This window comes from Oryctolagus cuniculus, chromosome 8 (assembly GCF_051225735.1).
Source record: "Oryctolagus cuniculus isolate XC-2025 breed Fujian yellow rabbit chromosome 8, ASM5122573v1, whole genome shotgun sequence".
Classification (NCBI taxonomy): Eukaryota; Metazoa; Chordata; class Mammalia; order Lagomorpha; family Leporidae; genus Oryctolagus; species Oryctolagus cuniculus.
Window position 1 is genome coordinate 65633060 of NC_142874.1, and position 72089 is coordinate 65705148.

At 45.0% G+C, this 72089-nt stretch overlaps 1 protein-coding gene and 1 long non-coding RNA gene across 4 annotated transcripts; one reads left to right on the forward strand and one right to left on the reverse strand.

Annotated features, from left to right (window-relative positions):
- Positions 1–8444: 8444 nt before the first annotated feature.
- On the reverse strand, positions 8445–47541 carry LOC138843486 (uncharacterized). 3 transcript variants are annotated; one of them, XR_016211967.1, is made up of 5 exons: positions 47187–47295; positions 45961–46119; positions 44857–44976; positions 44644–44742; positions 8445–8553 (listed from the first exon to the last, which is right to left on the reverse strand). It is a non-coding gene; the product is annotated as an uncharacterized LOC138843486 (long non-coding RNA). The 3 variants fall into 3 exon arrangements; XR_016211968.1 differs by lacking the exons at positions 45961–46119; positions 47187–47295 and adding an exon at positions 47349–47541; XR_016211969.1 differs by lacking the exon at positions 45961–46119 and having other exon boundaries at positions 47187–47281.
- LOC138843279 (large ribosomal subunit protein eL39-like) lies at positions 31197–31797 on the forward strand. Its single transcript, XM_089303237.1, has one exon. It carries the CDS (start codon positions 31457–31459, stop codon positions 31610–31612), a length of 156 nt encoding a protein of 51 aa, XP_089159363.1. The 5' UTR covers positions 31197–31456; the 3' UTR covers positions 31613–31797.
- Positions 47542–72089: the final 24548 nt, after the last annotated feature.

Genomic DNA, 72089 nt, shown 5'->3' on the forward strand with positions numbered 1-72089 from the left:
AGCACCTGCCAATAGGGCCCAGGGCGGGTGTCCTGTGAGAGGTCTCTGCCCTGGCTGTGATTGTGGTGGTGAAGAAGAGGGTGGGGGGAGGAGATCCAAGGGGTCTATGTCCCTGGAGACAGCAGTTTTTACAATTAATGAAGCATGAACTGGCCTCCTTGTGGCTCTAGAATTGGAGCTTGCTACCTGGCTAAGACAGAAGAGAAAAGGACATTTGGAAAGGGTGGGAGAGGGTATACAAAGGAAGAGCAGGGCGTCTTTTACAGCCACATCCTGCTGCGCTTGCCATGCAGTTGCTTCCTCCCCACACTTGGACAGGCTGAGCCCGGTCCACCAGGTGTGCAAAAAGTCTCCAGGTTAGAAATGCTGGAGACTCACAGCCATCGACATTTCCCTACAGGTTTCTTATCCTTCTGGCCCAAAACGAGCAGCTGATTTGCTACTGAATTAATGACCTTTGTCCTGCTGCGTTTGCACTACTATAGCAAAATATTGGAGACTGGGTAATTTGTAAAGAACAGAAACTGCTTTCTCACAGCCTTGGAGGCTGCGAAATCCAAGATCAAGGCACCAGCACGTTTGGTGTCCACCAAGGACTGCACCCTCCGGAGACGCGGAACGTGATGTCCTCACAGGCCAGAAGGCAGAGGAGCAAAGAGCAAACAGGCAACCTGGAGGAGGCCTCCTTACAAGTCCCTCTATCCTATTCACTTGGGCAGAGTGCTCGTGGCCTGTTCGCTCTTAAAGGGCCCACTTCTTAATGCCACTACTTTGGTTTCAGTTAAATTACACACATCTCTATCTAAAGTAGGAAATCAAGCAGGTGTTCGGTACAGAGGTTAAGATGCTGTTTAAAACCTGCATCCCATATTACACGTCTGCATCAGAGGATACACTGATGCCATGGCAGCTCTCAGTGTATCCTGAAGCTCCAGGGAGGACGTGGGCGTGGGCTGGTGAGAAGGACCTGACTGACTCCACTTCTCCCCAACCCTCAAATGCTTCCTGTCCTTCCCTGTTGCCGTGGACATCAGCTTGGGGAAAAAAGAGAGACTGGGGGAAGGGAACGGAGGCCCAGGAGAAGTGTGGAGATGGGAGGAGAGAAGCAGAGGGCAGAATGGGAAGGGAAGGCTGGGGAAGGACCCTACGGCCATGTCCAGCAGCTGAAAGAAAGAAAATTAGAAGCTCTTTACTCTCTTCCATACGGATTTAGGAAAAAAGCAGCTAGGCGATGCAGAACGTTTGCAAAGCTGAGATTCCAAAAGGATCCGGAATTGAGTTTCATGACAAATGACAAGTAGCTGAAGAAAATATTAATGCCTTTCAAGGGTCACAATAGCCTTTAGTGCATTAAGTTGCCACTTGGGATGCCCACATCTTGTATCGAGTGCCTGGATTTTTGTTCCAGCTCCACTTCCAATTCTAGCTTCCTGTGGATGTGCAACTTGGGAGGCAGCAGGTAATAGCTCAAGTGCTTGAGTTCCTGTCACCCATTTGGGAGACCCGGATTGCATTCTAGGCTCCAGGCTTCTTGCTTGCCCTAGCCTGGGCTGTTGTGGGCATTTGCGGAGCAAAACAGCAGATGGAAGATCTCTCTGCCTTTCAGATAAGGTGAAAATAAAACTTTGGTAACAGAATCATAGAATAAGAACTACTCATTTTAGACAGGTTCATAGGTGGTTGTTGGACGGGAAATTAGAAAGGAACAGCTTTGGGGGAAGTCAGACCCGGCACAGCCCCCATTCCTCTGTACGCTGGAGGAAGGTGAGCCCTCCCAGGGCCGGGGGAGGCAAGACTGAAGTCCAGCATTCCATTTTTAATTCTGAGTGTGGAGATAAGAGTTAACTATAAAGAAGATTAAGACTTCCCTCAAATCTCCTCTACAAAGGAAAAACTGGAATTAATCCACAGGAGCACTCTATGGATAGCTCAATACCATCATTTTCTAAGAATAAAATTAGAAGCAGAAAACTGTGTCCTTATCCTTTTGACATCCAAGAATTATTGCCATCAATGTACTATGGCCCATGAAATTACTTTCCAGGTTACACTCATTAGATTGAGCATTTTCATTCTGTAGACCTGTGGTTTTAAAGGAAAAGAAAAAAAAATGCTCTCACTTCCTAGGACAACTCCGAATACTGGTGCATTAACAGGATGCTCATGCACGTGGAAGTCATTGTAAACTCACAAATGCACGAGGGAGCAGCAGATTTCAGACGGTGATAGGCTGCAGCTTGTTGTGGGGGTTTGGACCGTGAGAGTGTAACTGACATTCAAGGAAAGCCCGGAAACCTGTATTCCCCACACACTGCCGCTAAAGGAGCAGCCAGTTGCAGACTGTGATTGTTTTAAAAAAATACTTGAATTGTTAATCACAGTACATGATATTACCTTTATAGATTAGACATTAAGCAGGACGCTGACCCAGCTGCAGAAGACTCTGTCACTGGCTGTCACCCAGGTCACTCAGCAGCAGCAGAGCAAGGAGATTCACAGTGCAGGCTGCTGAGCAGTGACCAGGGTTCGAACCCAAATCCCACCTGTTACAAACTGTGTGACCTTGGGCAAGTTGCTTAATCTCTCTGTGCCAGCATTTCCACTTGTGTAAGAAGAAGATAATACGAGTCCATGCCTTGAGGAAGGATTAATGAGAAAATGTATGCAAAGCACTAAATCAGTTCCTGGCGTGACGGCGAGTGCTCAGCTGCAGCTGGGAGTTGGTAGTACCACGTTTCTGGAGATGCAATGGAGCAGAGTCTGGAACGCCTGTGCACGCGGTGCTTCAGGTTGCACCTGTCCTCGTACCCCCAGGCTTCATGCTGCAGAGCGGGGGAAACAGTCGATTGTCCCTGATGCTCTTCTGTGTACCGGAAGCCAGGTACATGGGGCTCTGCATGGTGGGGAACACCTCCGTGTGTGCACTTAGAGCGGTCCAGCAGGCCAGGAGGATTTACTCAACAGCTCTCTGTATGCATGGGGCTTTGAGGAATATAGAAGAATTGCAAGGCAGGTCTCTCCACAGCCTATGTGACACATCCATGCGTCCCAGAAACTCAGCAGACTGTTGATAAAGAGGAAATTGTATGTATTGAAGAGCTGCTCGGATGCAAAGAGGAGTCAGAACCGACCTCTGGGTGCAGGTTTAGCCTAGCAGTAAAGATGCTCGTATCCCACGTCAGAGTGCCAGGGTTTGATTCCCAGCTCCAACTCCCAACTCTGGCTTGCAGGAGGCAGCAGGTGATGGTTGTAGTAATTGGGTTCCTGCCATCCTTGTGGGAGATCCAAATTGTGTGCCTGCTCCTCGCTGTGGTCCTGGCCCAATGCAGCTGTTATGGGCATCTGGGGGAGTGAATCAGTGAATGGAAGCTCTGTCTGTTTCTTTCTCTCTGTCTCTCTCTGTCTTTTGCCTCTCAAATAAAATCTCTTTAAAAAGATTTAAAAAAAAACAGTCTTTGCTTTTAAGGTTATAATCAGCTGAGGGAAAGTTAAAATAAACTGGAAGGTAGAGTTTTATGGTATTGAAGCAGCACAAACTGATTGCTCTGGAGTCTTCAAAGAGGAAACACTGAACAAGACACACTTTAATGGAATTCTTAGACATCTTCCACTAGTATCCAGAGAGCAGCGCAGCACTAATTCATTTCACAAACACTTGTTGGGCACCAAGCATTTGTCAGGTACTATTATAGGTCCTGGGATATAGCAATGAACAAAACAAAATCCCTGCCCATGGTGCTGGCATTATGGCACAGTGATAATGACACCAGCATCCCATATCAGAGCACAGGTTCAAGTCCTGGCTGCTCCACTTCCAATCCAGCTCCCTGCTAATGCATCTAGAAAGGCAGTGGAGGACGGCCCAAGTACTTGGGCCCCAGCCACCCCTGTGGTTGACCCTGATGGAGTTCCCAGCTCCTGGCTTTGGCCTGGTCAAGCCCTGGCTGCTGCAACTATTTGGGGAGTGAACCAGCAGATGGAAGATCTCTGTCTCTCTGCCTTCCAAATAAATAATTAAATCTTTAAAAAGAAAAACTCTATCCTTGTGCAACTGGCATTCTAGCAGGCAAAATAGGCAAAATACAATAACAGAAAAGCTCAAGGGTCTGTATTCATATATACATACACACAGAAAGAGTATGTCAAGGCTGTTAAGTGGGGCCGGCACTGTGGCGCAGCGGGTTGATGCCCTGGCCTGAAGCACCAACAGGTAACCCATATGGGCGCTGGTTCAAGACCCGGCTGTTCTACTTCTGATCCAGCTCTCTGCTATGGCCTTGGAAAGCAGTAGAAGATGGCCCAAGTCTTTAGGCCCCTGCACCCACGTGAGATACCTGGAAGAAGCTCCTGGCTCCTGGCTCCTGGCTTCTGATTGGCGCAGCTCCGGCCATTGTTGCCAATTGTGGAGTGAACCATCAAATGGAAGACTTCTCTCTCTCTCTCTCTCTCTGCCTCTCCTCTCTCAGTGTAACTCTGACTTTCAAATAAATAAATAAATCTTTAAAAAAAGAGGGCTATGGGCTGGCGCCATGGCTTACTTGATTAATCCTCCACCTGCGGCACCAGCATCCCATATGGGCGCCAGTTCTAGTACTGGCTGCTCCTCTTCCAGTCCAGCTCTCTGCTGTGGCCCGGGGGCCCCTGCACCCACGTGGGAGACCGGGAAGAAGTACCTGGCTCCTGGCTTTGGATCGGTGCAGCTCCAGCCCTTGCAGCCATTTGTGGGGTGAACCATTGGATGGAAGACCTTTCTCTCTGTCTCTCTCTCTCTCACTGTCTATAACTCTACCTCTCAAAAAAAAAAAAAAAAAAGGCTGTTAAGTGTCACACAGCAAAACAAGTCAGGGTAACAGGTTAGGGAGTAACAGGAAAAGGAGCTGCTATATTACAAAGCATTAATTAGAAGGTGAAGGCAAAATGTGCAGAAGTTGGAGAAGGAAAGAAATGAACATAAACTGAAGGCATCATGGGAAGCTCAGTGGCCCAGGGGCACAGGAAGCTCAGATAGAAGGAAGTGGTGTGACTAGATAGTGGCAGGAGGCAGGACAGAGGAATGGCAGAAGCTCTTGGGGGGTGGTGGGCACAGGAGTGGGAGGCAAGTTACCCAGGTACTGGAAGCCAGAATCACACAGGCTGTTAGATACAAACGTAAAGAACGGCTGAAGGAGTGGGCACAGTGGATTAAGCTGCCCACATCCCAAACTGGAGTGGGAGTTCGAGTCCCAGCGACTCTGCTTCTGATTCAGCTTCCTGCTAATGCACCTGGGAAGCAATAGGGGATGGGTCAAGTACTTGGGTCCTTGCCACTCATGTGGGAGACCCAGATGGAATGGCAGGCTTCTAGGTTTCGCCTGACCCAGCCCCAGCTGTCTCTCTTTCTCTCTCTCTCTCTCCCCTCCTTCTTCTGTGTGTGTGCATGTGCGTCTCCTTCTTCTCTCTCACTCTGCCTTTCAAGTAGATGAAAATAAATAAGTTTTTCCCCCTAAAAGGAGCCAATGAAAACTGCCTGGGGAAAAACAAAGGAAGTCCCGGTTTTCATTTCAGCTGGTGAACAGGAAGCAGTGCCGGAGGACTGCACCGGGGCTGGGAACACCAGATCGCTCTCCAACTCTTGTCGTCCTGGTCATAATGCGCCTCTGATACTGCCCAAGCTCACTTCTCTGTGGGATCGGAACCAGTCAGATTTCCAGAAGCAGATTGTGGAATGATGGTTTAGTTGCCAGTGGCTGCGAGACATAGGATGTTAGTCAGGGATACAAAGTTTCATCTTGGCGGAGGAAAAAGCCCTGGAGGTCCTAGGTAACAGTGGTGACAGTAGTTAGTAATAATGCATTATGTATTTAAAAGCTGTTAAGAAAGTAGATCTTAAAAGTTTGTATTTATTTTCATTTCCTTTTTTTTTTCAAAGTCAGAGAAAGGAAGATAGAGACAGAAATCTCCCATTTGATTCACTGGTTCACTCCCCAAATGCCTACAACACCTGGGGCTGGGCCAAGCTGAAGACAGACATCCAGAATTCAGTCTGGGTCTCCCACAGAGGTGGCAGGGACTCAATTACTTGAGCCAACACCTGTTGTGTCCCAGGGTGTGCATTAGCAGAAAGCTGGGACTTGAACCTAGGCACTCTGATACAGGATGCAGACCTCCTAAGGGGCATCTTAACCAGTGCACCTGCCCCAGAAAGTGGATTTTTTTTTAAGATTTATTTATTTATTTATTTGAAAGGCAGAGTTACAAAGAGACGGGGGCGGGGTGGGTCTTTCATTCCCTGGTTTATTCCCCAAATGGCTGCAACAGCCAGAGCTGGGCTGATCCAAAGCTAGGACCCAGGAACTTCTTCCAGGTCTCCCATGAGGGTGCAGGAGCCCAAGGACTTGGGCTATCTTCCACTGCTTTCCCAGGCCATAGCAGAGAACTAGATTGGAAGTGAAGCAGCTGGGACTCGAACTGGAGCCCATATGGGATGCTGGTGCTGCAGGAGGCAGCTTAACCCGCTATACCACAGTGCCTGTCCCCAGAAAGTAGATCTTAAGTGTTCTCATCACACACCCAGAAAAACTTGTAACTTTGAGACATGGTGGGCCATTTAATTAATTTGACTGTGGTAATGCATGTGTTATGTCAAAATTTCACATTGTGCACCTTAAATAAATAAAATTTTTACTAAAAAAAAAAAAGTCATCACATATATCCATCACATTCTCCCTGTGGTGGTGGGGAGGGAATCCACAACCCCGACCCTTCCAGACCCTGGGATGTTCATGGATATCTCCACCCAGAGCCAGCCAGCTCGTGCCTGTCCCTGTTTCGAGGGAGCTGAGCCTCACTGCTGCACTCACCCTGCAGAGCCCAGGGCTTCGGGAAGTTGTGCTTGGAGTGATGGCTCCAGAACCACAAACAGAAGAGGATGGGTGGCCTCCCAGAGGCATGGGAGTCAGTGGGGAAGACGTCCCCCAGGGGCAGCGCTGCAGCTCCACAGGAGCCTGAGTTTCCATGGCCTCTTCCTTCAGCAACATCTAGCAGCCCAACATCTGCCCATGTGCTCGTCTCAGCAGCCCTCTCCAGCTCTCTGAAGTTTGCTGCCTCCAGTCTCCATGGGTCAAAAAACCCGACACACGGGCCTGCGAAATAAAGACGTGGCCTAGAAACACGACTATGGCTTTGAAATACAGCTTCGGATGGACTGTTCATAACTTGAGTTTTTGGAAGGCCTTCAGAGAGCTTTTCCAAAAATTCTATCTGCTTCTGGGGTTTGGGTTGGTTGATATTCTACAGCACTATAGAACATGCTCTGAGGTAAACCTAATTTCCTAACATAAAATCCAGGCTGAGCATCATGGGAGTTTGCCTGGTTTGCACACCTGCAGGTGGCAGTCTGATCCACAGCATGTACAAGACTTGTGATTTCCTTTGTTATTATTATTATTATCATCATTTTTATTATGGTAATTAGGTTATCCTAAAGTCAGTATCTCTGATGTACAGACTGCGATGAGCAACTCCCTTCAAAGCTAACTGCCCAAACTGAACTTCTTGACTTCAACAACAAGCACATTCTATGCCCCATTGATAAAATTGCTCTTTGGAGGCTTGTTAATTCACTCATCTGTTTTTCAACAAATACATTAAGCACCTACTATGTGCTAAGTAATTGCAAATGGTACAAGCTGAAGTTTCAGCATAGGATAAGACAGGTAGGTCCTTGCTTTCCCTGTAGGTAAAGCTTCTTAAATGGGTTTCCCTAAACCCCAGTAGAGAAATTATGCCTCTGGTAATGCTGTGAGAATTTTCTTTTCATTAGTTCTCTTTTAGACGCTACAACTCTATCTTAGCAATCAAGTTATTGAGCAGAGAGCAAAAAGAAAACCACAGATCAGGAAAAAATTGTGTGGGGTCACTTATTCAAAAGGCCTACGTTACAGAAGCAGAATACAAGATGAAGATCATGAATAAGCAAAAGCAGCTTTGACATTCCCTGGGGAGGGACCACAAAGGAAACCAACACATACCACATCTGGGTACATGTACCCAGGTTACGTGTCTTCTAGCTGTGGTCAGGCCCTAGACTGAGTGGTTGACTTGCATTTGGGGACAAGGTTATTGATAAAAAAAAAAATACACCTTTAAAAGACTCGAATTGCATTCAGCAACTAATAAACTGGATCAGATTGAGAGAACAGCAGATTCATGTGTAGAATATTTTGAAATAGTCACTGTTGAGTTACTCTTCTCTCCTGGTAACCCCAATGGTCCTACAACCCTAACCACTGACTTAAGGCAGTCACTGCACCCAAACAAGTGTCTATGGGGATGGGCAAAAGCAGCCTCACTGCCATCTGCCCTCCCACCCCGTGGTGTAGTGGACACAGGGACCTGGGAGCTCCTGAGCCCCACCAGGAAGGGTCAGACATTCTGAGAGTCCAGGAAGGAAAAGTCACCCCTCACCTGAGGTCAGCGAAGGCCTGAGAACAGCACTTCAATGCCACATCATGGGTCTCCCCTGAGAGGAAGGGCAGAAGGTGGTGGGGGGAAGAATCTTGGCGTTGCTCCAATCTACACAGAGAGAGACTTAGTATTAGGCTAGAGTCTGATTGCGTTATTGTCAATAACATTATTTTTACATCACTTCTCAGAAATGTAGGTTTGAGACTTGAGTTGTGTTTGGTCATAGAAAAACAAAGTTATGTTTGTAGTCACAGGAATAGTGCTGTAGGCTGTAAATCAGCAGTGTATCTCAAGTCGCACTTTCTCACACTCAGGAAGTGAGACGGCAGGAAGAATAAACAGCACAATTAGAACAGTTGCCTCTGTATCCAGAGAAATACACCTTGAATTTTCATTACTTAAGTGCATGTAGAGCACCATCTCCTAATATCTTTGTCCCTCTCTCCAATCCTATGGCTCCTATGAGAGTAGGCTCAAAGAAAACAGTTTTCTGGGGTATGCAATATACACCACATGTATCTACTAGTACACACATCAAAACTTAGGGAAAGCACCAGGGGAATGAGAGGCCTCATCTCATAACTTGATGGTCAATACTCTTCTTCTTCTTCTTCTTCTTCTTTTTTTTTTTTTTTTTTTGACAGGCAGAGTGGACAGTGAGAGAGAGAGAGACAGAGAGAAAGGTCTTCCTTTTGCCGTTGGTTCACCCTCCAATGGCCACCATGGCCAGCGCGCGGTAGCTGGCGCATCACCCTGATCCGAAGCCAGGAGCCAGGAGCCATGTGCTTCTCCTGGTCTCCCATGTGGGTGCAGGGCCCAAGGACTTGGACCATCCTCCACTGCACTCCAGGGCCACAGCAGAGAGCTGGCCTGGAAGAGGGGCAACCGGGACAGAATCCGGCGCCCCGACCGGGACTAGAACCCTGTGTGCCGGCGCTGCAAGGTGGAGGATTAGCCTATTGAGCCGTGGCGCCGGCAATACTCTTCTGTTTCTTTTTTTTTTTAATTTTTTTAAAAATGTATTTGAGAGGTAGAGTTACAGACAGTGAGAGGGAGAGACAGAGAGAAAGGTCTTCCTTCCGTTGGTTCACTCCCCAGTTGGCCGCAACAGCCAGAGCTGCGCCCATCCAAAGCCAGGAGCCAGAAGATTCTTCCAGGTCTCCCACACCCTTAGGCCATCTTCTACTGCTTTCCCAGGCCACAGCAGAGAGCTGGACTGGAAGAGGTGCAGCTGGGACTAGAACCCACCACCCATATGGGATACTGGCGCCACAGGCGGAGGATTAACCTACTATGCCACTGTACCAGCCCCTCTTTTTTTTTAAACAAATTTTATTTTTAAAGAATGTTTTAAAGATTTATTTATTTATTTGAAAGGCAGAGTGACAAGGGGGGGGGGAGAAAGAGACAAAAAAGAGACAGAGAGAAAGGGAAAGTGAGAGAATCTTCCATTCACTGATTCACTTATCACATGCCCACAGCAGTTCAGGCTGTGCCAGGCTGAAATCAAGAGCCAGGAATTCCATCCAGGTTTTCCATGTGGATGGCAGGGGCTCAAATGCTTGAGCCATCATCTGCAGCCTCTCGGGCACATTAGTAGGAAGCTGACTGGGAGAGGAGTGGGGACTTGGTTCCAGAACTCCAAAGTAGGATGTGAGGGTCCCAAGCAGTGACTTAGCCCACTGTGCCACAACACCTGCCTTTTAATGATTTTAAATGTTTTACTTATATATTATCTTTGCATTATGTATCATTTATGATTCAAGAGAGAGAGAGCAGGACAGACAGGTAGAAAGAGTTTTCATCCAGATTCACCCCCTCAAATGCCCATAATGGCCAGGGCTCAACCAGCCTGAAGTTGGGAGCTGAGAACTCAACCCAGGTTTCCCACATAGATGGCTAGGACCGAACGACTTGGAACTAACTTGCCGCCTGCCAGGGTGCACATTAGCAGGAAACTGGAGTCTGGAGTAGAGTCGGGACTTGAACTCAGCTTCTCTGATATGGGATGCAGGCAACCTAACTGGTGTCTTAATCGTTAGGCCAAACACCACCTTTCCTTCTGGGTTTTCATGCAAGTGAATGCTTTGTCGTTCAGGTTTCAGGCATTTCCAGCTCTAAAAGCTATTCTAGAATCATATTACATCCTATGTTGTCATCCAATATTAAGTAGGGCACACATGTCCATTGAATTTATTAATTGCTAATTAATCAATTAAAAGACCATGTTTATAAGCTGGGACAGGGTACATATTTATGTCTTAATATGAATCAATAAAGTATGTGGAAATTTAGCTAAATAATATGATATTGAGGCCCTCCCAGGCCCTGAAAACCCAAGATTTTTTTTTTAAAGATTTACTCATTTATTTGAAAGGCAGAGCTAGAGAGGCAGAGAGAGAGAGAAAGATCTCTGCTGGTTCACTCCCTAGATGGCCACATGGCCAGAGCTGCACTGATCCAAAGCCAGGAGCTAAGAGCTTCTTCTGGGTCTCCCACATGAGGGCAGGGGCCCAAGGACTTGGGCCATCATTTACTGCTCTCCCAGGCCATAGCAGAGAGCTGGATCAGAAGTAGAGCATCGAGGACTCGAACCTGCGTCCATATGGGATGTTGTCACTGCAGGCAGCCGCTTCATTTGCCATGCCACAGCGCCAGCCCCCCATGATTTCTATTTCAATACTACCCAACACAGTTACAGTTTCATCTTTCATGACAAACAACTATTGACTTTCATGTAGAGAAATAGTTTTATGTTTCTCCATCCAAAATCTTCTTTCCCCCAAAACACCATTCTCAGGAGCCCTCTGCTAAAAAGACAAACAGCCAGGCGGATTGGGTTTGGTGTTGGGAAGGTGGAAGTAGATCTTTGTTGTACCTTGTGGCTTGTTGAGAACTACTCAATTAGGTAGGGCAGGAGACAAACAGCATTTGTGCTGCCCAGGGCAGAGCTCCGTGAAGACTGTTAAAAGGTAGAAACCGAGAACAAATCTATTACAGAAACTCAATTAGCTTTAGGGAGCAGTGTCTCAGAGCCATCTCCGCAGAGAAGAGGCAGCGTTTCACAGTGACCAGGATACAATTGCACAGCTGCTTGGGCCTCCAGGGCCTAAGGAGATAAAGTGAGCGGAGGCCAGATAGCAGTTTGTGGAGATGCCAGTGCCCAGTGAACATGGCCTTGTCCTCATACCCTGGCAGGCTGCCCGGAAGGAGCCGGCCCAGCTGTTGGGTCTGGTGACAGTCTGTTTAATCTGCCAGCACTGGGAGCCAACTCCCAGATCCCCAGGCAGGGAGGCAGTTTCCAGGCTAAAGCGCTTGTAAGCATTCAGTTCAGCGGTTGTTGCAAATCAGGAAGGGCTGACAGAACAGCAAGGCAGACACAGCCACCCTTTCAAGGAAGCAAGCTAGTTTGGAGGCTTCCTGGCTAGAGACACGATGTTACTTGCCGCTAGAGGCATGGCTATCAACTAAGAATCTCAATGTCATATTTATTATAACATTTTAGAGCTCAAAGAGACTTGGGGAATTGTTTAACTTTGGGAAAGAATCAAGGGTAGGATCCCAGAGGTTAAAACACTTATCAAAGTTGCACAACTACTTTGTGGCAAAGCCAAGACGAAAACCCAATTGGCTTAACTGCTAATCCTAGGATCTTTTCATCATTCCTAACAGCATTTTGAGGACGTGTAAGACATGGCTGCCCTGTTCACTATTCTGTCATCATGGCTCCCTTCCCCTGGTGTTGGTTAGTAAATACCTGGAACACATTTGCAAGTTTTGTTTAGAAGGGTTTTGTTTGCTGCCCCATACTTTCTGTCAATTTGTGACATTTTCCCAAATACATTTATTTTTGTAACTGCAAAGACAATTTAAAAAAAAAAAAAAACTCAAGGGGCCAGGGTTGTGGCTCAGCAGGCAAAGCTGCTGCCTGTGACACCAGCATCCCATATGGGCACCAGTTTGTGTCTTGGCTGCTCCACTTCTGATCCAGCTCCCTGATAATGGCAGGGAAAGGCAGTGGAAAATGACCCAAGTGCTTGGGTCTCTGTCACTCACATGGGAGACCTGGATGAAGCGCCTGTCTCCTGGCTTCAGCCTGGCCCAGCCTTGGCCGTTGTAGCCATCTGGGCAATGAACCAGTGGACGGAAGATCTCTCTCTCCCTCTCTGTCTTTCTCTCTCTGTAAATCTTTCAAATAAATATATACACTTTTAAAAATAAAAACCCAAAAGGTAATTTTTTAAAGTTTTCATAATTCTGGAGATAGTCTCATTAAAGACTTGGGGTATGTTCTTCCAGCTCTCTCTCTCTCTCTCTCTCTCTCTCTCTGTGGGTCTACCTATCTACCTATCTATCTATCTATCCATCATCTTCTGACGCATGAGTTGCTGACAATGTATGAAGCTTTGCTATCATGGAAGAAGCTGTTCATTCTTGGAGGATGGGAAATGAGAGACAGCATATGTAAAGAATGATATTTCTAGCCGGCGCCGCGGCTCAATAGGCTAATCCTCCACCTTGCGGCACCGGCATACCGAGTTCTAGTCCCGATCGGGGCGCTGGATTCTGTCCCGGTTGCCCCCCTTCCAGGCCAGCTCTCTGCTGTGGCCAGGGAGTGCAGTGGAGGATGGCCCAAGTCCTTGGGCCCTGCACCCGCATGGGAGACAAGGAGAAGCACCTGGCTCCTGGCTTTGGATCAGTGCGATGCACCGGCCACAGTGCGCTGGCCGCGGCGGCCATTGGAGGGTGAACCAATGGCAAAAGGAAGACCTTTCTCTCTGTCTCTCTCTCTCACTGTCCACTCTGCCTGTCAAAAAAAAAAAAAAAGATATTTCTTACCTAGATAATGGTTGACAAGGTCTTTGTTTATGACGTCAACACTCTTTATCACCACCTGTTGCACCCTCACCCCTCACTATCCCACCATTAAATCAGTTTAGTTTCTCAGCCCCAAAGGTGAGAATTTAAGCCAGATCTCCCAGAGGGGTTGGGATGAAGACTATGAGTTTGGAGAAGAAAACTGGGGGACTCAAACTTTGGAAGAGGGAGAAGGAGAACTGCTTTCTGGAAGACAGTGAGATATGAATGTTGCACACCCCTGGAGCCCGGAGGCTGGTAGCAGCCCCAAGAGCAATGGTTTTGCATGTACCTAGGTCAGCCAGGAGCTCAGCACCCCAGGCAAAAGTCTTACTAAGGATAGCACTGCCACGGAGATGTCACCTGGGCATGGAGAACATAAACATGGCCACCACAAGTGGATTTCATGCTTAGGAAGGCAAAGTTCTTAAAGATAAAACCCAACTGACTGATAACCAAGGACTTTGTTCCCATTATCTTTGACCACTAAGCTCTAGTGTTTGTATACAATTCCAAGGGGGTGAAAGGAGATCCCTGAAAAAAAAATGACATATCAGGTTTCCCAGCAACCCTGATGGAGGGAACTGAGCCTCACTGAAATGGATATAGAAAAATAAAAAACTATACGATGACCTATGAGCTTCGGAGCAAATCAAACACGCAGCATATGTGCAGCATAATGTGATGTGATAGGATTTTATTGACATACCAGAGTATCCAGTGATGCAAAGTTCTTTCTTTCTATTTTGCACCCACACCTCATGCTAGATATGAGTATAAAGATTATTTAAGAGAGATTAAGTGCTCAGAAGTAAACAAATAATTAAGCATACAAGAGACCTTTATAAACTTTATATCAAAATAAGAGACTCAGAAGTGAGACAAATACAAATGTGAGATTAAGAGGAAATTGCCATGCATATGTCAGATAAGAGGCTAATTGTAGTAAAATGCAAATAAGTCTCACAAATTAATAAGAAATAGATAAACAATGCAACAAGCCTAAGAGTAAATAACATGAATAGAAAATTCACAGATGAGCAAATCCAAATGGTGATTAAACCCATAAAAAGTTGCTCTATTTCCCTGGTTGTCAGGGAAATATAAATTAAAGTAACAATGATGTTTTCCCTTTCATTCATCAGATACACAGTTCTTTTGAAAGAAATATTCTCTCAAATTGGTGTTGGAAATTTAACCAAAATTTAAGTACATACACATATTTTTTAAGCCATAAATCCTGCTTTTGGGAAATCTATACCACAGAAAAATGAGAGTCATCTCTTCATAGCATATGGGCAGGGAAAGAGGTCTTAAACAAGACCCAAAACATGAACTGTAAAAGAAAATATTAATAAATCATCCAATAATTATTTCTACAAGTCAAAAGATATCAGCACATTTAAAAGAAAAGTCATAAGCTAAAAAAGATAACTGACAGTTTAAAATGATCCAGAATTAATATCCAGAATTAATATCCAGAAACACTTGTTTTACCTAAATGAAATTGCCAATGTTTAACAACTTCTCACCTACAAAAGGAGGCAGTTTCATAGTACTCAATCCACTACAAAGAATTCTTCCAAATTAATAAGTAAAAGCCAACTACCCAGGAGAAAGAAATGGACAAAGGATATGAATTCATGAATAAGGAAAATCAAATGGCCAAGAAATGCTTGAAAATATTCTTAACTCACGAGAAATCTGGGAAGTAAAAATTATGATGAGATCACAGTTCGTATCACAAGGTTGGCAAAGATTTAAAAGTATTGGTAAAAATGTGAGGGGCATAGCAGGTTAGACTACCATTTGGGATGCTCACATCCCATGAGAGAATGCCTGGGATCCAGTACTTCCAAGGTATCTTCCTGCTAATGCATACCCTGGGAGGCAGCAGATGATGGCTCAAGTGCTTGGATCACTGCCACCAATGTGGGGACCTGGGTGATGTAGTTCCTGGTTCCTGGCTTCGGCCTGGCCCATCCTGGGATGTTGTAGGCATTTGAGAAGTAAATCACTGGATGGAAGATAGCGCTCTCGCTCTTTCTCTCTCTCTCAGTGTGTGTGTCTCCTTTTCAAATAAAATACATAAACTCTAAAAAAAAAAAGTGGGAAATGGGAATTCTTAGATATTGCGTGAATACAAAGTGTTACAAACTTGGAAATACTATATGAAGTTCACATGCACACCATTTGACCCACAAACTTTACTGCAGTGAATACACACCAAAGACAACCACAAAGAATTCTATATAAGGATTTATGAAGCATCATTTCCAACAGTGAATAACTGTAAGCAATACGAATGACATCACATATTATAAGTAGATGTTACATTTATAGGTAAATAGCAGCTAAGTAAACTAAATGATATCAGATATTTAGTAGATAAGTATCTACTAAAGTTGATTCATATATCTGTCAACAGTAAAGAACTACATATGTCAATGTGGATATGTCTTTAAAAATATAATGTTGAGGCTGGCATTGAGCATAGTGGACTAAGCTGCCACTACCTACACGAGCATCCATATCAGCACGCCAGCTTGAGTCCTGGCTACTCCACTTCCAATCCAGCTTTTTGCTAATGCACCAAGGCAGGCAGCAGAAGATGACCCAAGTTCATGGCCCCCCCCCCCCCCACCTACGTTGGAGACTAGGAGAGAGTTCCTGGCTCCTGGTCTGTCTTGGCCAGACCCTGGCCATGGATCTCTCTGTCTCTCTTTCTATGTCACTCTGCCTTTCAAGTTAAATAAATAAATCCTTTTAAAAATTTAAATAAATAAAAATATAAGGTTGAATAGAAAAAAGTACACAAGGATACTGAGAACATCAACTCAGTTATTTACATTTTTAAGTTACACAAAACTTGATATATGTAGTAAAATGTAGATGAAGACATGGGTGCTGGCTCATGTCCTGGCTGCTCCACTTCTGATCCAGCTCCATGCTAAAGGCCTGGGAAAAGCAGTGGAAGATGACTCAAGTGTTTGGGCCCCTGCCACCCATGTGGGAGCCTTGGATGAAACTCCTGGCTCCTGGCTTCAGCCTGGCCTAGCCCTGGCCATTACAACCATCTGGGATGTGAAACAGCAAATAGAAAATCTCTCTCTCTCTCGCTGTGTGTGTGTGTGTGTGTGTGTCTTCTCTCTCATTCTGTAACTCTGACTTTCAAATAAATCTTTTTTAAAAATATTATGAAGATAATATATAGCTGGCTTAAGATAATGGCTGGTGGGGGGGGAGTGGAATGGAAGGGATATAAAGAGGTCTTTAACTGTAGTTCAAACTTTATTTAAAAATAAGCAAGTAAGTATGATAAAATGTTAACAACTGCTTTTTTTTTTAAAAAAAGATTTTATTTAATTTATTTGAGAGGCAGAGTTACAGACAGAGAAAGAGGCATCTGCTGGGTAATCTCCCAAATGACTGCAATGGCTGGAGCTAGGCCAATTCAAAGCCAGGAGCCAGGAGCTTCTCCAGGATCTCCCATGCAGGTGCAGGGTCCCAAGCACTTGGACCATCTTTTACTGCTTTCCCAGACCAAAGCAGAGAGCTGGATCGAAAGAGGAGCTGCTGGGACACGAACTGGAGCCCATATGGAATATGCCAGCGCCGTGGGTGGAGACTTAACCTACTACACCACAGCGCTGGCCCTAACAACTGCTTTTTTAAAAATTGCATACTTCAGGGCTTTTGAGTTATCATCTGTTCTTTTCTACATGTTTCAAATATTTACAACATAAAACATTAGAAGCCTCAACAAGGATGTTGGTTGCGGTGTTGTTTCTAGAAGTGGGACCAATGCCAGGATACAGGAAACCATGGTCCATCCACACCACATACTTCACTCATCAATGGCTTCCAGTAGCTATAACTGAGCTTTTGCTTAATCATTCAAAAGAATGTGACAGTTAGTATCTCACACAGCTGAGGAAGTGAAAAGTGGGCACTGAGTTACGCAGAGTTCTGAAACTGGCTGTGTGATACTTCAGCAGCTAGAAGCAGGTGATGTCATAGGTGAATGCGTGCTCACGTGCCTCATCCTGTTGACTAATGACACGTTGTCTTTCTTCTGTCTCTCTTGTGTCTGGAGAGCTCATGTACCTACCTCTGTGGCTGAGGCTGGGACCTCTGGGTCACCTAATTTGTCAGGAGAATAAACAATGACCCCGAAGTCTTTTGGGCTGATTTCTAATTAAACAGAAGGGCCCTCCATAACTAGCTGTCATCAGCTGATGGGGGTGGCGAATGTGAGAAAGCACCGTGGGGTGGCTGCTTTCCTCCTCCCCATCGTCAGGGGATGTGTCCTTCTCTGACTCGTCCATGGCACCAGAGCTCAGTGCACCTCCTGTCACTGTTCTGAACTCCTGGGTGATGCCAGGTGGGAAATGAAGTCACAGGCATTCTTACAGCTTCTCTGCTGAATATCAGGGAACTGGGGAAAAAGCAGCTGGCCTGCACGGGGCAATCCTAACAATGACAATAATAGAGGAATGGCCAGCAAGGAGCCCTCCATCTCCAGTCCCCTGTGGCGTCTCCTTGAACTCTTCTCCCGGGAAGATTGTTGCTCTATCACAGAGGTGACACCATTGTTCAAGAGGTTCGATCACATTCACACGGTTCCTTAAAGACATCCCGCGCTCTCTAAACTCCTCTTTGGGCCGATATTTTAAGAGCTGCCTCTATGCTCTGAATGTGTAGTCTACTGATGTTCAACAGCCATGAAAAGGATCACTCACATAGCACACCACGGCCTGCCAAAGCCCTTGTCATCCAGAAATAAAATCTCATTTCTTAGGAGGAAAATGAAAGTTTTGGGTCCCCACCCCCACCCCCACCCTCAGCCTGTAATATTGAGAGCGTCTTCTCTCCCCAGCAGATCGGATCAAAATCTCCCGAAGGGCTGTGCAGACAAAGGGGAGTGATCTGAAGCTTCCTGGTGAAAGCAGGTCACATCTTTCTGTCCCCTCTCCTGTCGACAGCTCCACAGGAGGCGCACCTTCAGAAAGGCGCTGGTGAGGGATTGCACACTCGGGCTTCTCCAACCTGGGAAATGGGATTTCAGCCACTGACTGCCATCGGCTCGCTGGCACTTGCCAACTGCTCCCGCCTGAGTGTTTAAAAGCATATTTTCGGTCAGTTGAGGACAAGGGAAATGCCCTTTTCTGTGTTGGAAGGAAACTAGTTAGCGTCTTCAATTGCTTCCCCTGCAGTGGTTAGCTGCTTTCTGAGATCTTCCTTCCCCTTAATGGTTCAGATGCTGAGGCATCTTCCTACGGTGCTGGCATCTCTAGACAGCAGAGAGCTAGTGTCACCCAGAGGGTAGCCAGGGCACAGAGTTTGCACAGACTTCACCATCCAGCTCCCGGAGACGGAATAACATTGGCTGTCAAATGTGGCACATAAAGAAGAGAGTGTTTTTAAGTTCTGTCGAAAACAAGGTACAAATGCCCACTCGAGCATTAAAATGACCCCCAAGGTGGCGCGCTTGGCTGTGCTTTAAGATGTACCATTTGACCTCCACCCTGCAGTCATCCTGGCCTTTTATAAGGGCCTGGCACCCAGAGCCATACCTCCCCCTTATCAGCATTCACTTGAGAAGGCCTGTGACCTTTCTGATGAGGAAATGCTGCCTCTGCCTCTTATTTGTGTCATGTTTTTAGATAAGTCTCTGAAAAGGTTAACAGGGAAGCGTCCGGGCTGGCCTTGGACGGGGGAATGTCGCCCCCAAAGAATGGGGAAAGGGAAATGCAGTAGGCTGAATTATGTCCCCACCCCAACCCCAAATAGTCCTATGTTGAAGCCCTGACCCTCAGTGTGATCCTACGGGTTTTTAGAGGTAAGGAATAAAGGTTAAGTGAGGTCATTGGTGAAGGGCTCTAATATGATAGGATCAGTGTCGCTCTGAGATGAGACACCGGAGAGCTGGCTCTCTCCCCACACAGAGGTCATGTTAGCACACTGCGAGCCCGTGGCCACCCATGAGCCAAGAGAAGAGGCCTGAGAATGGAGCCGACTCTGCTGGCACCTGGATCTGTAGCTCTCTGGCCTCCAGAACTGTGGGGAGTGGATTTCTGTTGTTTGAGCCACGCAGTCCTTGCCAGTTTGTGGTAGCAGCCCAGGCTGACCAATAGAGGGACAGAGCTTTGGGTATTTCCACGTTCCAATTAAAAATGCCCCCGCGACAGCAACTGAGACTTCTCTCAGCATTAGATAGAAGGAGCTTCGGAGGTGGCACTCTCAAAATATGTTGCTTTGGCAAATTGGCTATTTCTTTTTCCACACTCCCCTAAAGACAGGTCCCCCCCACCCCTCGGGCATCGTGTTAGATGAAGAAGTCAGGCCCCTGGCGCTGGTACTGTGGCGTAGCCGATAAATCTGCCACAGTACCACAGTACCAACATCCCACATAGGCACCAGTTTGAGTCCCAGCTGCTCCACTTCCAATCGAGCTCTCCGCTGTGGCCCAGGAGGGCAGTGGAGGATGGCCCAAGTACTTGGGCCCCTGCACCTGCATGGGAGACCTGGAAGAAGCTCCTGGCCCCTGGCTTAGGACAGGCCCAGCTCAGGCCATTGTGGACATTTTGGGAGTGAACCAGCAGATGGAAGATCTCTCTTTCCCTCTGTAATGCTGCCTTTCAAATAAGTAAATGAGTCCTTTAAAAAAAAAGAAGTTGACCCAGAAAAATAAATACCGCATGATCTCATTCATTTGTGGCATCTGAAAAAGCTGACATCGCAGAAGCACAGAACAGAAGCGTGGTCTCCAGAGGTGGGGGAGGGGCTGGGGAGAGAGGGGTCAATGAGTGCGAAGCTACAGTTAGATAGAGGAACATGTTCTAGACATCTACTGCACACAGAGGGACTATGGGGGACAGTGTAGTGCTGGGCGTTTCTAAAATAACTGCAGGAGGATTTTGAATGTTTTCACCAGACAAAAACCATGCTTCAGGGGACGGGTATGCAAATTACCCATATCTGACCATTACACAAGGCATACATGTAGCAAAACATCACACTTTATCCTGTAAGTATGTTCAGTTATGCACATATAGATCTGAGAAAGAGACAGAGCAAGAGCGAGAGAGAGAGATCCCACTAAAGAAGCTCAATTGTTATAAATTCTCTCCCTGGGACTTTCGTCGTTCAGGGAAGATTGACCATAATCGTAGGTGAGCTGACCAAAAGTCAACACCCACCTGGAAAGAACTTTGGCACAAACTCTTATCTCTCTCATCTATTCGTCTAGGGATCCATTCATCTTTTCTTTTTTTGACAGGCAGAGTGGACAGTGAGAGAGACAGAGAGAAAGGTCTTCCTTTGCAGTTGGTTCACCCCCACAATGGCCGCCGCGGCAGGCATGCTGCAGCCAGCGCACCGCGCTGATCTGAAGCCAGGAGCCAGGTGCTTCTCCTGGTCTCCCATGCGGGTGCAGGGCCTAAGCACTTGGGCCATCCTCCACTGCACTCCCCGGCCACAGCAGAGACCTGGACTGGAAGAGGGGCAACCAGGACAGAATCCGGCGCCCCGACAGGGACTAGAACCCGGTGTGCCGGCGCTGCAGGCAGAGGATTAGCCTAGTGAGCCGCGGTGCCGACCCCATTCATCTTTTCAAAAAATCATTTACCCTCCCCTCAGTTACTTTCATCCTTCTATCCTCCCTCCCCTACTCCTATTAAGACAGTCTATAATCTCTCAAATCTCAGCACTTTTTTGCTTTTTTAAATTTATTTTCATTTTATTTGAAGGGGGTGAGGGGAGGAGAGAGATTGTCCATCTGTTGCTTTACTCTCCAAATGCCTGCAAGAGCTGGGACCAGGCCAGGCTGAAACCAGGAGTCAGAAATTCAGTCTGGATCTCCCATGTGAGGTGGCAGGGATTCAGCACCTTAAACCATCACCTGCTGCCTCCCAGGTTGCACATTAGCAGGAAGCTGGGATCCAGAGAGGAGCTGGGACTTGAACCCAAACACGGAGATACGGGAAGAGGATGGCCCAAGCAGCATCTTAACCACTGTCTGCTCCCTCGCCACGTTAGCATTTCTCTCTTCCTCTGATGCTCTCATGCATGTAATATTAAAAATTCATACGTGTGCATGCCTTTTCCCTATTCATCTCTCTGTTGTCAATTTATTCTGTAGGCCAGCTATCAAACCTTAGAATGGCAAACAAGGAAACCTTGGGAAAGTTACAAGCTTTTGGCTTCAGGATCAGCCTACATAGCCTGGGAATGAAAAAGACTGAGGTATTTGTTTCTCCTTGAAATCCTCTTGCAAGCTTAAAGCACACCCATGCTTTCTGATGGATTTGGTTTTCCAATCTATCAGATTATATTTGGGGAAGTCTGGAAAACGAAAGGTTGGATACTAAAGATGGGGAGGAACGGTCAAGACTCCCTGAAGGCCATTCTCACGGGTGCTGTGCAAATGGCTTCTCTTTGGGGGTGTTCTCTGTTTCTTACATTGCTCATGCTGTCTCACTGTTCACAACAATCATACAAACCCAGACATTTTACTGTTTTTGCCAGCCTTGACATAACTGGCTTGTAATTCAACTGCCAAAGCTGACATAAATTTGTCCTTTGCTTTATTCAGCACTTTTTGTGTGGGAGAGGGAAAGGATTCTCTCTAGAGAGTGAGCAGACTGTTATCATTAATGTCAATGGCAGGCACTGGCATCCCTTGCTCACTAAAGTGCAAACTAAACTTTCAACAATTACAATAACAATAACACAGATATTTAAGTTGCTTGAGTAGTAGCATACTCCTAACTTTTTTTTTTGCATACTCTTGAAATTTTAATCCCAAATTCTGAAACTTATCTGAAAGAGAAAAACCTAAGATTAATAAATTTGATATCATGATGTAATCTACTACAGAGAGTGTTCTAGATTTTCAGCAATACTTTTAAAAGTCAACTACATCAGCATGCCCTATACAGTTAGACTCCTCTACTAGTGAAGTGATGGTGGGGAGCCAGGTGTGAGACCAGAAGACCCAATGGGTAAGAAACCAATGGGGAAAATGCCTACTGCCCCCTGCTGGTAACAATGAGTCAATATTTCTGATGATTCCCACAACACTGAAAGTTCTCTTACATGTTGAGTTGAAAACACCACACCAATTTCAAAATGACTTTAAACAACTTTAAATATTTAGATTAAAAAACACTAAGAAGTAAAGATTTTACTTGATTTTTCCCTCTAATTATACCCCTCTTTTCTATCTTCTTAGTTTCCTTTCCAAACGTAGATCATTACATCATTAAATTCTAAGACATTCTGCACCAAACAACTGTTGACCTGTTCTAGGTACGAAAGTTCCTTTTATGTATGATGATAGATACAAGAAAAAAATGTTCTTAAAATATTCCTTTGAGACTGTGTCTTGAAGCTAATTACACGCGAGACAACTGTGACTACTATAACAAGTGCTGAACATTGGAGTCTTATATTACAGCTCAGATCTCATCTGTGGCACTTATTTAGTTATAAGATTTCAGCAATTTACCTAATCTCTTAGACCTCATCTGTTAAAATGAAATAATAAAAACACATAACACACAAACTTTTCATGAAGATTAAAATCGAGTATTTAAATGAAAGTATTTCTTGAAGAGCTACACTGTAGGAAGATTCTGCAACTGAAAGAGTAGATGAGAATGAGTGCCCATTTAACCATTACTAGACAGGTATTTGGAGTCAAACACCCTAGAGCATAGTAAGAATTAAACATTAAACTTTATAGCTATTTGTCATTGATACTGCATCATTACCATTGTTTAATATTTAATTTCTACTGCTCTCTAGAGGATTAGATCTGTGGAGAATGTAGATGTAGACATCCTCTGATTCCCTGAGTCTCAAACTAAAGTAAGTACGTGATAAAAACGTCTCAGAGACAGAATAGAAGAGTCTCTCCACGAATTCTTATGATGCAACTTCTTCAGTGGTTACCACATTTAAATTGGTCAAGCAAGGAGCTCTTGCAAGCTTGCTCCTCTGGGACTGGTGAAAACACAGTACACTGAAGGTTTTGTTTGTAGGTTGTGCTTTTTGACCGAAGTTTTCCTGCTATAAAGGGTGTATTATTGAGAAACGCAACCAAAAAGTTGGAATCCATGGAAATCATCAAAATTGTCTGGCTGCTGTGATCCAGTAACTCTTTAGTTCCTTTCAATCAATGGCTTATAATCTTTATTTTAGATAGAACTCTTGGTCTTTAACCTAATTTTAAGCATTGCGCTGACCCTGTTAAACACATAAGGAATATTTTGGAATTTTAAATGAGTCACAAAGTGTCAAACCCAAAGATGTTAGTTTTTATTTTTACTTGTCTTTAGAGGCGGGAGGATTGTACACCTTATTTTGTGTTTGTTCTGTTCCCAGCAGGCTTTTCTTTGCTTACATCTCACACAGAGCATATTTAATTTAGTGAATTGACTTGGTTATATGGTAAACACTGCAAGGAACCTAAGAAAGTCACAGTCAGGGAGGGCAGAAAAAGCCTTTCAAGTCCCACTGAAACTATTTCAAGCTCCCTGAGCTTACAGAGTGGGGCCACTACTTGAGTGCATAGCTATGAGGAATGCAACAGCTTCTTTTGACCACTTTTAAGAGGAAACATAAAATAAAAAGTTATTGAACTCATGCCAGTAAGAAGAATGTCCTTTATTTACAAGGGTTAATTCTGCAGAATTGGGCCTTGTGAACCTTACCTCAGACTGTGGTCACTTGGTTCCAGCTGTTTCTGACTCCTCTGGGAGGACACATCCCTTTTTAGCAGGAATAGAGCAGAGAAAAATCAGTGGGCATGCGGGTTTCACAGTGATTCCCAATGGGAGTACCCACGAAAGGCCTGAGAAGAGGGAGTTCTGCTATTTCTCTTGGCAGTGAGTGGTACTTATGGGTGGACTATTGAGACAGGTGGATCCACAGCCACCCTGTTGGCTTATGTTGGCCATGATGGTGCCAGTGGGAGAAACCAGAGATGGAGATCTGCCCAAGAAAGTCCTGGGCTCACAGGCTCACTGGGTCCTCTATGATTGCCCAGCCCAATCACTTCTGTATGACTTCTGTCCCAGTTGAACCTCATTTCTTCACTTCCTCTTATCTTTGTAACAATGAAAATCTTGACTACCTCTTCCTCTTCATCATGACTTCTCTAGGTGTATCATTGACCAAGTTGTAGTTGTCTGATTCTACTGACTTAATAAAGTCTCTTCCCACCAACAAAATATACCTATGTATGACTATGTTATACCTTTTTTCATATGTAACTTCTTAAAAATACATTTTCCATTCAAAAAGAAGTTTATTAGGCAGAAGTTCTCAGTATTTTAATAAAAGAAGTTATCCTAATCTGAATACTCTCCAACAGATTTTAGCCATATAATATTATATTTTTAATATATATGCAAAATAATAAATCTCATTAGAATTGCTTACCTCCTTTTCAAATGCTATTGAATTTCTATATGAGTTCATTAGGAGTGGGTATTTGATGTAGTGGTTAGGACACCATCTGTGATGTGGTCATTCCATATTGGAAAGTCTGAGTTCTAATACTGGCTCAACTTCCAGTTCCACATTCCTGCTAATGCACACATTGGGAGTCAGCAAGTGGTGGTTCAAGTAGTTAGGTCTCCGCTATCCATGTAGGAGATCTGAATTAAGTTCTTGGCCCTTGTGGGCATTTGGGGGAGCGAACCAGCATATGGGAGCTCTACCTGTCTATTGTTCTGCCTTTCAAGTAAGTAAAATTTTAAAAATATGTAAATTAATTAATTATTATTAATAAATAAATTATTGAATTTACCAAAGATGTTGTTTTTTTTTTTATCTTTTATTTAATGAATATAAATTTCCAAAGTACGTCTCATGGGTTACAATGGCTTTCCCCCCCATACCGTCCCTCCCACCCACCACCCTCCCCTTTCCCACTCCCTCTCCCCTTCCATTCACATCAAGATTCATTTTCGATTATCTTAGTATACAGAAGATCAGCTTAGTATACCTTAAGTAAGGATTTCAACAGTTTGTTCCCACACAGAAACATAAAGTGAAAAATAATAGATGATTTTTTTTTAAATGATGATGAAATCAGATCAGACCTATTGTCATGTTTAATCCCAGTGAGAGTCAAGTTGGGAATTGATAGTTTCTTTTCTTTTTTTTTTTTTTTTTTTTTTAACAGAAGATCAGTTTAGTGTACATTAAGTAAAGATTTCAACAGTTTGCACCCCCATAGAAACACAAAGTGAAATATACTGTTTGAGTACTCGTTATAGCATTAAGCCTCAGTGTACAGCACATTAAGGACAGAGATCCTACATGAGGAGTAAGTGCACAGTGACTCCTGTTGTTGACTTTACAAATTGACACTCCTGTTTATGGCATCAGTAATCTCCCTATGCACCAGTCATGAGTTTCCAAGGCTATGGAAGCCCCTTGAGTTCTCCGACTCTTATCTTGTTTAGACAAGGTCATAGTCAAAGTGGAGGTTCTCTCCTCCCTTCAGAGAAAAGCACCTCCCTCTTTGAAGACCTGTTCTTTCCACTGGGATCTCACTCACAGAGATCTTTTTGCCAGAGTGTCTTGGCTTTCCATGCCTGAAATACTCTCATGGGCTTTTCAGCCAGATCCGAGTGCCTTTAGGGCTGATTCTGAGGCCAGAGTGCTATTTAGGACATCCGCCATTCTATGAGTCTGCTGAGTATCTCACTTCCCATGTTGGATCACTCTCCCCTTTATTTATTCTATCGGTTAGTGTTAGCAGATACTAGACTTGTTTATGTGCTCCCTTTGACTCTTAGTCCTTTCATTATGATCAATTGTGAACTGAAATTGATCACTTGGAATAGTGAGATGGCATTGGCACATGCCACCTTGATGGGATTGAATTGGAATCCCCTAGTATGTTTCCAACTCTACCAATTGGGGCAAGTCAGCCCGAGCATGCCCCAAATTATACATCTCTTCCCTCTCTTATTCCCACTTTTATGTTTAACAGGGATCACATTTCAGTTAATTTTCAACACTTAAGAATAACTGTGTGATAATTACAGAATTAAACCAGTCATATTAAGTAGAACAGACAAAAAAAAAATACTATGAGGGATAATGTATTAAGTTGTCCATTAGCAGTCAGGGCTATGCTGATCAAGTCACCATTTCTCATAGTGTCCATTTCACTTCAGGAGGTTTCCTTTTTGGTGTTCAGTCAGTTGTCACCGATCAGGGAGAACATATGGTATTTTATTATTTATTATTTATTTATTATTAATAAATAAATTATTGAATTTACCAAAGATGTTTAAATTTCATAGTTTAGCATTCCATACTAGAGAAATACTCAGCCAATGTTTTTGCCTGGTGTTTCCATGAAGATTCCACTTATCTTAGAAATGATTAATATAGAGTGACTATAAATAGTATAAGTTTAAATAGAATAGCACATACATTTTCTGTTTGGTGTTTTTTTTTCTTTTTTTGCTGTGGGGTTTGTTGGCATTTACAATGTGGTGAAAGAACTGTAAGAATATCCTCAGCCTAGAATATTTTTAATCAAAATTTTCCTCCACTTTCAGGAAGGAACGATTATTCAGAAGCCTTACAGATTAGTCATTTCTTGAGAAGCTCAATCATTCAGTACTGTGTCATAGCCAACTGTCCAAGGTCAGCAAAATGCTATGGCATGTTCTGTTTGACGGCCTTAGGCAGAAAGCCACAGCAGCCTCACTATTAATATCTCCTGACCTTTTGACTTACAAACAGAAGCACCCTTGTGGCTGTTTTTTTCCCTATATACCCCTGAAAAACTAGGGATCTAGGGCTTGAGATAAGAATAATTAATTTAATAGTTTTTTTTAAATACAGAATCCTGGGCTTTTATATAACAAGAAGATGGCTTATTCATGTCATCCAATTTTCTTAAGCACCAGTTGCGTGTAAGTTACCACACCAAGCCTTTGGGAAACAAAGAGGAATCAGTGCAATGCGCCCTCAAGGAGCTTATGACCCAAGTGGGAAGAAGCAATATAGTAAAATCCTACAATGTGGGATAAAAAAGGAAAATGTGTCACAAAAGAAATACAGACAGATGATTTGGGGGTTCAGAAAAGAGAGAATATTAAAATGTGTGGGCTGGTGGCAAAGGCAAAGGGATTGGTGATAAATCTGAGAAGATGATATCGGAACTTGGCCTTGAATGCACCGAATTCAAACATATGGAGAGAAGACGAAAGTGTAGACATTTCAGATTGAGGGCATAGCATGATGTAGGGCATGGAGGTCAGAAAATCTAAGGTAGTAAATAAAAGTTTTAAGTAGCTCATTTTGTCCAGAAAACAGGGAATATGAATGGAAATTGAAGTTGGAAAATGAGCTTGAGAGCAAAGCTACAGGGCTGCTAAGACAAGATAATAGAATGCAGGTTCTATTTTACAGGCAAGGGACTCACTGGAGGGGAATACCACTTTGGATTTGGGCTTCAGAGCTGTGTTGGACTAATTTAGAAAGGTGGGTGACTGGAGGTGAGAATCCAAACCCACTACATATATTCTACAACTGTTCGGTGAAATATAGCCAAGGTTTCTAGACAAGAAAGCCTGGAACAAGGATCAAAGAGCTGACACTTGACCTGGGAAGTACAAACCCAGGCCATTGAAGCTGAAGCAAAAGGAGTGAAGGGAAGGAAGGATATGAAGCAGTAGGAAGCGATGCCTGCTACAACTGGCCTGAGCTTGATGTGAGCCATGGTGAAGAGACCCCCTACATTGCACATCGGAGTGCCCGAGTTTGATTCTGGGCTCCTGCCTCCAGCTTCTCCCCAATGTGGATCTCGGAGACAGCAGAAAGGGCTCAGGTAATGGGTTCCTGCCTCCCACGTGGGAGATGTGCATTGTGTTTCTGGCTCCTGGCTCTGGCCCAGGAACAGCCCTGGCAATTGCAAGTATTTGGAGAGTGAACCAGCAGACGAGAGTAAGATATTCTCTCTCTCTCTTTCTCTCTTTAACTCTCTCTCTCCTTCCTTCCCTCTCAAATAAGAGAGAAGAATTCATATCACATTAAGTGAATAATTATTTTTTCCTTTTTTAAAAAAGATTGATTTTGAAAGAGAGAGAGAGAGAGAGATCTTCCATCCACTGGTTCACACCACAGATGGCCATAGTGGCCGGCACTGGGCAATACTGAAACCAGGAGCCAGAAAATTCATCCAGGTCTCCCATGTGGGTGGCGGGGTCCAAATACCTGCATTATCTTCTGGTGCTTTTCGCAGGCCACTAGCAGGGAGCTGAATCAGAAGAGGAGCAGCCAGGACACCTGGCACCCATATGGCATGCTGACTGATGGCTTAGCCACAATGCCAGCCTTCAAACAATTCTTTTGCACCTGGGGTCAACTTATTTTCTTGCAACACTACTTAGAAAATTGTCTCCCTCTCAAGTATGAAGACTGAGAATTATTGGCTTAAAGATATTTCTGCACATCATCTGAGTTAGTCAAGTCTGAGTATCACATTTCTTTCATTCCAATTCTATGACATGTCATCATAAAGTTTTGGCATGGGCGGCCCAGTCTTTGGAAGAGAAGTTCAGAACTGTGTAATATCAGGCTCAGCATTATTAAGTAACGTCTCTCATCTGATGATGGGGCTATAAACACCAGTCTGGACATAATAGAGCACACTTAGCCCACTTGTTCAGAACTGCAAGGAAAATAAGGTCACACAAAGAGCCCTCTGCCCATAAGAAAGAATTCTCAATTACAAATCACTTTTGAGTACGAGTGCAGGAATGCAATTGTTTATCCTCCAAACTGAAAAGGGAAGGGAGATCCTCTCCCCCCACACACACACGTGTGTGTGGATGTGTGTGTGTGTGGATGTGTGTGTTTATCTACCCAAAGCTAATACTAGTCAAATTTATCCTTTTTTTTCCCTTGGATTTTTCCCCCTTAATCTAAAACAGATTTGGTGCATTGGAGGCTACAAGACGCTTCTGCCTCCATGCAAAGGAAAAATAGTCAGTAACAACTCACTTCAAAACAGTCTCCTCGACTGTAAAGTGAGGGTCATGAGACTCACCCTGCCAACCTCAGCACTGTTCTAGGAAGGAAATGAGAGAGCTCTGAACATACTAAAGCGCTTTTCGAAGTAGAATTACTGCGCTCTCTGTAGCATCAAAGGCCTGTGTGTGTGGGTAAAGCCAAGGAATGGTCAGCACCTGACAGCAGAGATAGGCTCAGGGACTGAGAGACAAGAAGAAAATGCCCACAACCTCTGATTCGGTCCTTACACGGAAAATGCCAAAACCACACTGTACCAAGTAGTGTTAATGTGACCCTAAACGTTTCGGAAATTTTTAACGCCTTTCTAAGAAACTCAGCCAATCTACTAAAAGTAACTGTCCGTAGCTTTCCTCGGTACTTTGAAGATTCTTCAAGCCTCAGTTGACATAGTCTGCCTTAATTTTCCATTTTTGTTTCACCATTTATTCTTTGTTTTGAGATTTATTTATTTATTATTTGAAAGGCAGAGTTACAGAGAGGCAGAGGCGGGAGGGGAGGGTGTCTTCCATCCGCTGGTTCACTCCCCAAATGGCTGCAACAGCCAAAGCTGCACCGGTCCTAAGCCAGGAGCCAGGAACTTCTTCAGGGTCTTCTACAGGCCTCCTGCAGGATTTGAGGCATCTTCTACTGCTTTTCCAGGTCATATAGCAGAGAGCTGGATTGGAAGTGGAGCAGCCAGGACTTGAACCCATGCCCCCATGAGATGTCGGCACTGCAGGCGGCAGCTTTACCTGCTATGCCACAGTGCTGGCCCTGCACCACTTATTCTCTCTCTGCTCTCAAGCCTTTATAATGCAGTTGAGCCTTGGTTTTCTCATCTTAAATTGTGAATAAGAAGACCACATGGTAGGACTGTTGGTAAACAGAAATAATACTTTAAATACTAGCCTAATGCTTGATACATAGTAGATATATGAATGCCAGATATGATTACTTATTATTATTTTTAGTATGAAATAGTAGCAAAAAACAACACAATCTTGCATTTAAATCAGCTCTGTCACAATAAGTGTAACCCAGAGCAACTTAAGAAAACATTTCAAAATTGAATTTTGAGATAATGATAGGTGTTCTTGGAATGTAATTGTGAGAATTTCAGAGGTATCTGTATGTAGTCAGCTGAATGGTGAACTCCCCAAAGAAATATCCATGTCCTCACCCAGGGACCTGTGAATGTGACCTTACTTGGGAAAAGAGTTTTTGCAGATGTGATGAAGCATCCTGAGATGAGATCATCCTGGATTATCTGGGTGGGACCCAAACCCAATGATAGTGACCCAGGAGACAGCACAAAGAAGAGGAGAAGGGACATGACCACAGAGGCAGAGATCAGAGAAACGCAGCCACAAGCTAAGGAACATCTGCAGCCTCCAGAAACTGGAAGAGATAAGACATGATTTTCCCCGGGAGCCCTTGGAGGAAACACGGCTCTGTTTGATCCCTCAATTTCTGACTGCTGGACTCCAAAATTGTCAGAGAATACCGTTGTACCGCTTCAAGCCACCAGTTTGCGGTAACATGTTCCCGCAGCTCTAGGCAGGGTTTAATGCAGAGGGATGGTGCGGCGCAGACAGGTGACCGGTGCCCAGCAAGTGGCAGCTGAGTGATGGGCTCCTCCCCCGTCCTCACTAGCTCCCCAGAGGATAAACGCCTCCCTAAATCCATAGGTGGCTCCTGAGAGCCCACCACCAGCAGCAGTTACAGTTAGCTGCTGCCCAGGCAGAGAGAAGCCTGACCCATCTTTGGTCAACAGCACACTCTACTGCAAGCGTTCGACACCACGGGTCTCCCAGCTGGTAATAGCACGGATCCAGTCTCCTCACGCGCTGGGGAGTTTTTCCTCCTAAAACTCCCACTGCCCCCAAAGGTTTAGAATTTTAAAAATGACACCAACAAATCTCTGCTCAAAGGAATGAGCAGGGCGCCTTAACGGTTCTTCGTGTAACAATAGCCTGCCTCATCCTGAGGGGCTATAAAAATTCAGGGAGCAACTTCATCCAGTTCTGGAAGATGAAAGAAAGGCAAATAAGCCTTTTCTCCTTTCCTCCGCCATCGTGGTGGGTGTCCCTGATTCTTCCTCGCAATGTCTTCTCACAAGACCTTTAGAATCAAGAGGTTCCTGGCCAAAAAACAAAAACAAAACCGCCTCATTCCGCAATGGATTTGGATGAAAACTGGTAATAAAATCAGGTATAACTCCAAGAGGAGACATTGGAGAAGAACCAAGCTGGGTCTATAAGGAATTGCACTAGAATGGCGTGCTCATTTCTTCTGTCTCAATGTCACAATGTCACTATCACCACATCAAGCTGAAGATGTCACCATCATCTGGACAGCTGGACATGTTTGATTAGGGCTGTGACCAGTGGGCTGGTTCAGTAATAAATATGTGAGCCCTTTTGAAAAAAAAAAAAAAGAAAGAAAGGCAAATAAAACAAGCGGTGAGACCAAGGCCAGGGAGCAGCCTGTTGTCTGCAAGCTGAAGACGGCCCTGAATGCTAAGAGAAGTTGCTCCAAAGAGGTGAGTGTGGGCGCTGAGTCGCAGCCATGCGAAGCTGGCACCTGCAGGAAGCAGGACCTCTGACACAGGATCCTCAGGGACTGCTGTCTGAGCTGCAATGCTGTTGGAGCCAAGCGGGGTCTGCGTCGGGGTCTGGGACTTACACACCGTGGAGAAGATGGAGGAAACAGTGGGACACTTTTTTAAAGTTTCTATAATAGATTTCATCTTCCCTATGAATCATCATCCGGTAGAGCCACCATAATAGCAAGCTTTATGTGGTGATTTCTGTGTGCGGCGAGCACTCTTCCAAGTGTTTGAGGCCATTAACCCTTTAATCCTCACATGTGCTAGGAGAGGGAACTCTCAGGAACCTGTTAGCAAGTGATCCACCAGAGGGAGGGACTTAAGTTATTTTCCCAAGGCTCCTACTGTGATTTGGATGTGTCCTCCAGATTCCAAGAGTTGAAAACTTCCTTCCTGAGGCAGCCATTAGCCTAGCAATTATGATGCCTGCATATTACATTGGCGTACTTGGGTTTGAGTCCCGGCTCTGACTCCTGACTCTAGCTTCCTGCTAATGCCAACTCTGGGGGACAGCTGTAATGAATCAAGTAATTGGGGTCCTCCTACCTATACGGCAGAACAGGATTGAGTTCCCAGCTCCCAGCTGTTGCTAGCACTTAAGGAGTGAACTAGCATATAGGAGCCCTGTTCATCTCTCTCTCTCCCTCTCTCTCCCTCTCCCTGCGGGGCAGCAGGTTAACACCATGGCCTGAAGCGCTGGCATCCCATATGGGTACTGGTTCTGGTCCCAGCTGCTCCTCTTCCATTCCAGCTCTCTGCTGTGGCATGGGAAAGCAGTAGAAGATGGCCCAAGTGCTTGGGCCCCTGCACCCACATGGGGGACCCAGAAGAAGCTCCTAGCTTCAGATTGGTGCAGCTCTGGTCATTGAAGCCATCTGGGGAGTGAACCAGCGGATGGAAGACCTCTTTCTCTGTCTCTACCTCTCTCTGTAACTGTCTTTCAAATAAATAAAATAAATCTTTCAAAAAAAAAAAAAAAGAGTTCATGTCCTTTGTCATTGTGCTAACTTGTGAGAAATAAAATTAAATTTGCCAGTCAAAATGTCTATCCACCTCAGACTTACACAGCCTTTTTCAGATGAAGGCAATTCCTTTGGAACAAATGCTCAGTTAAACCCTCACATGGGCGAGAGAGGGGGCTCTGGCATCTGGTGCATGTCCATTGCTGAGAGGGTTGCTGGGAACACTAGGTCTACTCTCTGTCAGACCTCCCTGGCTGCTCTCCGGCACTGGCAGCATTACACAGCTCTTGTGCTGTGACAGGGCGGCCCCCTCCTCAGCAGCCTGCTGGTGTGAAGGCCTGGTGGCGGTGTGTCCACACCCCACCTCCACCATCCACGCCCTCAGCCTTGGCACCGAGTCCCTTCCACCAGCTGAGCAGGCTTTGGTCTTCTCTAGGCCCCAGAATCCTAGGAATTCTTGCATAACCAACTTGACATCTCAGGAAAGGGAGAAGGACTTCCTCTGTCCTTTCCTGACTGTCCCATCCTTTCCAGATTCCCATCACTCTGCCAAGTAAGTTCCAAACCTGCCCCAAGAAGCTGCTTCAGGGGAGCTTACAGTTTGCTCAGTCTGCCCCAGGGAAGTTGCGATGTAAACATGACAACCAAAATATGCAAAAACCTAAAGCTCTCTCTTATTTTCCATTATGTATTCCAGCTTGCCATGGGGTGCCATTCCCACAGAAGTAGAGAAAACTTAAAAACTTAAACCTCAATCTCTGGCTTTTAGGAAAGCCATCAAGTCGAACGTATTCTTTCTCTTTAAAGATTAATTTTTATTTATTTGAAAGGCAGAGTTAGAAAGAGAGAGGTGGAGAGACAGAAAGAAAGACAAAGAGAGATGTTCTATCTGCTGGTGCACTTCCCAAATGGCTACAACAGCCAAGTCTGGGGCAGGCTGAAGCCAGGAGCCTGGAGCTTCATCTGGTCTCGAATGTGGGTGCAAGGGGCTCAAGCACTTGGGCCGTCTTCCAATGTTTCCCCACATGCATTAGCAGGGAGCTGGATTGGAAGTGGAGCTGTCAGGTCTTGAATGGGTGCCCAAATGGGATGCCAGCGTTGCAGGCAGAGGCTTAGCCTGCACAACGCCAGCCCCTAATATATTCTCGTGGGGGTAAATATTCAGTCAATTCAAAACTAAACCCCCATCAATGCTGATTTTTCCATTTACCATAAGGGGACCCTTCGGTTCCTCCTTCCTCTCAAGATGGCCTTAGGGAGCTAAGAAAGTTGGAAATGCGACTTTGGTCTTCCAGCTGGCAGGTCTCTTGGTCTGGCCTGTTCCCTGAGTGCCCTCTGCTGGTGTGCGCCAAGGTACGGCTACTTCTGTTCAATCTTCAGTGGATTATGCTGGATTCTGGGGTCCCCGCCATTCTCCTCCAGGTAGGAAGTCCCCATCCTTTGTGACCTCCTTGTGTCTCTACGCCTCATAGACTCACTGCTTTACCAAAAGCTCTGTGTACCCCTTTCAGGTTCACTTGGAATGCTGGGCTCTCCAACAGATCACTCAGAAGTGTTGGAAATGAGGATTAAAGAGAATTTATTCTGACACTTGTTAAAACAGTAAGGGAGGTTTTATTTAAGATTATTGCCATAGGGGTTGTGTCTATTACAACAGGAGAGAGAGAGATCAGGCTCAGCTCTGGGGACTCATGGCCATTGGGCAGAGTGCGGGATGGAAAAACAGTAAGAGACATTAGGGGTATGGGGATTCTTGTGAAAGGCAGGCCAGGAACTTAAACATCTAAGGTGAGAGATGAGGGACTTGATAATATATCTAAGGTGGGGATGATTTAGCAAGATTCTTTCCTAAGACTGAGTCAGCCAGCCAGACTGGGCCACGATGAAGCCAAGAGACAGGAACTCCATCCTTATCTCCCACATGAGAGGCAGAGACACAAGCAGGAAAAGGCCCAGCCAAGAAAGGACTCAGAGGGGCCTCAGCCAAGTTTGGTAAAAGAGAGATTCTACGTTGTCAGGCTAATCTGGACATATCTATCAGCCTAGACATTCTTGGATTCTCTTGCCTCCAAGATATCTGTGGTTTCTGTCCTCCTCTTTTTCACCCTTTGGTCAGAGGTGTTACGTGCCTTTCCAGGCACCCAAACAGCATTGTCACCCAGATTGATCTCCCAACAGATCTCAAAGGCATTCTGCTGCTTGTGCCTTTTCTTGTACCTTCTGTCCTGTTTATTCTATGCTTACTGTAAAACTCTAATGCAAGTTGGCTGTTGGTCTATGAACGAGAGACCTGCCCCCAGAATGAAAAAGAACTCTTTTCTCTCCCAGCAAGTCTAGCTTTCAATATTATGGTCTTTCTTTGGATACAAATCCTCTTTGGGAAGTCAAAAGGTAAACAATGACACTTTTTTTTCCTTTATACTCTAACAATCTGGATCATTCCTCACACAATGGGGAAGGTCAAACAAAAGGAAGTGCAGGAAAGAAAAATATGTCAACGTATTTCAAAACTATTATTCTCATCGCAAATCTTTAAGATTTTACTGAGTCCACACTCTGCCCACTCTCTCCCCATTCTCCTGGTAGAGATACGATTATGCAGGTTGGAATAGTGTTGAACTCTTCCTTCTCCACCATACAGGGATGGAAATTGGGGAAGACACTGTACAGTGGTTCCCTTGGTACCTATCCCAGCTCCCTTTTGGTTTACCTTCCTATCCACTACAGGCTGGAAGGCAAAGCAATCACAGTTCCCATACTCTCTTCGGATATGGATTCTACAAGTGACCTAGTTGTACACACTGCCACCCTCACCCTGCCCCTATGGGAGACTTGGAAGGGATATGAGTAACTTGAGGCAGTGGCTGAACACTCCATGAGACAGGCTCTTATAAACATGACAGAAGACACATTTGGCTCTTTCCAGAGTAGCCTGTGCCATCCACTCCCTAACATCACGGGTACCTCCAAGAACAGTCCCGTGGCGTAGCTGGCAATTCTTTTGGGTGTGCTGTACTTGTCTGACCTGTCAGCAGTCACATATCTTCTAAAACTGTGCAGAGATTCTGTGAACTAATACTCTTTAATATATCCCTTTCTGCTCAGGCTGATTCCAGTTGAGCCTGTTGTCTGCAACTCAACCTTGATCAAGGCAGTAATCCTCACCCCATTAATCCTGTCTGCACCTCTTCTCACAACATAAGCAAAAGTATAAGAATTCACATACATTACCAGCAGAAGTACTACACGACTGGAGTATTCTCTGTTTTCATCAAGGCCATCTTGGTTTTAAATAAGACACATTAACTTGAGCTATCCTTCACCTAAAAGGAAAACTCATTAGAAAGATACTAAGAGCTGCATCATGCTCTGAGAACTGGACAACCCTCAGAAGCCAAAGAAGTATCTCTCTTTTCTCTTGCTTTCTTTTAAGATTTACACATTTATTTGAAAGGCAGAGTGACTGAAAAAGAGGGGGAGAGAGAGAGAGAGAGAAGAGAGATCATCCATCCATGGTTCACTTTCCAAAGGGCTTCAACAACTGGGACTGGGCCACGATGAAGCCAAGATACAGGAACTCCATCCTTATCTCCCACATGAGAGGCAGAGACACAAGCACTTGGGCCATCATCTGTTGCTTCTTCAGGAGCATTAGTGGGGAGCCGGATTAGAAGTGGAGCAGCCAGGACTAAAACCAGCACTCTAATCTGGGATGCCAGCGTCACAAGAGGTGGCTTAACTTGCCATACCACAATGCCAGCCCCTCTCTTTTGTTTTGCTCCAAGTACAGTTCCTGCGTTTATATCACTTAAGTTTTAGGCACAAGTACAGACTATTTCTCAGTGCCAATTCCAAATTCCTGAAAGAAAGACTGAACCTAGAAGGGGTCAAGTTGTCCAACCCAGTCCAATCAATCCGGCCTGAGGACTGCATGATATAACACAGAGATAGAACAGAGGGAAGGTACTCAAAAAATTGGGTAAAAAGACAGACACTCCAAACTGTTATACCCTTAGAGATCTGTGTTTAGATAACTTAACAGAGTTCAAAACTTCTAAGGCCCAATAATGCCTCAGTGGCAATCAGGCATCTACAGCAGAACTCAAAGTATTTCAAAGCTGCTATGGTCTCCTAAAGGCTTCCAGGACACCTTTGAGAAATCACTGGGCAGGGAGTTTTGCAGACTATTAGAGGTCAGCAGTTTTATCCATAATGGCTGTAGAAGTCATTATCATGAGCCATTCCCATTTATGCCGCTTCTCCCATATCCTTATTGCCAAGCCCATGTGACTTACAGCTTGCCTGAGAGGAAGTCCAAACCCAAGTTGAAGATAGTGTAAGGACACCTGCTCTTTTCTTTCTTTTCCAGAAATTGTAATAAAGATCCCAAACATGCCATGATGGCTCTACTCTGAATCCTTAGACCCTGTAAAGGTACACCAGAAATCCAAAATCAAATATACAGCCAATTTTACCCAGCTAAAATTGTCACTAGCCAGCTCAATATGATGGAGTCCAAGTCCTCAGAACTAGGATTTACTGTTTAGAGAATTTTTAGAGTTCTTGAATGAGGCTAACTATGACCATTAGACACTGGGGTTCAACTGTGCACAGAACAAGGTAGAATAATCCTTATTATCTCAGAATTTTGGCTAACGCCCCAAAGCTGGACAATAAGCACTGAGACCTCACACAAATTTAAAAACACCTCATTAAAACATGGCAAACCCGTCTAGCAATTATTCCCCTGTCATCCAGTCTATGTGAGTATAAGACTAGAAATTTTAAAGTAGATTCTTTGATGGAACTGTGTAGGAATAAGAGGCTTTGACACTATGCCTCCAAGAGATACAGTCACAGGGACAGGCAAGCCTGAAATAAGGAGAGTTGGTCATCTTACTCGTTCTCTGTGGATATTTGCAAGACTTCCCACACTCATAGCTTCAACGTCTGCTTTCGAATATAACAGACTCAATACTCCAGGGGACCCTATGACTACAAATGAAGAATCCTACATGTAATAAAAATTTAATTACATAGCTAGGTGCAAATGAAATAAAGGAAAGTATAGAGGAAGAAAAAAGTCAAACAAAAACAAAATTTGATTTGAAACCAAAACATTTAAGTAGACGAACATATATGAAAGATAGAATTTCTTGGAAGTTAGTTGTAATCAATGGTTCAGGAATTGATTTGGGGTCAGAGAGTAGGTTAGAATCCAGGGTGATGCAAGGTACAATGAGTCCCTATACTGCTAAGAGTGTATCACCCATAGTTTACAACTCTAGAAGAAACTCAAGGGTATGGGGATGAGATTGTAACACAATTGACAGGTAAGAGACATTTCTACCTGATCCCCAGTCCTTCCCCTCTAATTCCACATGAAGAAGGGAGAGATGCCCAGAAACAACAAAGGAGGGGAAAAAAAGAACAAGACCAGGACAGAAAAGACTGCTTCCCTTCCCTTCTGGTCTACGGCAGCTGTGGGCTGGGCCTGATGGGGAGCAGGGAGCAGATTTGACTAGAGGGGGCCTTCCTATGAGTACTGCAGTTGAAAGTGACTGAAAAGTTGGCTGAAAAGCATGGATGGGGAGGAAGATTTAAGAGCACATTTTTCCAGAAATGATAGAATAAACTACATTGGGTTCTGGCCATTTGGTAAACAAGTTACCAGACATAATTGTCTCACTTGATTTTGCATAAACTTTGGTGAGATTCCATGAAGAAGCCCTGGAAATCATCCCAGGATTAGGAACTAATGTGTTCTGGCCTCTAGACAACAAATTGAAAGAAAGTCTCATGGTTCATGATTACACAGACCTGCAAATACCACAAGCAAATCACACCCACGGAGATGGACTTCAAAACAAGTCTGATGTAACCCAGGTGGAGCAGAAGGTACCTTTCCCGGATCTTTGTCATTAACTAACTGGTTCTGCTACATTCCCTCAATTCCTGGGGGATAGTTGACTTTATGGAGAAAATGATGCATTGTGAACCTCAATAATCTGGGTGCACTGGGAGAAGAGGTGAAAGGCAGTGAGTACCCAGCAGAATGGTGAAATGTGTGACAGCTGTTTCCAGAGTTGAGGGAGTGCGTCATTTGTGTTGTTGCTTCTGTGTGGTCATAAGATCAGACCATCCCAACCCATATCTGAAGGAAAGATGAAAGTGAAAACTAATGTGAAAGAAATGAAGACCATCACAAATCAATAGGCCCCATAACATCAATACATCCTAAATATCATATGTTCTTTTGTTTTGGAATTTGATGCTGAACCTAGAAGATGAATACACTTTAATGAAATCTCTCATTTTTTGAACTACTGATTTAAGACAAAGATTTTCATATAAAGACTCATCATCTTGGCTGGCGCCGTGGCTCACTTGGCTAATCCTCCACCTGTGGCGCTAGCACCCCAGGTTCTAATCCCGGCTGGGGTGCCGGGTACTAGTCCCGGTTACTCCTCTTCTAGTCCAGCTCTCTGCTGCGGCCCGGGAAAGCAGTGAAGGATGGCCCAAGTGCTTGGGTCCATGCATCCACATGGGAGACCAGGAGGAAGCACCCAGCTCCTGGCTTCGGATCAGCGCAGTGCCAGCTGTAGCAACCATTAGGGGAGTGAACCAACAGAAGGAAGACCTTTCTCTCTGTCTCTCTCTCACTGTCTAACTCTGCCTGTCAAAAAAATATATAAAACTCATCATCTTGAAAAGAAATGTCCATTTTGAAGTAATTATTCCTTAAGAACTATATATTCACATCTAAATTATCATGAACTCTATGTTCTACTTAAACGCCTGAAGAATGAGGCTGATGGGTTTTTATATCTTGGTCACTTTAGAAGAGACAGGAGTGGGCTAGCTGAAGGTACTCTTACTGTGAAAGTTTCTTTGGAAGCAGTCAAATATTTGGTGACTTCGGCTGCCCACGCATACCTTATATTTACATAGCACCTGGACATATTCAAAGTGCTTCGCTAAGGGTGTGGCAGTCCAGCCTTCAATCCACTGAGGAGGTGGAGCCAACTGACTGTTGGACTATTATAGATTGGCTTGTGGCCTCCAGCAAACCATTGAGTGTCTCTGAGCTTCTAGTTCTCATTTATACAATAAAGGCATTACATAAACCACCTCAATATCCCTTCCAAGCCTAAAATGCTGTGGTCTTGTCCTCCTAGCAACCGTCTGATACAATGCTGCCACTCTGGCAGCCGAGAAGAGGTTGGGGAAGCTTGGCATGCAGAAAAAAATGTTTATGGGCTCTGAGCATGGTTAATGCTGACGTGCGAGGAACTCAGACAAAGCAAAAAGAAAACCACTTTTCAGAATACTCTTTGTGATGTGTGTGCAATTTCCTTCCTAAAAAAGACAGAGTGTTTTCATGGTTGGTGTAAGTCCAAACTTGACATAGTTGCATGCAATGCATCTGGATATTTTAAAATACTAAGAAGTTCAGTGACAAGTGCTCTTCCGTTTCTTCTTTTTTTTCTCTAGAATTATTAGACTTCGGGGGTGAGGAGGGGATGTGGGGGGAAGCTTGATTAATCCTCTCAAGGTTTTTTGCTTTGGCACAGAGATAGTTCTCAAGAGAGAAAATGAAATTTTTTTCAACCATGTGATTTTCCAGGAACAGGAAATGCATAGCACACATCCCCCTTTGTTTTGAGGTAGTCACAGCACCACAGCACCCCAGGGCCCGTACTCAGAAAGTCACGGATAGAGCTTTGTATTTTAGTCAACATTCCTTGCCATATTCCTTATTTAAAACATGCGCGACTTCCTTAAATACACACACATGTAGGAAATGCAAGTGTAACTTTTCATATGCTGATATGTACACATTTCTATTACAAGATCAGTCAGAAATAGACATTATAAAATCCTGGTCGTGTTTACATTACCCTGATAATGTAGTACAATGATGGCCAACTAGAATTCTATGGCTCTCTGGTATGTCAGAGAAAGCAACATTAAGTATCTCACAAATTTTGAATGAAGCGCAAACTTTATATTGGTCAGTACTACGATGTTCATTAGATGCTCCAGAAACTCAAATGGGCAGAAATAATATGATGTAGAACAAATGGACAACTTGCTTAGAGTGGGACAAGAGGTGATGGTAACATCAAACCAAAACCAGAGGGATTGGCATGGTGGCGTACTGGATAAAGCTGCTGCCTGCAGTGCTGGCATCCCATATGGGCGCCAGTTTAAGTTCCAGCTGCTCCACTTCCAATCTCACTCTCTACTATGGTCTGGGAAAGCAGTAGAAGATGGCCCAAGTCCTTGGGCACCTGCACCCGTATGGGAAGAAGCTCCTGGCTTCAGATCGGTGCAGTTCCAGCCATTGTAGCCATTTGGGGAGTGAACCAACAGATGGAAGACCTCTTTCTCTCTCTCTCCCTCTCTCTCTCTCTCCCTCTCTCTCCCTCTGCCTCTCTGTAACCCTGCCTTTCAAATAAATATATAAATATGATTTTATAACAAACAAACAAAACCAAAAGGTGTTTATTAGAACAAGGGAGACCTTTCCCTAATAGGCCTGAAGAAAATAAGTCATATCAATACATGGTTCTATTCAGCAGCAGTCAAGTGATAAAACATAACCAGCAGTCAAGTGATAAAACATCACCAACTTGTTAACTTTCAATTTCTTCCAGTGTACTGACAAAAATCCTAACATTTGTAAACACGTTGTAAACTCAAAGGTAGGTAAGAACCATAGCTTTAAGAAGGCATTTGGGGGGCAGGCATTTACCCTAGTGGTTAGGATGCCTGTTAAGATGATTGCATCTCTTATCAGAGTAAATGGATTTGATGCCCAGCTCTGGCTCCTGGTTCTAGCTTCCTGCAGGTGTGCATCCTGAGAGGCAGTGGTGGCTCAAGTGACTGGGTTTCTGCCACCCATGTAGGAGACCTGGATTGATTTTCTGGCTCCTGGCTTTGGCCTGTCCCAGGCCTAGCCTTTGTGGGCATTTGAGAAGTGAACCAGCAGATGGGAATTCTGTCTGTCTGTCTGTCTCTGTCTCCAACTCTCAAATAAATAAATTAAATTTTTTTTAAAAAATAAATTTTGGTGTAGTTCTGACTTTCCTGCAGTGTCCAAACATTAACATCCCTCATATTCCTGTGTCCCATGAGGTTGGTGAATCAATACAGGTACCTTCTGATCTTGTGGCGACAACAGAATCAGGCTCTGCAGGGGAGGGGTTGAATGTCTGCTGAAGGAGAAGATGTTCCCAAAGCCAAGGAAAAGGGGTCCCTGGCTGGGTAAAGAGAGCCTGGGATAAATGGGAAGGGAATATTCATCACTCTCTGGGACTTGGCCTGAAGCCACTGCCAAGGGGTAGGGATGGAAGAATTCCTCCAAGGGAAACAGATCAGAGAGCTGAATCTTGCAAACGAGATCATCTGTTTTCATGTCACCCTTAGTATTTGTTTCTCTTCTGCTATCCCAAAGTGTGTGGTGTCTAAAAATTTTGTTTAAAAGTTTTGGTCACAGTCATGCTGTGTGCTTTGGAGAATTGAGGAGACAGGCGAATCCACCCTTGGGCTTGAGTATTACTGGAGGAGTGTCCAAGAGGAATTAATGTGATTACAACAGTGTTGTAAGCAAGAAATCCTCAAGAGAAAGCAGAATCCTGGGAACGAGTGTTGGCTATCCCTCCCAAGGTGTATGGAGTCTTCCTTCCTTGCTAAGATTTGATAGACCAGGTTTGATTTTCACCACCGGATAAAAATCAGATCCTTTATGCACATTATAAAAGAGGACAGTGTGTAGGTTGGCAAATTTGGCATTGTAGAAAGATCTGGGCCAAACAAAGTGGTATTACAAAAAGATTGACAAACCCTCACTATGGCACCCTGACAGCAGTTAAATTGACGAAGGAACACTTATTCATGATGTACTTTGGCGATTATCTGTAGATCTTGATATAGTACATGTATCCAGAAGTGGCAATTCATTTTTCTAGAATTTAGATTACGAAAAGTGTTGAATACAGACAAATCCTAGGATTTCCTAATATAAAAGGCTTAAGTTTCTCAGCTTAAATTTGTTTATTAAGTGTCTTCAGTGCTACTTGTGAAAAAGCTATGATTCCTAAAACCAAGCTGGAGTTACGCCTAGTAAGATATTTATTTATGGGACAAGAGAGGAAGCAAAAGTGAAATAGAGGAATGAGAGGAGAGCTAGATTAAAAATCCACTGTCTTAAAAGCCTACAAGGAGGGTCGGTGCTGTGGTATAGCAGGCCAAGCCTCCACCTATGGCGCCAGCATACCATATGGGTGCCAGTTTGTGTCCTGGCTGCTTCTTTTTCTGATCCAGCTCTCTGCTTATGCCCCTGGGAAAATATTGGAAGATGGTCAAAGTGCTTGGTCCCTTGCACCCACATGGGACACCCAGAAGAACTCCTGGCTCCTGGCTTCGGACTGGCCCAGCTCTGGCTGCTACAGCCATCTTGAACCAATGGATGGAAGCCTTTTATCTCTGTCCCTCCCCCTCTGTAAGTTTAGTTCTCAAATAAATAAATAAAATCTTTACATAAATATAAAAGCCTACAAGGGTAACCTAAAACCCATCACAACTATATGTGTATCCAGAGTATTGTACTGAAGCACTGGAATGACAGGCTAGATCAGGACAGACTTCTCAGAAAACCATAGACTTACATATAGAGCTACAAATTCATTCATCCCTTGCAAGTCTGAAATAGTAATCCTCCTGACAGTGTCATAGTATTTTAGTCCTATTCATCATTGTCAATACTTGTAATGTTATACAACCAAGTATAATATCCAGGTAGGGAAAAGGTTGGTCACAAAAATTGATAAAATGCATTTCCGTATATTAGCTCCCAAGTTATAATATATATTTATATATATATATTTTTTAAAGATTTGTTTTTTGTTTATTTGGAAGTCAGAGTGATAGAGGAAGAGACGGAGAAAGAGAGATCTTCCATTCTCAAGTTCACTTCCCAAATGGTTCCAATGGCTGGCATTCAGCAAGGCCAAAGCCAGGAGCCTGAAACTCTATCCTGGTCTCCCATATGGGTAACAGACATCCAAGTGTTTGAGCCACCTTCCACTACTTTTCCAGGAAGATTAGCAAGAAGCTGGATCAGAAATGGAGCAGTTAGGACTTGAACGGATGCTTCAATATGGGATGATGCACTTTAATGCACTTTACCACAACTGGGCCCCATAACTTGATGTTTATCTAAAGTAAGAGGGGAACCTTCCCTTCCCTGCTCCACCCTGAAATTGCATCTAAGATGTAAAAAACATTATAATTTGAGAGACCAGGATTTTTTTTTTTAGATCAAAAGGAAATATCAAAATGCATGAGTTATAATACCAATACTCAAAATGAGTCAGAAAATCAAAAGCATTGCAAACCCCATTAAAAACATAATGCTAGTGCATGTCAAGTAGGTGAAAATGTTGTTTGTTCATAATAATGGTCTTTGATGAGTCACAACACATTTTTTAAAATGGTTGCCAAGGCAAGACCATGAGACAGAGGAGCTTGGCTGCATGGATCAGGAACTGCATTGGTACTCACGGGGTCCCATTAGCAGGAATCTCCATCAACTGAGCTCAGTTAGAAAGCTCCCCTGCTTTGACTGATGTGCAAAGCAGGAGTGGAGCAAGCCAGCCTCATCTGCCCAGCAATTCCCTCTTTCAGACCACACTGGATCTGGGGCATCATTCTTACCTGAGCTTGTGTTTGAACACTATTTGTTAGCAGATGATACTATTTTTCTTTCTTCTTGAAGCATAAATGTCACATCCACTGACAGAGTGAGTGAATGGGCTAGTGAAAGGAAATTTAAGAAGTAAAAATCATTTATTGCTACAGCTGGAAGGGATCAAGTCCAACATCAATACACTCCAGATGAGAAAAATGCGGTGTAGAGAGGTAATGTACCTTGCCCAACGTTGTGGAGTAGTAAGCGTTGGATCTGGATGAGAACTGCGTTTTCTGTCCCTGAAGTGATCTCTGTGGTGAAGACTTCTGGACTTCACACCGGGATGTGGAGGAAAAGAGCTGCAAGCGTAGGAAGAAAAAAGCCATGATGTCCCCGATGGCCCCAAACTTTAAAAAGTGGTTTTTATTGGCACGATTGGGAGTTCTGTCCAGCAGGTCTCTGTTCGTTGTCTGACCTCTTTCACACAAACCAAGCTGAGGGGCAAGGAGCTGGGGACACTGGCTTCCCACAGGATCAGAGGCTCAGGCTGCTGGCAACTGCACACCCACCCGGGGACTGGACTCCGCATTGCTGATCACTGCTGAGGCTCAAAGGCCATTCTTCATATCTGCTCAGGCCCTGAAGTTTCCCAGTGCTGGGCAGTAGGCCTTTGGTTGCTGGGTTTAGGGTGGGCCAGGGAAAGGGGTCCCAGCTCCTGGGGTGCTGGTAGAGCATCCAGTGGGCCGCAGGCAGTGATTGGCCAACTGGTAGAGATTTCAACATTTAACATCTAGTGCAAGTCTGCTAGCTTCTACCGCACTCCTGACATTATCCCCACACATGCCCATTTCAGATGAAACATTTACCCAAGGAGTAAACCCAACGCAGACTGCTGCTTCCTGAAATGCTACCTAACACGGGGAGGTGCCCAAAGGACTCACTCAAGGCCCAGTGTGGAGACCCCAAGTTCACCCCAACCTCTCACTTACAGGTCCCATATCCCCTCCTTCCTAGTGTTTTGTTCAGCTCTTCAAAACACACACACACGTCACATGCAACGAACATCGCACATAGTTTTGAAAAGGAAGTCACAACAGAACATCAGCATATGAGTAAATGCATTTGAGGCGTCTTGCCCTATACAAGGGGTCTTCAAAAAGTTCATGGAAATGCATATCATGCAAAATTATGCATGGACTTCAAATGTCTTTGCATTCACATAGACTTATCTTTTAGTTCCATTTTCCGTGAATTTTTTGAAATCCCCTTGTAAGTGAGTCTCTTTGACCTCTGCGTCTCCTCCCTCACCCCGAAACAGGCTGGGGCCCCAGGAATGGCTGTACCTGGCAGATGATCTTTCCATCATGCCAGCACCATGCCATGAAATGCGAGGATGTTAGCTGGTAAAAGGCACATCGGCCTGGGTCTGCTGGAAGAGCTCTTTGGACTTGCCTAGAACTCGTTCGATTCCTGAACCTTCTTTCAGTCTGCTTTTGTGCTCCCTGGAGACGGCCCAAGAGGAAGGTATTATTGTAGTGGAGTTAAACAAGGTCATTGCGGTCGGAGCGCCGCCACGGAATCCTTAGCCCCAGAAAGGTACCTGGTTTTTCAGGGTGGTGTGATTGGTATTAGGCAAGAGCCACACAAGCCGTCTCTTAGCGGCAGGCCCAAAAGATCACAGAAGGCGACACCCTGTTTGCTCAGAGACAAGCTGTTTCCTAATCAAGTTTTCTCCTACTCAGAACTGCAGAAACATTTTCAAAGGTATTATTCTCGGCAGGTTTCCAGTCATTCAACATTTCCAGCCCAATCCAAATGGCTTCTGAAATATTTGCTGTTTGTTGAGAGAGCAGCTTTCAGGATGAGGTAATTAAAAGAAACCTATCAATTTGAGATTTTTTTTTTCCATGAGTAAATAATGTTGACATACTGTTCAAATAAACCCACAATTTACTGCAATCTGTTTTTAGACAAACCCTCCACTTTAACCTCCAAATGGGAAAAACGAAGATACTTTCCTCTTCTCGTTTAATCAAGAACATATGTTCAAAGATAATACCGGAGGCTTATTCTGGGAAGCGTTCTGCTCTGGCTCTGACAGCCACGCAGTGAGATCATGAAGCAGCCTCCACACATAATGAAAGCAAACGCCACCATCAATCTCCCGCGCGGCAGAGGTCACTTGAGAAAAAGCGCCCGCTGCTCAAATAAGCACCAGCTACGCCGAGGCGCACTGAGGGGGAAACAAGCCAACTGTGATAAACAGCAGCAGGTATGCGCCACGCAGAGGCCAGCCCAGGCGGCCCGAGAGCAGGGAGCTGCGGGTGAAGCAGGTGCACACGTGTTTCTGCACCACGCAGCTGGCTGCGCGTGTGCAGCTGAGTGGACGCAGCCGCTGCGCAAGAGGAATTTCTGCCCCACCCCCTCCCGGGCCCCCGCCCCGTTAGGAGGAGAGCCGGGGAGGCCCCAATTTTCATTAAACCTAAGAGTACACACAGTGGCAGGAGGCCAAAACAGCCCTCAAGACTGAGGCTTTTAAAAACATCTGCTTGGGGCTTGGAGATCTTACAGAGAGCCAGGGAGGAGGACTGGAGACCAGCACTTTTCATTTCCAGCCTGTGAGTCATCCAGGGAGTGCGTAAATCCTCACGGCCACAATCTGCCGCCCGAAGCTGGGCTGACTTACTAACACCTGAAGTCCGTTTCATGGGAATTAGGTTTAAATACCAACCTGGTCAGGAAACTCAGAGGGCTTCTGCTCCCATCTCGGGATGCCAGGAGTCTCCTGGAACCTGGAGTGGACCTTTCTGGCAGCCAAGGTTTACTGTGGCGGAAAAGGAATTAGGGAGATTTCCCTGCCAGGCTCAAGGATGTGATCAGTGCAGGCACCTGCAGGCCCGAGCGGGTCACCCACCAGTCTCCCTTTAAACACCAAATTATGAACTATTAGGCCACTGCTTCAAGGCTTCCACAAATGTGAAACCTTGACAAATTCCCAAATAAAAGCCATAAAACCAATCATTTTTAAACCTGCATGAGTGACACTGGGAAAATTACAGCAGTGTGTCAGGTCACTGTGAAATAAAGCTGCCATAAAGAAGCTTATGATGCTGTCATGGAAAAGGCAATTAGAAGGTTACTTTTGCTCAGGTCTCAGATCGCTCCTCATTCTCCCTATAGCTCCCTGCCTTCCACCTCCCTGCTGCAAGATGGATCAATCTATAATAAGTAGTAGTTATATATCATAAGGCAGCAATTCCTTTTAGTTGTTCCACTATAAAAATCCTCCCGATTTAGAACTTGACAGGATCCAGTATCGCCTGCCCCCAGAGCCAGCAGCAAGTCTGTGTGTGTGTGTCATTCAGCCAGCACGGAGTCTGGGTGTTTTAAAAGCTTTAATTTGACGGGGATAGAAAACCTGGGCGTTAAGCAATTTGGCTGTGGGTATTTCATGCATCAGCCACGCTACAGAACTGGAGCCCCCTATTTAAAATGAGAAATTGAAAATTTACACGCTCTGTAGGCAAGGTGTAAGTAAATGTGGGATGAGAAGCAGAGCTCAGCTGAGAACCTGCACAAATGCCATTAGAAAGACTAATGGTATGCTCAGAAGTGACCTTAAATAAATGCGAGGGTGTCGTTTGCAGGTGTGTAAAACAGCTCTGGCTTCTAATTAGCAGGAGCCAGTTCTCAAAGGCACCACTTCCCAAAGAGAATCTCCTAGCAGGGTCTACATAGAGACTCTGAGGAACAATGGCCCAGAGAGGCTGAGATTTTCCCCAAGATGTGTAGGTCTTCGATGGTAACACCAAGATTGGAACTCAGTCTCCTGACCTCCAATGTCCACTCGAACATACGGGGGGGAGGCAGAGTGACGCACCCCAAAGATGTCTACATGCTAATCCCCTAGCACCTATCAGCTTGTACCTTTCAGGGCAGAAGGAACTTCCTGATATGATTAAGATTTTGAGAAATTATCCTGTATCATTCACATAGCTCAAGGTTACCACAAGGGTCCCTTAAGTAAAAGAGGGAGCAGGAGAGTTAGGATCAGAGTCACAGAGACCACTGGTTTTGAAGACAGAAGCAGCAGCCACAAGCCGAGGAATGCAGGCAAGCTCAACAGAGCAGGAAAAGGAAAGGAAATGGGTTCTTTCCCAGAGCCTCCAAAAAACGCAATCCTACCCTCGCCTTGGTTTCAGCCTCACAGGACCCTTGTACTGTGAGAGAATCCATCTGAGTTGATGTAAGTCACTTAGCTTGTGGTGGCTTATTATAGCACCAGTAGGAAACCATTACAATGTTGGGGACCACCTTTGCCCACCTCGTGTTGATATTTTCAAGGTAGCACCATTACTGCAGTGCTAGTCAGACACCTGACTGTGATTCCCAGCTCTGAGAGCAGAGGAAATCCTTAAAGCCACACCCTGAGGCTGGTACAGTGGTGTACCTTGGTGTGGGATTGGGGAGTAATCTGCCCCCTTAGGAGGGACCATTTTATCATTGAGATTATTAAGAATCACTGCAGCAGAGATGGGCATTTGATGTAGCAGCTTAAGCTGCTGCTGGGGACATCCACAGCCCATATCAGAGTGCCTGGTTCAAATCCCAACTTCCAATTCAAATTCCTGCTAATGTGCACCCTGGGAAGCATCATGTGATGGCTCAAGTATTTGGGTCCCTACCACCCACCTGGGGGACCTGGATTGAGTTCCTGGATCCTAGCTTTGGCCTGGCCTGGCCTGGTTCTTGTGGGCATTTCAGAAGTGAGCCAACAAAGAGAAGATCTCTTTCTATTCATTTCTCTTTCTCTGTACCTTTCAAAGAAAGTGGAAATAAATAAGTAGTTAAAAAGAATCCTCACAATAGATTGTTAGCTGGCTTTGTGGTTTTACAGACTCCCTGCAGACAGTGTGTCCCCTCATCAGCTGCTCAGGTGCACTGCTCCGACTGCCCAATCCCATCGTGGTTGATTTCTGCTGCATGCCACTCTCCTGTAAGGCCCTTCCTCTGTGACTCCTTGTTAACTCGCCCTTGTCTGCCTCTTTCTCATGTGAACCATTCCCAAAGGGAAAGCTTTTGTCTAATTGTCACCTGCTCCATGTTAAGAGATTAGTTGGTAAAAGCTTGGAGTAGTAAAATCACTAACTATTTCTGATATATTAGAATATTTCATTTGGGTGTGTTCTCATTAACCACTCCTACCCTCCAACCACAATGTTTCCACTGATATCTCATAATATTAATCTCTGTGGCTGAAATTTTAGGTCTGTGGCTTGGGCAGGCCTTTCCCAGGCCATCTTATGTCACATTACATAGACTGGGTTTTGCAGCAGGAAGACTTTGGTTGGACTCCCAGCTTCACCACTTACTCATGACCTGACCTTGGGAAAATTATTTATTAAGCCTCATTTTCTTTATAAACAGAGGGCATACAGTGATCTTGCTCTATAATGAGAAACTAATGAGAGTTTGTATTGAAAGTGTTTGGTGTAAGGCCAGCACCGCGGCTCACTAGGCTAATCCTCCGCCTTGTGTCACCGGCACACCAGGTTCTAATCCCGGTTGGGGCGCCAGATTCTGTCCAGGTTGCCCCTCTTCCAGGCCAGCTTTCTGCTGTGGCCAGGGAGTGCAGTGGAGGATGGCCCAAGTGCCTGGGCCCTGCACCCCATGGGAGACCAGGATAAGTACCTGGCTCCTGCCATCGGATCAGTGCGGTGCGCTGGCCGCAGCGCACCGGCCCCAGTGGCCATTGGAGGGTGAACCAATGGCAAAAGGAAGACCTTTCTCTCTGTCTCTCTCTCTCTCACTGTCCACTCTGCCTGTCAAAAAAAAAAAAAAAAGTGTTTGGTGTGTTTGGTGTAGAGTGTGACTCACACATCCACTCCATAAAGAATGGTGATGGTGTTAGGGAAATGATGGAGGTCCTTTGTGTTGGTACCTATTCAACATAGTAGATGACCTTTTATAGGATGAGAAGTTTCAGATTCTGAGCATTGAAAAGAGATAGGCCAGTGCTGTGGCAAAGCAGGTTAACACCCTGGTCTGAAGTGCCAGCATCCCATATGGGCATCAGTAGTGGAGACCTGGCTGCTCCACTTCCGATCCAGTGCTCCGTTATGGCCTGGGAAAGCAGTAGAAGATGGCCCAAGTCCTTGGGCTCCTGTACTCACGTGGGAGACCCGGAAGAATCTCCTGGCTCCTGGCTTTGGATCGGTGCAGTTCTGGCCGTTGTGGCCAAGTGGGGAATGAACCACTGGATAGAAGACTGCTGTGTGTGTGTGTGCGTGTGTGTGTAACTCTGATTTTCAAATAAATAAATAAATAAATCTTTTTTAAAAAAAGGAAATAGCCACCCAATTTGTAACAATAAAAGCATTTACACATTGCCAATCATGTATCTTCTTCTTGGATAATAGCATGACCAGGAGCAAGTAAGTCATAAGAGACAATATATAGCCGTGTCCCAGAGAACCTTTATATTTTCTTGGGAGAAGATATAAAAATGTGTAATTAGAATTTCCCACTCCGTGTTAAAGACTTAAATACAATAGGGATGGTGAAAAGACCCAGGGTCAGGGACAAGGTCATAGAGAAGATGACTTTTGAGTTGGGTCTTGGAAGATGAGTAGGAGTTTGCAAAGCAGAAAATAGGTGGAAAAATGTACCAGGCAGAGGAAGACGTGTAAGAAAAATGGAGTCAAAACATCAGCAGAACACATCTTATGAGCATAACAATAACGCTGAAACCACTGGAGTGAGTTAAATCCAGTTCAATTAATTGAACCCACGACCACTTGCTCTGAGTCATCAGCAACGCAACTTTCTCTGGATCTGCTGCAAAGTGAGCTCAGGGTCACACTCAGCGATTCAGTCTTCCTTGATTCAGAACGACGCTCCGAGAATTCACTGATGCCCACAGTGCAATCAATACTAATCAGGTAATATGCACTGGCCTGAGATAACAAAGCATCCAGAACTCCGATGTATGAATTCATCCTTAATCAATACTGGTTTAGATGAGTGGAGGATTTTTTTTTTTTTTACATTCCAAAGCATTTTAGTAAGAAGCTAAGAAAAATCAATAACTTATTAAATGCCAGTTACCTCATTAAAGCAAACTATTAATCACCTTTGTTTCTATTATATTAGGACAACAGATCTGGCTTTATATATTTGATAGTGGTGTGCATGCTCACAGGTTTGCTCCATTCATTAGAGGAAGTGACAGAGCTCGTGATGGCAAAGCTATTAACAGGGAAAGTTCAGTTTAAGAAGCCCTTGGGGCTTGCAGAATGACCACTCACTGCACGCTGCCAGGATGGTGCTACTGCTGGAAGTGGACTCCAAGTACATTATTAAAGAAAAAAAATAACCCAGCAGTCCAAAAGAGAGAGGGAGAGAGAGAGGAAGCTATAACTCCAGCTCGAAGTGGTGAAAATTAATCGTTAGAAGAGACTTTATACTTGTGAAATAATAATAATCGCTTCAAACATTTCCTGCTCCTGAAATATTTTGTCACCACCTTGTGACACCAGGAAATAAAGTGATGCTCATTTCCAGCTTGAAGATGGACTCTTTTTGGCCACAGGAGAATGAACACTAATGTACATACAGATTTTGTGAAACGGAAAAATGAGACGCACTCATCCATAATATTAAGTACATTCCTCAAAAAATGAAGACTTTGGGTCCTATTTCATTGAATTGTTAGGGAGGTTATCTCCCTAGGGGTAACTTAAATCTGTTTTGAACACAAATTTCCAATGGCCTCTTTCATGGCTATCCTGCTGTCATTTTCTTAGGAATATAGAGAAAGGTTAAGCTACACGCTTATGAAATTACAAATAAGTTACTCAGTACCCATGGAAATGTCCCTGACTTAAAAAAGCACGGTCAGCATTATGTAAGCAAAACTTGAGACCTGCTGGGTTAACCACAATTATCTTACTAAGTTACAGAAGACATAGGTACTATCTAGCAATCTTTGAATAACATTTTTTAAGAAAGTGTGATCATTCAACCCAAGTAATAAAAAAATAGCCATTTTATTTGGAGGTGATCAGTATTTGTGGGAGTATTTGTTCAAAGAGCGTTCATTCATGAGCCCCCCGCTGCAGGCTGCAGGGTAGAGTGGAGAGGACACAGACACTGCTTGTATTTGCCTGGATTTGAATCCTGCCCAACCACTCTCAAGTGGTATCTCTCGTCCGTCACTCCATGCTGTTGGTGTTCTCAGATATTATGTGGGGATATGTATTGTTTCCCCCACTTACCTCACTGGATTGTTGTTATGATAAAGCAACATCAGATGGGTCAAAGAACATTACAAAATCTGGGTCCTCTCTACTGGTCAGTCTTCCTGTGGTACAGCAATGGAAGAAGTGCAGCAGACGAAAGTTAAAGTTGGTCTGGAATTTCTCTGTACCTCTTAAAGGGCATTCCAACAGATGTGCTTTATAATTCAGAGTACCGCGTCCTGTCCTCTCCTTATTGTGCCTCTCAAAATCTCCTACGCTGCAAGGTTGTTTCTGAGTCTCTTTCTTTGCAAACAGCCCACTCTCAACTCTACCCACCATGCAGGACTTGAGGATCTGCATCGGTCTCCTGCCTGAGCCACTGTGCACTGCCTCTTCCCCTCCAGCTCTTCGTTGCATGCATAGTTTTAACTTCTCAGCCTTCCCCCCACAAGGCTATCATCCAGCAGGCTGGAGTCCTCCACACAACAATCCCATATCCCAGTGAATGCATGGAATGAACAGATCAGATGAGACTCTCCATATGCTGATAATTTTATCCTTTTGTACACATTAATATTTTCATCCTACCTAGTGTTCTATATACATATTATTTTATTGCCTTTTACATTAGTGCAGGTAATGAAGTCTTTATTTTCAAAAACAGGGAAGCCAGTCATAAGCAAGTGATTAGTGATGCAGCAATGGCACAGGATCCCAGAATTAGTCAAGAATGTAGACAGAACGTGAACTTCATATTAAAAAAGGGTGAAATCTTGTCATCTGAAGCAACATGGATGGGGCTGGAAGTCATTGTGTGAAGTGAAATAAGCTAAGCACACAAAGACCTGTCTCACATGATCTCATTCATATGTGGAATCTAAAAAATAAAAAGTGATCTCATGGAATTTGAAAGTATAATGCTGGTTACCAGAGGCTTGGGAGGAAATGGAAGGGTGAGGAGAGGTTGGTGAACGGGTACTAGGTTATAGCTAGATGTGAGTATGAAATTCTGAGATCTATTGCACAATAGGGTGACTAAAGATAATGTTAATGTATTGTATATTTTCATAAACCTAAACAAATCAGAAGATAGGGTTTGGACATCATACAATGTTGAAATGTGAGGTTTCTTTTCATGAAAGGACACCATTAATAACACAAAAACAGGGATGGGTCTTTGGCATAGGAGTTAAGATACAACTTGGAGTGCCTAGGTCAAGTCCCAGCTCTGCTTCCAGTTCTAGCTTCCTGCTAAGGCAGACACTGGGAGCCAGAGGTGATGGCCCAAGTGCTTGGGCTTCTGACACCCACAAGGGAGACCTGGATTTACTTTCCAGCTCTTTGCCCTAACCTGGCCCAGCTCAGGCTGTTGTGGCCATTTGAGGAGTGAACCATCAGATAATCTCTCTCTCTCTCTCTTAAATAAATAAAAATTTTCAAAACTGAGAGGCAGAGTTACAGACAGAGAGGGAGGGGGAGAGAGAGAGAGAGAGAGAGAGAGAGAGAGAATCTTCCATCCACTGGTTCACTCCCCAAATGACTGCAATGGCTGGAGCTGGGCCAATCTGAAGCCAGGAGCCAGGAGCCTCCTCCAGGTTGCCTATGGGGGTGCAGGGGCCCAAGCACTTGGGCCATTTTCCACTGCTTTCCCAGGCCATTAGCAGGAAGCAAGATCAGAAGTGAACCAACCAGGTCTTGAACCAGTGCCCATACAGGATGCTGAAACTGCAGGAGGAGCCTTAGCCTACTATGTCATAGTGCCAGCTCTGCACACATAATAATTTTAAAAACAGACAGCAAAAGCGCAGATCACAAATTGGGAGGAGAAAGTTTGCAAACATGAATCACAATGAAGAGTGTGTAAAGAACTCCTACAACTCAATAAGGAAAAGACAAACAACACAATTGGAAACTGGGCAAGAACATGGACAACATTTTTGGGACAGGAAATTCATATGGCCACTACACACACAAAAATGTGGTTGAGCTCACTGATGATAAGAGAAATGAGAAGAAAAATAAAAGTGAGATGGCCATGAAGTTGAAGATGCACCTGCCCTCACATCCAGCAGATATAAGGTACTCTCAGATCCATATGCTGGAGAAATTTTTGTACATGCATACTGGGAAACAGATACAGGAAAGTTCATAGCTCCAGGGACTGTAACAGCTAAACATGGTAGGCAACATGATATCCTTAAGATAGAATGATTGGCCGGCGCCGCGGCTCACTAGGCTAATCCTCTACCTTGCGGCGCCAGCACACCGGGTTCTAGTCCCGATCGGGGCGCCAGATTCTGTCCAGGTTGCCCCTCTTCCAAGCTAGCTCTCTGCTGTGGCCAGGGAGTGCAGTGGAGGATGGCCCAGGTGCTTGGGCCCTGCACCCCATGGGAGACCAGGAGAAGCACCTGGCTCCTGCCTTCGGATCAGCACGGTGTGCTGGCCACAGCGAGCTGGCTGTGGCAGCCATTGGAGGGTGAACCAACGGCAAAGGAAGACCTTTCTCTCTGTCTCTCGCTCTCACTGTCCACTCTGCCTGTCAAAAAAAAAAAAAAAAAAAAAAGATAGAATGATCAATGCATTATGCTACAGCCATAGAATGGATACTAGCAATAAAAGTGTGTCAGCAGAAGTGAAGTCCAGAGACACAGAAGTGAAGAGCAAGGCCCAGAGAATGTTTGCAGTATATACAAAGTCAAAAGCACATGAAAGTGTTAAATGCTCTTGCTAAGGATATACAGGGTACTTCAAAAAGTTTGTGGAAAATGGAATTAAAAGATGTTTAGGGGTGGGCATTGTGGTGCAGCAGGTTAAGATATACCCCATATCTGAGAGATACCTCACTGCTGGTTGCATTGCTGAGGGGACAGCATTTCTCCCCCAATTCCTTTGCAGATAAAGAGCTTCGGGGTGGAGGTGCTATTTCAGTTTACTTTTTAAAATGTATGTGAGAGAGAACTATTTACCATCTGCTGGCTCAAACCCCAAATGCTGGCAACAGCCAGGCTAGGCTAGGTCAAAGCCAGAAGCCAAGAGCTCAATCCCCATATCTGAGCACTGGTTTGAGTCCTCGGTTTCCAATCCAGCTTCCTACTGATCCGCCTGGGAAGGCAGCGGGAGGACTCTGGTCCCGCCACACATGGAGGAGATTATGATCGAGTTCTGGGCTCCTGGGCTTGGCCTGGCCCGTCCCTGACTGCTATGGGAAGTTGAGAAGTGAACCATGGGCTATCACTCTGCCCTCAGATGAGTATACCCTTTAAAAAAAGAGAGAGAGAACTTAATTTTGGTACAAAAATTATTTTAAATCTATGCATGCTTTTTTCACAATACACAGTTCTTTAAAAATTTAAGACCCCTCAAATAATAGAGCGATTTATAAAAAATAAAACTTAAACACAAAATTCCAAATTCTAGATTCAAATAAAAAATGGGAAACCAGAACTGGGGAGAGTCGTAATGTATTTGTTAAGTTGGTCGTTTTCTACTGTGTGTGTGTGTGTGTGTGTGTGTGTTTTGCATAAATATTAGATGCATATATTTTAATTTTTCATTTAACTTGTTTAGCTCAATATCTCACAAACGCGGCCGTGTAATCCTTTTATCTCCTTCTACGTAGGAACATCCTGTTGAGTTCAATTTGGGAAACACTGCTCCAGGCCTTCCAACCTCTGCTTTGGCAGGGACTCGACCCAGCCAGAACTCAGGGCCGGGCTGCCAGAGCAGATGCACAGCTCTCCCTGGGGCCCAGCTTCCCGGGAAGTTTTTGCCCACGTCTTCATAAGCACACGTGAACTCTCTCTGCCCAGTTTGAAACATGCTTGTGGCGGAAGTGGCAGGTGGTCTGTTGATGTGTGATCCTGGTATCCACTTTCTGTTCCTTTAAAGACGCACACAGCAGGAGGGATGGCACTCCACGCAGAGATGTAGATTCTTGTAAGAATGGCGATTCCTCTGGAGGGCTCAATGTTTTCTGGTCAGGGGCAGCATTTTCTGAGGCCATTCCTCTGTGCAGCTACTGCTTAATAATCTTCTAACAGCAATAGCTCCCACTGGGCTTTTGATGCTCACACCTTGGTGGACTCGGTGAGAGATACCTCACCGCTGGTTGCATTGCTGAGGGGACAGCATTTCTCCCCCCATGCCTTTGCAGATAAAGAGCTTCGGGGTGGAGGTGCTATTTCAGTTTACTTTTTAAAATGTATGTGAGAGAGAACTATTTACCATCTGCTGGCTCAAACCCCAAATGCCGGCAACAGCCAGGCTAGGCTAGGTCAAAGCCAGAAGCCAAGAGCTCAATCCAAGTCCCCACGTGGGTGGCAGGGACCCAGATATTTGAGGCATCACCTGCCGCCTCCCAGAGTACGTGTTAGCAGGAAGTTGGTATAAGAACCCTGACCCCAGGCACTCTGATATGGCACAGGATCATGCCAAGTAGCACCTCAACCACAGTGCCGAACACCCACACCTGATAAAGGGCTTTTGAATTGCTATGATTGCATCAATCTTAAACTCCCATCCACAGCCATTGGACTTAGTCCCTCATTAATGTCAAGTTTAATGAGGTCAGGCCAACAGGGCACTGTGTGGTCTCAAACAAAATTGATAGCGACTGTCGTTAACTGTGGAGCGGCCTACTCCAGTTTTGCAGGGAATATTTCATTTTCACTGTCTGCCACTGCTGCGTTCAGCATGATGACCCAACAGCTGAGGAGACTCACTCTGCTGCTTCTAACCTTGTGCCTGTCCACCAGGCACGTCTATTCCACGAGTCCTCAGTCCTGGGCTCCCTGCTCACTTGCATTTGTTTTGTGATCACACGCCACACTCTCTCCTTACAGGGCATGCCACAAGGACGCTGGGCTCCATGTCTCTCTCTCCGTTTCTTCATGCAGAAACCTTGTCCGTTGCCCACAACTTCTAGCAGAAGAGCAAGTCGCCTGTCATCACAGGACAAGAGTGGCCCAGAGCTGCACGCACACAAGCAGAAGCAGCATCGTAACAGCAAACTTTTCACCAAGGGTTAAACCGACCAAGGTGCCCTCACCAGGCTGCCACCCCTCACCCACCTGGGATGGCCCAGAGATGAGGCAGCTGATATTCTCCTGAATCCAATGGGTGGAGGTCACCTGGGCAGCAGGAGGAGCTTGGAATCAGGACCTTGAGAGTCATTCAACTCTCACCCTGGGTGTCGTGTTACGTTTTCTCTTTGTGTATCTGCTTGGTCTTCTCTCTCCCCTCCCCCTTCCTCCTTAGCCTCCTTTTCCTCTTCCTCTTCAGCCTTCTCTGATCCAGCCACCAAGCAGAGCTCATGACAGCCCAGGTCTCCTGAAGACACACAGGACAGTCCAACCACACTACTCTCCAGTCCCAATTCCAGATGGGCAGGGTAGCAATTTCAATTGCCCCAGAATGGGACAACTGTCCAATCCACCATGCCCAGAGGGCAGGGGTACATGCAAGCAAATACCCCTGAGGGTCATTTCCTATGAACTGGGGGGCCGGTTAAGAGGGACATTACAGGGTGGCCAGACATTCCAAAGTGTGTCTGTTTTTGTCCATTTTGTGCTGCTATAGCAGAACACCTGAGACTGGGTAATTTATAAAGGACAGAAATTTATTTTTTGGCTCACAGCTCTGGAGGCTGAATCTCCCCCAATCTGAATCTCCAGATTGAGGCACAGGTGTCTGGCAAACGCTTTCTGCTCTTTTACAATCAGCATTAATTCATTCAGAAGAGCAGAATTCTCATGACCTAAACACCTCCCACTAGGCCCCACCTCCCAATACTGTTACATTGGGGAATAAGTTTCCAACACATGCTGTTTGGAGGACACATTCAAACCACACCAGTGTCCCATGTGTTCATCTGTACTTGAGAGTATAAGAATACTTTAAATATATATATATCCATTTACTTATGGGAAAGGCAAAGTGACACAGAGAGATGGAGAGACACAGAGAAAGATAAAGAGATCTATCTCCCATCCTCTGGTTCACTCCCCAAATACCTGCAACAGCTGGGGCTAGGTCAGACTAAAACCAGGAGCCAGGAACTCCATCCAAGTCTTCCATGTGGGTGGCAGGAACCCAAGTACTTGAGCCATTATCTGCTGCATTCCAGGGTGTGCATTAGCAGAAAGCTGGGTTGGAACCAGGGATGGGACTCCAGTAGGGGATGCACATGTCCCAAACAGAGGCTTAACCCGCTGTGTCAAATACCCACTCTGTATTAATACTTTCAAATAGCATTGTAATGCATGCTGTTCTTTATTTAGCAGGTATTTAAAGAACAGCTAACTTGTCAGACACTGTGCTCAGCTCTGAGGATTTAGACAGATGAGGTCCAGCCCTCTGGCAGGAGAGATAAACAAAGCAATCAACTTGCAAATAAAGTAATAATAGACTGTAATAATTACTACATAAAAAATGGAAAGGGTGATGTGCTAGAGTATTTGAGAGGAGCATGTGGAGGCACACTTACTCAAGACTTCGTTGAAAAGTGGCAGATATCTAGAGGAGGAGATGATTGCAGCAGTGGGAACCCAGACCTTGTGGTGGGAGAGGACTTAGGGAATTAGGTACAAATTTAGAGAACTGATTGAGTGGCAAGTCCAGTTCACTCAGGGCTTTGTTTGGCATACTAAGGACTGGGATTTTATTCTAAGTATACTAGCAAGATAGCAACAGAGATCAAGCAAGGGAGAGAGACCTGATTTAAGTTTCTAAAAGGTGATTCTAGGGAGGGAGTGGGAGTAGGGAGGCCAGTGAGGGAGGGATTGTGGCAGCTCAGGAGAGAAAGCAGACAAAACTTGTGGAAGGTGGAGGTCATTGGCATGGACAGATGTTCTGATCCAAACAGTTGGGTCCCCTCAGGTTCATTCCCCAGTGTGGCAGTATTAAGAAGTGGGACCTGGGCTGGCATTGTAATGCATTGATATAAGCTGCTGCTCGCAATGCTGGCATCCCATATGGACACCAGTTCAAGCCCCGGTTACTCCACTTCCCATCCAGCTCCCTGCTAATGCACCTGGCAAAGCAACAAAAGATGGACCAAATGCTTGGGCTCCTGCACGTACATGGGAGACCTGGAGGAAGCTCCTGGCTCCTGGCTTTGGCCTGGCCCAGCCCTGGCTGTTGTGGCCATTTGGGAAGTGAACCAGCGGATGGACGATTTCTCTGTGTAACTCTACCATTCAAAAAAAATAAAACAAATATTAAAAAAAAAAAAAGGTGGGAACTTAGGGTGATTGGGTGATGAGGATCGAGTCCCCTTGAGTGGAACTGGTGCCCTTATTTTATTTATTTTTTTCATGTTCTTTCTTTAAGATTGCTATTTTATTGTCCTTTCTTTTACATGGATGTATACAATGAGTGTTAAAAGGTACAATACCTTCTACAACTGAGCACCACTTTCTGTAACTGAACAGGCAAAGAGATTACACTGAACATCAGCATGGGCAGCATTTTTTGGAAAAAAAAAAAAGTAACTAAACTGGGTTTGAGAGAGAGAGTGAAAGCTCAGGGAAAGTTAGGGAGAAAGCTACAGAGAAAACTCCATGTAAATCAGAGGGATGCCGTGGATCTATGTGGAGGGTGTGGATGTGCACAACTCAGGCCCCAGCGGCCAAGAGCCTCATTACCAGCTTTGGAGTGAGATAAGACCAGACTGCAGTAGCCCACGCCACTGGCAATAAAGCTGAAGAAAGAGCCTAGCGTGAGTCTGGCTTGGAGACCTGTCAGGGACAGTGTACCTGCCAAACGAGAGGAAAAGAGGGCACATTTCTCTCTCCTTGGCCAGTCAGCACCAGCATCCTGTAACTAGCCGAGAGAAGGCTGGCACCTTTTGAACATACGTAACAGCTATGCAAACTTGTATCTGCACACCCAGCCACCAGCTGAGAGGAGGCACCTGACTCTGGTTGGGAGAATTGACAGGGGGCTGGGGCTCCTGTCTATGGGAGCTTTGTGTACTGGGACTGTGAAAACACTGTGGCTGCATGGGAGGGCACAGGCTGTGGCTGGGAGTCTGGGCAGTCACTGTGGGCAGCTCCTTGTGCTCGAGGCTCTCTGATACTCTGGTGAGGGTCATTGCTATGGGGTCCATGCTCACTCTGAGGACTGCTGGATCGTTTGTGTTGTTCTTGTGGCAGCATGGATGAATATTGTACCCATTGGGACTAGTATTTGGGCATTGGTCTCATTGGATGAGAGGAGGTGAGGGTGAGAATAGGCCAACAGAGCTGATCAAACTACCTCTTTGATTTAAAAAAAAGAGAGAGAGATTTCCAACACCCAACTTGGGTGTCACCGTGGATACTCCCCTCACCCTGGAGCACTGAACAGAGCTCCCTGGCCACACCTAGCACATGTAGCTCAGTATTCACTGAAAGAACAGACACTCCACTAAGCAACAGAATATTAGTCCAAAGATAAAAGTCATCACCACCACAGGGAAAAATAAAACCCAACAAGTACCTCCACAAATGACTAAAAATAAACACAGAAATTCAAGAAACGTGAATAAGGAACACAAGATGATACCCCAAAGGAAAATAACACTTCAAAACTAGAATGTGAAATGAAGAAATTGAAGAAATGCCAGAAACAGAATTCCAAAAATTTATCATAGGATTATATAGAAGTAATAAGAAGCAAATCGATGAATTAAAGAAATCCATACTTGACATGAATGAAAATTTTTCCCATGAAACTGAGATTTTAAATAGAAATCAAAATGAAATATTAGAAATGAAGAATTCAGGGCTGGCACTGTGGTGCAGAGGGTTAAGGCCCCAGCCTGCAGCATTGGCATCCCATATGGGCGTTGGTTCTGCTCCCGGCTGCTTCTCTTCTGATCCAGCCCTCTGTGGTCTGGGAAAGCAGTGGAAGATGGCCTAACTCCTTGGGCTCCTGAACCTGCATGGGAGACCTGGGGGAGGCTCCTGGCTCCTGGCATTGGATCAGCACAGCTCTAGCCATTGTGGACATTTGGGGAGTGAACCAGCATAAGGAAGACTTCTCTCTCTCTCTCTCTCTGGCTCTACTTCTCTCTGTAACTCCCCTGTCTTTCAAAATAAATAAAATAATTATTTTTAAAAAAAGAAATTAAGAATTCAATAGACGAAATAAAAAATATGGTGGAAAGCCTTAACAACAGAATTGGTGAGGTAGAAGAAAGAATATATGAGTTAGAAGACAAATCTCTGGAAATTTTACAGTCAGCCCCCCCCCCAAAAAAAAAGAATGAGAAATTGGAAAACAAAAAACAATGTTAGAGATTTATGGGATACTATCAAATGATCCAACATATGGGTCTTAGGAGTTCCTGAAGGTGTGGAAAGAGAGAATGAATTAGAAGGCCTTTTTAGTGGAATAATTACAGAAAATTTCCCTAACTTGGAGAAAGAAAGGAACGTCAAAGTAGGAAGCACATAGAAAAGCTAATAGACATGACCAGAAAAGATCCTCACCATGACACATTGTAATCAAATTCTCCACAATAAAACATAAAACATTCTAAAATCTGCACGAGAGAAATGCCAGATTACTTTCAAAGTATCTCCAATTAGACTCACAGCCAACTTCTCATCAGAAACTCTGCAGGTTAGGAGAGAATGGTGAGATATATTACAAGTCTTAAGAGAAAAAAATTGTCATCCCAGAATAATATACCCTGCAGAGCTTTCATTTATGAATGAAGGTGAAATAAAGGCCTTCCATAACAAACAGAAATTGAAATCATTTGTCACCACCCATCCAGCCCTACAAAAGATGCTTAAGGATGTGCTGCACACAGAAAAACAGAAATGTGGTCATCACATGACCAGAAGGCAGAAAATCTCTCAGTATAAGTACAAAGGAAATCAAAAGTAAACAATAGGAATATTTACGGGAAAATGACAGGGCAAAGTAGTTACTTATCAACGGCAACCTTGAATGTAAATGGTCTCAATTGTCCAGTTAAAAGATATAAGCTGGCTAAAGGGATTAAAAAAGAAAACCCATCTATTTGTTGCCTACAAGGTACACAAGTCACTAACAAAGATACATGCAGACTGAAAGTGAAAGGATGGAAAAAGATATCCCATGCTAACAGAAACCAAAAAGAGCTGGTGTAGCCATCCTAATATCAGACAAAATAGACTTAAACACAAAAACTATTAAAAGAGACAAAGAAGAGCACTATGCAATGATTGTGGGATCAGTTCAACAGGAAGATGTGACTTCAGCAAAGAGACAACTGACAGAATGGGAGAAATATTTGCAAACTATACAACTGATAAAGGTTTAATAATCCAAATATATAAAAAGATCAAGAAACTCAAAAACAAGAAAACAAACAATCCAGTTAAAAAATGGACAAAGGACTTAAACTGATATTTTATTTATATTATTTTTTTTGACAGGCAGAGTGGACAGTGAGAGAGAAAGAGACAGAGAGAAAGGTCTTCCTTTACCGTTGATTCACCCTCCAATGGCCGCCACGGCCAGCGCGCTGTGGCCGGTGCACCATGCTGATCCGAAGCCAGGAGCCGGGTGCCTCTCCTGATCTCCAATGCGGGTGCAGGGCCCAAGGACTTGGGCCATCCTCCACTGCCTTCCCAGGCCACAGTAGAGAGCTGGACTGGAAGAGGGGCAACCGGGACAGAATCCAGCACCCTGACCGGGACTAGAACCCGGTGTGCCGGTGCCACAGGCGGAGGATTAGCCTATTGAGCCACGGCGCCGGCCTTAAACAGATATTTTTCAAAAGAGGAAATCCAAATGGCCAATAGACACATGAAAAAACACCCAGGATTGCTAGCTGACAAAGAAATATAAATCAAAACCACATTGAGAGAATGGCTTTTGTACAAAAATCAACAAACAACAAATGCTGGCGAGGATGTGGGAAAAAAGGTACCCTAATCCACAGTTGGTGGGAATGTAAACTGGTAAAGCCTCTAAGGAAGACAGTGTGGAGATATCTCAGACATCTGAATATAGACCTACCATCTGACCCAGCCATCCCACTCCTGGGAATCTATACGAGGGAATTAAAATTAGCATATGAAAGAGTTATCTTGGGGCCAGCACTGTGGCGTAGTGAATAAAGCCACCCCAGTAGTGCCAGCATCCCATATGGGCTCCAGTAAGAGTCCCGGATGCTCCACTTCAGATCCAGCTCTCTGCTATGGCCTGGGAAAGCAGTAGAAGATGGTCCAAGTCCTTGGTACCCTGCACCCATGTGGGAAACCAGGAAGAAGCTCCTGGCTTCTGGTTTTGGATCAGTGCAGCTCTGGCTGTTGCAGCCAACTGGGAGGTGAATCAGCGGATTTTGTTATTTTACTTGAAAGAGTTACACAATGGAAGAAGGAGAGGCAGAGAGAGAGAGGTCTCCCATCCTCTGAACCATCTTCTACTGCTTTCCCAGGCCATAACAGAGAGCTGGATTGGAAGTGGGGCAGCCAGGACTTGAACCAGAGCCCATATGGGTGCCGGCACTGCAGGCGGTAGCTATACACATTACACCACAGCATCTGCCCCCTGAGCAAACTTCTTATTACAACCATCAAAGGTAGTACCCTTATTTTAAAAAGAGGCCCAGGGCAGCTTGTGTGGTCCTTCCACCCTCTGAGGAAGAAGCAAGAGGTGCCAGCTATAACCCTTGCCTGACACTGAATCCACACCCTCATCTCGGATTTCTTCCCTGCCTCCAGAACTGTGAGAAGTAAGTCTGTATTTACAAGCCATCCAGTCCGCTGTTTCTCATTACAGCAGCTCAAACAGAAGAGAACAAAAAAAGTGCCTGAATTGTAGATGTGTTTTTTTACTTTTCTTAAGTATTTATTTATTTTCATTGTATTTGAAAGGCAGAGAGAGACAGAGATTTCACATCTGCTGGTTCATTCCCCCAGTGCCTGCAGTAGCCAAGGTAGACCAAACTGAAGCTAGGAACCAGGAACTCTGAGTCTCACATGTAGGTGGCAAGGACCCAAGTACTTGAGCCATTGCCTCCTGTCTCCCAGAGCACACATTAGCAGGAAACTGGAATTAGAAATGGAGTAGTCAGAACACAAACCCAGCCACTCCACATGGGATCCAGGCATCCTGTGCAGTGTCTCAACTGCTGCACCAAGTATCCACCTGTAGATGGATTTTAAAATAGGATAACTGGAACCTACTGATGAGTAGGATTTAAAGAGATAAAAGAGAGCATTTGGAAGTTACTCCCAGCTAAGTCTGCATGGCTGGTTGGGTGGTGAGGCATTTTGTGATAGCCAGACTGGAGCAACTGATCAGGTCTTCAACACAGGAGATGTCAAAGCAAGAGCCCTGCAGACATTGAAACCCTTGGGCCTGGCACCGCAGCTCAATAGGCTAATCCTCTGCCTGTGGTGCCGGCACACTGGGTTCTAGTCCCGGTCGGGGTACTGGATTCTGTCCCGGTTGCCCCTCTTCAATCCAGCTCTCTGCTGTGGCCCGGGAAGGCAGTGGAGGATGGCCCAAGTACTTGGGCCCTGCACCCGCATGGGATACCAGGAGAAACACCTGGCTCCTGGCTTCGGATCAGCGCGGTGTGCAGGCCGCAGTGCGCTGGCCGCAGCTGCCATTACAGGGTGAACCAACGGAAAAGGAAGACCTTTCTCTCTGTCTCTCTCTCTAACTGTCCACTCTGCCTGTCAAAAAAATAAAAAAGAAACCCTTGGGCCTAACCTGGTGAGAAACCTCACTGATTCTCTCTGAGCTCAAAGGCTCCTGTCCTTGAGGAACATCACTGACTCCCTTCTCAGCTGCGCCGGCATCACCAACCTCAGCCACCTTAACCACCACCACTCCCACCTCAGCAGCCACCTACTCATCCCTAGGATGCTTAGGGAAGGCTTGGGACCAAATCAGAGGTATGAAGTAGTGAATGAATCCAAGTTTCAATCCTCTTCCTTCTAACTCTACACGTTCTTAGGACAACATTGCTCGAAGTTCCCTATCAGCCTCCCCACCTATAATAAGGGCAGGGAGAAGACAGGTACTACATAGCATTTTTATTTTCAAGATGGAAGTACACCTATATATGTAGAGCCCTTACCACAGTGCCTAAGTTGTGTTATGTGTTTAATATACATTGGGTGTCATCATTCTTTTTTTGGACAGACAGAGTTAGACGACAGTGAGAGAGAGAGACAGAAAGGTCTTCCTTCCGTTGGTTCACCCCCAAATGGCTGCTATGGCCGGTGTGCTGCCCCAATCTGAAGCCAGGAGCCAGGCATTTCCTCCTGGTCTCCCATGCGGGTGCAGGGCCCCAAGCACTTGGGCCATCCTCCACTGCCTTCCCAGGCCACAGCAGAAAGCTGGACTGGAAGAGGAGCAACAGGGACTAGAAACTGGTGCCCATATGGGATGCCAGCGCTGCAGGAGGAGGATTAACCAAGTGAGCCACTGCGCCAGCCCCCACATTCTTTTCAAAGAAAATTTATCACCAGACATCAATTTGCTGCTTGTCCAGAGAATGTGGAAAATAAGTTTTATTTGTCTTTAGCTCTACAGATGAGGAATATTTTGTAGCAGTGTTATTCAGGGAAGAAGTTTTAAAAAAGAGACATTCCACTACATTTGTCCAAACTAAAACTTTAGATGGATTATGAAAGAAGATCTTTTTCTGAGATATGAAGTTATTTGGATGGAATGTCTTACGAAGGTATAAAAGTTAAATTATACTTGTCATTATATCTTTATTGGAAAAATAAAATTATATGAAATGAGAATTATTTCAGAATTCAGGACCTGTGGTCATTGTCCAATGGAGATCAATATAATGGGATTTTACTTGGATTTCCTGCCAAAGAATAGATTTTTTTTTTGTATATAGACATCATTCAGAGATTGAAGACAAAAGGATGTCTCACTAGACACAATCTGATATCTTTTTCCTTATAAATGTCCAAGAGTGGGACAGACAAAATATACTCACTAAATAAGGTTGGAAATCTCTCTAAAGAGGTTAGAACTCATGCTCACTAATCTGATTGCCTCAATTCCCATATCCCATGGCTACACATTGTCTCATGTAAGCCAGCTCACCAAAGGGAAGGATTATAAACTCACAGGACCAGGATGTACCTTGAAGTTCAACTGATCCAATTCTCTGTCCGGCTAGAAAAATCAATGAGATAGAGATATTCCCTGTTGTTCTAGTTCTATCCAAACCCACTACTGCTGTTGTCACCATCCACATTTAACTGTCTGTGCAGAAAAAACTAACAATCCTGCCTCACTGAGGGGCATGCTTTACCATGATTACAAAATCAAAGTCGCCTCCTACTAAGATTCCCACGATGGGTTTCTTCTTAGTCTTAATCGGTTTTTCAATTTAAGGAAGTCCTCACCAGCCACAAATATGTATTAAAACATAATATATCAAGGGATCAGGGTGTGGTAGGAATAATTATCCTTTAAAGATTTCCCTGTCTGAATGTTCAAACCTGTGACTATATTACTTCAACATACCTATTTCTGTATACAGTAATAAAATGTACTAGATTAATAAGTATATATAGTTATTACACACACACATACATAAGGCTAGTAATAAGATTACTAATCAGTTAACCTTGACATGAGGGTATTTCCTACCCTGAATTAGCCAGTGTAGTCACAAGGCTCCTTACAAGTGAAAGTGAGAAGCGAGAGAATGAAGGGCAGAATCAGAGAGACTGGAAAAGGCTGCTCTGCCGACTTTGAAGATGGAGAAAGCGTCCACAAACTAAGAAATGTGGGAAGTTTCTAGAAGCTGGAAAAGGTAGGACACAGATTCTCCCACAAAGCCCTGTGAACTCGTTGATTTCAACACCAGTAAGACCCACTCCAGATTCGGAGTGCCAGAACTATGGGAGAGTAAACTGTGTTACGTTAAGGTACGGAGCTTGTTACAACAGTAATAATAATAAAAGCTCACGCCAGGGTGGGTAAACATAGAGGTGAATGGGAGACACTGTTCCCTCCCAAGGCCACTTGGAACCTCCCAGGAGGCGGACACCCCGGCTGAGGGGGGTGCATGTTCTTGACCCTCAAAGGTCAGCCTACGATGCAACTACAGAAGGCTCTCTACATGGCATACAGAGGGCCAATCTGGTACTCGTGTTTGGAGAAGAGAATGAAGGTAGGCAGAAGTCGAAAGGCAGGGTAACAGGCCAGGTATGAGGCGAGGGGCATAGGGACAGAGCAGCAGTGAGTTAAGAAAAATCCTGACTTCTAGATGTCCAGACCACCTCACCACTACCTGGTGCCCTGGCCAATCCAGGCCTTCCCTCTGCTCCCGGAATGCACCGTGTTCACCAACAGCAACAGCTTGGGCTCCTCTGCCTGGAAAGACCTCCCCCTGACAGCACATGGGCTTTCAGACCCCCCTTAAATGGCACCTGCTCAGGGAGCTCTGCTCCACTGCCCACCCAGGCCAGCCACACAGGCAGCAGGAAATGATTGGCTTTAGTTTTCCATGCAGCACTTTACAGTCTCTGATCGTTTTCTTGTTTATGTCTTTGTATAAACATTTATCGTCTCTCTTCCCCAGCCAGAATACAAACTCCATGAGAGCGAGGATCTTGTCTGTGTTCTTCATGCTCACATCCCCAGGGCCTGAATCAGTCCCTACACTCAGCAGGTGCTCACTTAAAATAAGGGGAGTGAACGCATGAAAGGTGTAAGGTCTTAGTTACTCAACGGGTGCAGGGGGAAATTAAAATGGCGAGCCATATTCGGCTCCAAAGTTGTCAGGGTTAAGTGACCACAAGATGGTGGTGCCACAGTCAGAGCTGGGTAAATAATAAGGAAAAGAATGGAATGAGTTTAGTTTGTAAGATGTAGGGCCTGGGTGCAAGGATTGTGGTGCATCAAACTAAGCCACTGCTTGAGACGCCCACATCCCATATCAGGGGGCTGGCTCAAGTCTCAGATCCTCTGTTTCCCATCCAGCTTCCTGCTAATGTGCCTGGGGAAGCAGTGAATGATAGCCCAAGAGCCCATGAGGGAGACCTGGATGGAGTTCCTGGCTCCTGGTTTTGGTCTGGTCCAGCCCTGGCTGTTGGGAGCATTTGGAGAATGAATCAGCTCGATATTTCTCTCTCTCTCTCTCTCTCTCTCTCTCTCTCTCCCCCACACACTCTGCCTTTCAAATAAAAATAAATAAATCTTAAAAATAAAATGTTGGGCATGTAATAGTAGAGAGCCCTGTGGGCATTTGAACTCGTCACCATCAAGATCCGACGTGTTTCTGCATCATCTCCTCTGACTCCTATTCTCTTCCTCTCTCTGCTTCACTTGGTGACACTACCATTCAAGCAGTCATCCAAGCTGGAAAGCTAGGAATTCCTCCTGGATTCCTTTCTCGCACTCATTCCAGCATCCAATCAGGCCAATTTTTCCATTGCCAAACTTAAATAAGACGCATATTTTTTCCTTTACAGAAAGACAAATATTCTACATACGCTGCCCTTTTCTTTGATGAGTGGTGTCAGTGTGCGATCATGCAGTTGTTTCTGAAGAAAGAAATCTGCTTATGCAGTCCCTTCGAGGTAAAGTTAGCATTTTAACAATGAGTGAGGAAATAGATATGTTTTCCAAAGAAACTCTTACCAAAGAGAAATTTGAGCCGGCGCCGCGGCTCACTAGGCTAATCCTCCGCCTAGCGGCGCCGGCACACCGGGTTCTAGTCCCGGTCGGGGCGCCGGATTCTATCCCGGTTGCCCCTCTTCCAGGCCAGCTCTCTGCTGTGGCCAGGGAGTGCAGTGGAGGATGGCCCAGGTGCTTGGGCCCTGCACCCCATGGGAGACCAGGAAAAGCACCTGGCTCCTGGCTCCTGCCATCGGATCAGCGCGGTGCGCCGGCCGCAGCGCGCCAGCCGCGGCGGCCATTGGAGGGTGAACCAACGGCAAAGGAAGACCTTTCTCTCTGTCTCTCTCTCTCACTGTCCACTCTGCCTGTCAAAAAAAAAAAAAAAAAAAAAGAGAAATTTGAAAGTAGACATTCGGAAATGTTGCCATCCTTTTGTGACTTCATTGCCAAAAATGATGTAAGGAAGTCACATGTACAAATATTTGTTTTAGAACACTTTGAAAACTTGGCATACTGAATTTACTAACTTAACTTTAATTTTTAACAGAGTTTCAATATGCACTTCCCCTATTTGTTAACACCATGAAAAATTGATATCTTTCCAATTAGCTTGCAAGAACAACTGACTGATGTCAGGGATAAAAGATGTTTACAAACTTGAATTTCATCAAAAACATTTGTGTAATTACTGGATAAAACCAAGAACTGGGCCTCATGACTTAGTAAGTGGGCTTCCATGTGGACCTAGATTGCTTTAGGAGGTCTTTTTCAGCTGCATCAGTCATTAAAATCATGAAAATAAACTTAGAACAAGATCTACAAATCATGGCATTGGAAGAACGAAACCAAAATTAAGAGAATTAGGCATATTCCATCAAGACAGTTCTTTTAGAAGTTGATAAAATGAAAATATTGTAAATGCTTTCATCTCATTTTTATATTTCCTTTTCCTATTTCTATTTTGAAGTACATTTGTAAACGGATATAATATATTAGTGCAGCAATAAACAAATGATTTATGGGGAAGATAATGGCTTTGGGAGAGTGTGGCTGATTTCCTTACCCACAGAATGCTCACTCATTGCTCCAAAATACACACAGGCACACAGCAAGGAAGCCCGGCACGGTTCACTGTTTCACGTGGCTGCTGTTCTCCTGTGACTCATAAGATGAGTACATACAGCCACAGAGGTGCACTGTCCTCCCAGTGTGCCCAGATCGGCTGAAACCTAAAACTCTTGGTAAAGGAGCGGAGCACAGCAGTGGTTTGTTGATACCATCCCTGCCGGCTTGCGGCTCAGCAAGGCGAGCACAGAGTTATTCTCGAGCCCTGGCTTCCAGCCCTAGCTCTATCCCTCTCTCTCTATAGAAAGCATATGGAATGCCAGTGGGGGAGAGCCACCACATTACAGGGATAACCTTGATCTGCTCTTTTTTTTTTTCTTATTTTAAGGAGTAAAGCCACTGCAAACCTAATGCTTTATTAATAGTAATACAGTATTTGGCTGCACCCCAGTGAGGCAGGCCTCCCAGGTTGGAAGTCTGACCTACAGAATCAAATCTCAGCCCCTTAGCAGCATTCTAGATTCTGCTTCCTCACAGGTCTCACCTTTTAAAAAATATACATTTGAAAGGCAGAGAAAAAAAAATATATAGAGAGAGAGAGAGAGAGAGAACTTCCAATGGCAGTTTCTCTCCCCAGTTGTCTCCAACAGCCAGGGCTGGACCAGGCCAAAGCCAGGAGCAGGAAAGTCAATCCATGTCTCCCACACGGGTGGCAGGGACCCAAGTTCCGGGGCCCTCACCTGCTGCCTCCCAGGGCTCAGCAGACGAGGACACTGGGATCAGAAGTGGAGTTGGGACTCAAGCGCAGCCACTGATTTGGGACGCAGGCGTCTCCAGCAGCATCTTAGCCACTGGGCCACACATACACCCTGAGTCTCGCCTTTTACCACCTTTGGTCTCCAGCTCCACCCTCTGTGGCCAGCACACACCACACCACTTCACAACTTGTTCAGACACTCTCCGTGGCCCCCAGTTCCCTCTGCTCCCCGTGCCCGCCTTCATTCTGCTCATTAAGACTAAGCTCAAACCACTGCTTCCAGGAAGTCTTCCCTGACTCAGCCTCGGCCGCCTTTGCTGGCCTTCCTCTAGGCTTCCATCATCCTCTTGCATGGCTCCATGACGGCCCCACCTCAGTCTTTGAGTTGAGTCTCCCCACCCGCCGCTAAGCCTTCTCTTAGGCTAAAGGTGGAATCTTACTGGGAACTGTGGTGCTTTGGCGAGGAACACGCGTTCCGGAGATGTTTGCTGAATGAGCGAGACAGTGCGTGCACCGTGAATCAGAGAGCATCTGTAAGACTCTGGATATTTAGGACTGACAGCTTGGAAGGTTAAGCTAGTGACAAAACATCTACTTTGAATTTACTGACCCCTTCGTGGCCTACAAATGACTTGAATGAGAAGTTGCTAACAAATGAGAAATTGCAAAGGAAGTCCATTAGTGAGGATGCAGAATCAGTGGAAAGGAGAAGGAAGGGGCGGGGGAAGGGCTCTTCCCCTACCCAGATTTCTCTGCCTTCCTGGGGCCACCGCAGAGCAATGACCTGAGACTGCTTGTCGCTGGAGAGGGCTGGAGGTCC

What these genes read in the sequence shown, in the direction of transcription:
- LOC138843279 (XM_089303237.1), top strand. Translation starts at nt 31,457, where the DNA reads ATGTCTTCTCACAAGACCTTTAGAATCAAGAGGTTCCTGGCCAAAAAA.